Here is a 63,616-nt window from a genome sequence, read left to right as displayed (position 1 = left end):
CAAATTATTCCCGAGTATTACAGCTGCTCACTAAGCCTCCTCCTCCTCTTTTTTATCCTCAAATTATTTTCGAGTATTACAGCTACTCACTAAGCCTTCTCCTCCTCCTTTCCCATTGATAAAAACTATTCAGAAGATGTCGTCTTCTTCTTCTTCTTCCCCATTGGTAAAAACTATTCAGAAGATGTTTGGCTTACCTTAAATTATAAGAACTTATAAGATGCAAGGGCTTATTCAAAAAATTTTAAATTTTAATTAAGGAACGCATTTTAATTTTTTCTTAATTTTTTGAAGTAATTTATATTAAAGGAACAGCTTCTTCAAATGGTATTACAAAAGGAGATCAAGGGAAGTGCAACTCATAAGATCTAAATACGAAAATTCATCCGGCAATTAACAGCCAACAGAACTCAATAGAAGATGCCAAACTTTTGTACCCGAATCAGAAAAAAGAAACATTAATAACAATTAAGAAGATATTTTGTTTGAGGGAATCGATTGCTGGTACAAAGATTATCTAATATTTTAACATGAACTTTGAAGATAAGCATATTGTAATGGATTGTTGTACCATTTTGTTTGAGAGAATGATTATATATAGACAAAATAGTAGGAAAAAACTGAAAAATTATAGAGAACAATTTTACTTATTTTGGTCAAAGATTCAGCGTGCTCCACCTCAATTAGGGCGATCTTATCACTAATTACTTGGTTTGAGGTAAGCAATAAAGGATTCCCCAAATTATTTTGGTTAGGGTCCTTAGGGAGGAGTTGGGGTTAATATACAAACACTTTACCAAGTGTAAACCAAACCCTATCAGCCCCTAGTCAGCACGTATATACCTTATATTTGTGATTTTGGATTTTGAGCCTATTTTTATAAGTATTTATTTTTAATTTTTATTTATAATACCTTATTAAATTATAGTATATATATACGGAAAAATATTTGAGGCAATAAAATGGATTTGACAGGAAAATAAAGATTCAGATGAGATTTAAATTATTTACAAGAACATAATACAGAATATGGGTTGTAATATAGGGTATAAGTAACATAAATAAAATATTGTTCCCACTTTACCTCATTGGGCCTCTCTTTTTCTTCTTCTTCTTCTTCTTCTTCTTTTTTATTTTTTTTTTCCTGAAAATGAGATGAGAGTCAAAAAACAACAGCAAACACTAGAGCAGGGAGGTACAAACCATAAATACAACCGAATGCTAAAAGAGAAATGTTAGAAATCCAAGCTGCGGCCATAGTCAAAACTAGACAAAGCATTGACTAAGGTAGAAAGCCGTAGAACTCCAGGGAGACAACCAAGAGAGGGAGACAATTAAGAGAGGAAAGCTTGCAATAGACTAAGGAGTTACTAAGATGTAGCTTAGATGTCGATATACATAGCAGGGGGGATGACTCTGAAGGGTTATGTCTCAGTGAAAGGCAATGAGATAACTTAAAAGCACTATAGTCCACGAAGCATATATAAGAAAGCTCTTGATAGCCATTCCCCAAAACCAGAAGGCTAAAAGCCAAAGCAAACACCAAATCCAATAACCATAATTAAAAAGATCCCTAATCCAAAACAAAAGAAAGGTAACGATCACAAACTAGACATAAAAAGATCCCTAGATCGATCCAAAACAAAAGAAAGGTAAAGGTCACAAACTAGACAATACATAGGCTTGATCATCAAATCCGTAAATCCCATGGTCGCTTCATCATAATGAATCTATCCAGCTAAATGAACTTGTTCTTGAGAGGGATCTGTTGATAGTGTTGCTTGGGCTTTAACTCAATTGAACATAGAGACGAACATCGATAACAATGATCAAACAACATCGAGATATTACTATATGTTCCTTATCACAAGCAACAAGAACAATTTTGAGAACAATGATAAGGGGCAGAGGCTGGTTTTGAAGGAGCAGCAGTAAGCATGTGGTTGCAGTCAAATGTGTAGGGGATGGAGGGTGAGATAGGTTTTAGGGAAGGGTTTCAGGGGGTTGTAGATCTATGGTGGTTTTGGGATTTTGAGGGGGGTTGTAGAGCTACAAGGGATTGCTAATCTATGATAGTACGTAGATGTTTCTTGACATGGGAGGATTGATTGTTCATTAGAAAAATAGGAGTGAGTTAGATGATTTTCATTAGAAAAGCAAGGATCGATGGGTTAGTTGATGCTTGTGAAACGACAATGGACCACAAAGAGGCGCCAGGGGGGACGTGGGGGTTGTTGTTAGCATGCAAAGGCAACTTAAGCGAGATGAGACCAGTCGCCAGTGATAAGGGGCCATGGCAGTGGTGGATGGGGAGGCAATGGATTAGTGTTGGTGCTGAAAGATCGATGGAGACCCTAAGAACTCCAAGAAAGGAAGGAAGGTTGTTGACTGACCGGCATAAAGACCAACAATCGATAGAGCTGGTCAGTGAACAATTAAGAAACATCTATCAAGAAATCTTAGGACAACATGGTGAAGAGAATTTTTATTTTTTCTGGGCAAAGAGAAGGACGTGGCTTCCTTATTGGACCTCTTAGAGATGCCTAAGGTCAACAATTAAAATTAAACATGCAAATGAAAAAAAAATATTGGGACATATTTTTAAGTCTTAACTAACAAATTAAAATTTGTATAATTTAGTTCTCGTGAATATCTCATTAAGCTTAATGTTGATGGTGCATTAATAGCTAGGAAATGTGTAATTTGGGCATACATACAATGCATGATAAATCAGATTCCTTTAACTCTAGTAGTCTGATTATAGATTCCTCCAAGACTCCCCCAATGGTCTATAAGTACTGTCATTAAGCATGTAGAGATCTTTACTCAAGGCGTGTGTTGTGTTTTTAAAAAAATATTTATCTTAAAAAAGAAATAAGAAATGTTGCATTTTTGCTTGGCACTTACCCTTTTGTATTTCATTAATTATAACTTAAAGGTGTGTGTTGTATGTAACTCTTAAGTATACATATATTTCAGAAGAGGAGGAACAAAATGCACTCAGCCATTTTTTCCCCTTAAAAATGCAGCAAAATTACAGGAAAATAATCCAAAATCTACAATTATTTATCATACTGGCTATCGCCTCAAAGCTCATAAGTCATCCCCACCTTGAGCAATCGCTTGTGAGGAATATCAAATACCTTATCAGTCTGCCTTAGATTCCGCCTCAAGAACCTGTATCCGTAATCTATCAAAACCCTGTTCCCCAATCCAACCCCTTTTCCGGCAACCACCTCGCTCTCCCCTACCAAGTGAACCACCCCATCTAGCCATGCCTTCTCCACGACCTCAACCTCAATCTCCGCCTCGTAACTGTGGTTTCCGTTGCTCTCGCCGTTGGGTTGCCTGGTTTCCATCTGTTCATAATCATTGTGGTTATTCTGAACTATCGTGGTGGAGAACTTGCAATCCTCACGAATGAACTCCTTGAGCCTCTCCACCAGCGTTCTCTCGAAGGGTTGGTCCTGCTCGCTCCGCATGTCGGTGTACCCATACCTCACCACGCAACGAAACACGTTCAGCTCCCTCGGCGCCACGCGACGAAAGAGGAACCGTTCCTCCGGTGGAACCTTGCTCGTCGGCAATGATTTAAAAGACACGAAGACAAGCACAGAATGCAGCGCCGGCACGTTGCTGAGATAATGCTTGAAGATGGGGGGAATCCCGTGGACGAGCTCCGAGTAGAACACGGCGAGGCCAGGAATTCGGCTCAAGTTGATGTCATTGGCGATCTGCTTCACCTCCTCTGGAGAGATCTTGTGCTCGAGCTCATAGTAGTATTTCTTTCGATACACATAATTCCATATGTACATTACCGCCATTAGAACCAGGGCGAAGGCCAATGGAAGATACCCTCCTTGATCAAATTTATAGAGGACTGAGCTCAAGTAGATCAACTCAACCGAGCCGATAACAAGAACGTACAAGATTACAAGAGCAATGTGAGTTTTCCATATCATGATCATGATCAGAACCAAGAAAGACGATGTCAGCGTCATCACAAACACGACAGCAATACCTGCATACAAACCATACATACCAAATAAGAACATAAAAATAATATGACAACGAATTATTTAAATGTATATATATATATATATGTAGCAGTATTATTAATTAAAATTAATTACCATATGCATTTCCAATCTTGGCAGTGGTTCTGAAGCCGGCAGTGACGGCAACACAAGCGAGCATGAGAAGGTAATTGATCTCGGGGATGTAGACTTGGCCTTCATACTTGGCTGAAGTATGGACGATCTTGACGCGAGGGAAGCAGCCGAGCGAGAGAGACTGCTGGATGATGGAGAATGTCCCAGAAATCATGGCTTGGCTCGCTATGATTGCCGCCGAAACAGCCACCACGAACATTGGCCAATACATACGATCTGCCATTAATTACAGCAACATTTCACTTCTCACTGGCTTTCAGGTCTCAAGTTTTGAGTTCATCAATATCATATATCATATAAAAAAACGAAGGTTTAATACCTGGAGTGGACTTGAAGAATGTGTCGGCAACGTCGCCGTGGTGCTTGCGAAGGAAAGAGGCTTGTCCGGTGTAGGCCAATATCAGCGCCGGATAAGTCACGCTGCACATGCTTATTTGAATTGACCGGACGTTGAAGTGGCCGACGTCGGCGAATAATGCTTCAGTTCCTGTTTTATAATCATCCAAACGAACAGCATTTTGACAATTAATATATTAGTTATTACTGCCTTAATTAATCAAATGAATTAATTTAATGTCCAGAAAGAAAGGAAGAGAATTAATTGGTTAATTGACCTGTTATGGCGAGGACAACGCCTCCGAGTGAGATCCAAGCTCGTTTCTTGTTTCGTTGGAAATAATCGAAGATGTACATTGGATTTAAGGCTTTAACTACTGAGGGGTCATGATGGAAGAAATTGTAGACGCCAATGCCAGCGATGAACAGGAACCAAACACAGATTATAGGAGCAAAGCTGTAGCCCACTTTGTCAGTTCCGAATCTTTGGACCATGAACAGCCCGATTAAGATGGCCACTGACGTCCAAACAATCCGATCTGCAATACCCAAAATCATTATATTCCAAAATCATTACTTTCAACCGGAACATAGCCTCAGTGAGAGAGAGAGAGAGAGAGAGAGATTTGGGCCTCCAATCAATCAAGGCCCAATAATTTACACAGTTTAACCGATGGGAACCAACCCAAAGCCCAAAAGGAGAAACATCAACAATATATTATATTATTTAGTGACAATTAAGGCTAACCGATGGAACCAACCCAAAGCCCAAAAGGAGAAACATCAACTATATATTATATTATTTAGTGACAATTAAGGCTAACCGATGGAACCAACCCAAAAAAGCCCAAAAGGAAAAACATCAACTATATACTAAATTACTTAGTGACAATTAAGGCCAACCGATGGAACCAACCCAAGGCCCAAAACGAGAAACATCAACTATTAAGGCTGTCCCTTTTACTAGTATTTGTATATTTTATTTTTAAAGAAATATTAAGAATTGGGTCAGGCTCCTACCTTGTTCTGATCGAGTAATTGACTAAGGGAAGGGAAGAAAAAAACCAACAGATTCTGCTGCCATATTTATTAAAATAAACAAATAATTGGCTGTATGCAATCTCGTAACGTATATCAATGTACAGGAATATCCCCCCGCAAGGGATGGCATCCCAAGTACAGGAATACCCTTGCTTGAGGTCAAATGTCAAGGACAATACAGAAATTCCAAGAACCTTTATATATAAATTAATTTATTTATGTATAGAGTACAGTGGGTGGAGGTGGGAAGCTCAATAATAATTTCCTGGAAGAAACAAGAATAGGTTCAATGTGCTAAAAAAAAAAAAAAAGTAAATAATTATTTTAGAAAAGAAGAGCGAGTAGGAGGTGTAATTAAGTGTACCTTCGGTCATGGCGGAAGTGGCTTCCTTGATTCCACCCACAGCTGATAAAACTGCAGACAAGTTGGAATATAGAAATGTCACCATTTGTCTGTCCTAATTAAGTCAAGCCCCTGTGCGTATATTTTTTTTTTTATTTTTAAAACAAATTAAAGGGTAAGAGACAAAACTAATATTTTATTTTTGTTCAGCAATAAGTCATGTGGAATGAATTAGAAAAAACCCACTGTAATAATTAAGGGAAATCGTATGTTGTGCTAGAATTAGAATATATTTGAGTTTAAAAGGTTAATAATACTGCAACCTAACAAGAGATATATAATATCAATTTCGCAAGCAATACTGGGTTGCGTGTCCTGGCTTATTGACTACCTGATATTCCAAAGGAAAGAAGCAAGAAAGTGAACCTGAGATGCAAGGAGTGAGGACACCGTCGCCTATGACCATGGAAGTGCCAAGCATGGTGGCGAAGAGCAGGAAGAACTTGGCGAACCGGCTGTTCTCCAGCTTCGACTTCAGCTTTGACGCCAGCCGGAGGCCGCGACTGCTCGGCAGCTCCAGCTGATAAGTTGAAACATCCCGGTCTTCCGCCTCTTGGCTCGGAATCAGACCCACCTTCGCGTATCTGCATATCAGTGAGTACAGTGCAAACGTTCCGCCTGAAACAATTGATTCATATTCGTGTAAAATTGTCAATACATATAAATAGTAATTAATTAGTATTGTTATTGGTATTTGTTGGATTATGAAATATTTCGTTCCTCCAAATCAGGGATTTAACAGTTTTAGTCAACTTTTCTTCCCATCTGTATATATATACAGCCTTGTACAATTAATGACATCAATATAATAGATACATTTTTTATCCATACACTTTTGCCGTATTATTATTATTATTATATTAATTCTTGCTTGATTCTTAGATTTATATATCTTAACAAAATAATTAATTATGCCAATTTCCAGATACAAGAAATGAGAATATAATTTATATTATATATATAAATTAAGAAGATCAAATGAATTAATCTTACATACGTACCATCCCCGTTGTCGTTGGCTCGAAGGACGATGAAGACGTACTTGATGAGAGTAATCAAGGTGATGGTGTAGAAGATGAGGGAGAGGACGCCGAGAATGTCGTCGTTATGGTGGATGCCGTCGGTGAAGGTGGAGGCGTAGACGTAGAGCGGCGACGTGCCGATGTCGCCGTAGACGATGCCGATGCTCTGGAACGCCAGCTGCAATAACACCGACCATTTCGCCGTCCCTTTCGAGGAGCCATGGCCGCCGTGCCAGTCGGCGGGAACCTTGCGGGATTCGATGTCCAAGGAGTCGTATCTCCTCAGCTTCTGCCATGAAACCTTTCGGCCCTTCAGCTGCTTCTCTTGTTGTTCATGCTGATCTTGATCGGCAACCTCATCCTCCTTTTCCTCCTCCCAAACTTCGGTCGTATGATCTGCTATTCCATCATTGTTACTTGACATTCTTGACGCTGAGCAAAGATTAATGGAGTGTTAAATTTACATACAACCAGAAGATGATGAAACCCAAGAATTCGCCCCTCAGAGAGAGAGAGAGAGAGAGAGGGAGGGAGGCAGTACTAGGGAGGGGAGGAACGAAGCATAAATAGCCGGGGAGTATATATATAGAGTTGTGAGGGTTAAAAGCCAGCCAGAGGGCGGCCCATTGTGTCGGTTAAATTGCCGCCTTAATTAATTATAAATTATGAAAATCCACAAGATATTATATAATTATTTTGTAAATTGAGATAATTATAAAAAGAGAAAATAGTTATAAAAGTAATAACATTTTAGGGTTTATTTGATATTGTTGTATTCTGATGTTTTAGAAAAGTAGCTTTTGGTAACTAAGTGTAGTGCTGTATTTATTAATATTAAGAATAAATAATAAATAGTGATAATATTTTATTGTCAGGACGTAAATATGTAAAAATGATTAAAAATTAAGTAGGATATTAAATAGATACTATGAAAATTAATATATATAATTATGAAGAGAGTTTATTTATCATTATATATAAAAATAAATATGAGTCCATTAAATACATGTTATTATATATTTTATATGTATAAAATAACAATATCAATGTAGGGTGTTAGTAAAAATTATCAAACTTAAATGTCCAAATAGTACATTTCTATTGTTAAAAAATATCTTTAACTTGCATATTTAAAAGTCGTAGTTGTGCTTCTAAGAGTACATTAACTTTTTATTATCAAAAGATATTTTTAAAAAAAAAAATAGAAAACTGGCTGGCGTGCCCAAAAAATGTATCAATAATAATATCAAACAAACAGTAGTATTAATAAGTGTGATCCTTCTGCGAACAAGCTAGGGTCTTTTATTCTTACTTTTCGGTGGAATTTCTATCGAATCGAATTCAAATATGAGTTCGTACAAACTTCATGAGTTGAGAGGGTGGGTTCAATTTGATTTGATTTATTTGAATTCACAGAACCTAGATAAACTTAGATGATCACATCATCATAGAAAGAGACAGGGAGATAACTTTACTTACTGACATGGGTGGCTGGTGGTTTACGATGAACAAGGGGGAGAGAGATCGAGGCGAAGAAGATAGAAGAAAGTGTGTGATCACGTGCTATTTAGTCAGCAGTCACGTGTGACTTGGGTGCACAGCTTTGGGTGGGGATGGAATGGAATGGAATGGAAGTCCCCCTCTCGTGACATGTGTACGTTGGTTTGACCTCGGAAAACTTGAAGTCACATTGGAATTGTCAAAAATACCCTTTCCTAGACAACTGGAAGCCTAGTATTAATTAATTTTTGTTAAGTTCTCAACTCAACTCGAGGGCCCATACGATGAATCTTGTTGACAAAAAGCATAGGCCGTTGCAGGAGCATGACATGTGTCACATTTCATTTTTATTAAATTTATTTATTTTTTTTAATTTGTAATAACTTAAAGACATCATCAAATAGTTTAAAAAAATTTCAAATCTACGATGGGGGGTTTATTTTTTACCTTAAAAAATTATCCATATTGACCTATAATAATAATAATAATAATAATAATAATAATAATAATAATGAAATTAAGATTCAACTTGGATTTCTCGAATTGTATTAGATAAAAATTAAAAATGTATATAATAAAATTACGTGGATGGTTGATTATTAAACAATTTTTATATAAAAAAAACAATATTTTTAAACACAATTAGGAGTGAATGATTTTTGCGGGTATTTTGGTGATGAAACGTCAAGTACTTTAGGAGTGACGCATTGGGCATTGGGGATGAAAAAGCAATATTGAAACATGCATGATGTGGGTTGGACTTAAAATTAAAATGTGGGAATAGACATGGGAACGGGAGAGAGCATCTCCATCTCCATCACCAGCGGCAGCGTTCCAATTTGGTGTTTGCTTCCATCAAATTGTAATTTGATCTGAATTTATAATGATTTAATTTGCTAGAAAAGTAAAAATTAAACTAAAAAAAAAAAATTGCTGCTTGACTTAGAACAATAATACAAAGGTAATTAAGTGGGAAATTATGATCAATAATTTGAGGTGAACCCATCTCAGTTTAAGTGCGCTGTCATAGAGTTTTCGCAGTGTATTTATTTATTTTATTTTATTTTAATCAATAATAAATTAATAATTCACAATTATTATTTTTCAAATTTACAAAAAAAAAACATAGTTTTACGAGGTACACATAATTAATAAACATTAACATTTTTTTAAATTCACCCAAGAAGTAAGTCTTAATTTCAACATATTTATTATATTAAAATCCACGAGTCAAGTTTGCTTTAATCTTTTTTGTCAGTATATTAATCATGCGTCATTCATAAGACTAAATATATTTTACTAGACTTTGAATTATTATGACATTATTCATTCATTCATTTGCCCAAAATAACACCGTGACAAATAATGAAAAGACCGTTCACAAAAAAATTCCACCTTAATTTGAGGCTCTTTCCAAATAACTTAATAATTCTTGAGCCCCTTAAAATATCGCACACTAAATAAACAAACTAAAAATTAATAGACTCGTACGTACTCTCTAATAATCAATGGAAGATACGTGTCAAAATTTATAGTATATATATATCAACTATATGTCGCATATAATTAAAAAAAAAGTTGTAAGGCAGGGCTGGGAGGGACACAGGAGAGGTGTGGCGTTGGCGTGCCCACTCTTTGGGAGGAAAGTCAAAAGAGTTGGCTGGGGGACACTAATCTTTCTTCTTCCCCGTGCTCAAGCCAAGCCGAACGTGCCAGAATACAAAGAATACTAAAACAAAAGGTCAAAGAAGACGAAGTTAAAAGTAACGATCTGGTGGTGTATATTTAATTAATTACTAAAAATACATAATTGGGCTATATATTCCCATCAATAATAGGGTATTTAATCCATAAAAACAATGTGCCTTTATACATATCTTTTTCTACGTGATAACAACATTTTTTTATTATAAAAATTAATTTGTAATTATTTTAACTGTCTTTATGGGTCTTCCAAATTAACCTGAGGAGGAGTTGGTGGGTTTAAGGACGGATTAATCCGATGGCAGTCGCAGTAATCAATTAATAGTTAATGTTATTGTGTTTTAAATTAAATTAAAATTTGTAGGATTAATGTCTAGTGTAGTCCGCCTTCTTAGGGAATATTCGGAAGTTATATCACATATGCTTGCCCAAAGATAATTATAAGTATAATTTTACATAAACCAACCATCAACTGGGCAGCATCATATATTTATTTATTAGGAAATTCAACATATATAGCGCTGCACGAGTACATCTTGTCACAAGAATGCTTGTTCTCTATAATGGAAATAATTAAATTGGAGATAAAAACAATTGGTATATGTCTGCAAATTCAAAGGTCTATTAATTAATTGGTAATTGCCTTGCTGCTGCATTAATATCATTTTTACGCATATATAAATAATAAGTTTAACTAATTATTAATTATGGGCCGGGGGCCATGTATATATGTATGGATATTATATTCATCAACTCCAGTAGTCCAGGCTCCTCCAGCTGCCGAAGCATTCTCCACTAAATGCATGATTTTCGTTTCATGACAAATTCATTCAGCTGAAGAAGGCTTTGGTAATCAAATCGCTATCAGTGATTTTCTTTTTTAAAAACTTGATAGTAATTGATATTTTTGTGTAAATTGGGTGGGTTGATTATTGAACTTTTAATTAGTCTATATGTAAATAAATAAATACAACAGCAGTCATGTTTTCTAACTTATACAACTTTAACTACAAAGAAAATGAAAATCCTAAAAAAATTAGAAGTGTTTATCGTGTAGTTGAGACCCGATGATGCGGAGCTAATTACATTTTTTTGTCGTAGACTAGGTACCTGCAAATAGAGTCGGGGACTCGCTCTCTCGTGAACACTCCAACGTTTAAGTCAGTTCACAAGGTTATTAAAACTAGAGTACTTAGTAGATGCTTGAGAAAAAAGATATCTTTTACTTGTCTTGGTCATTTGAATTTATAAGATGATTCCCCCCACTCCTCTCAAGATAAGACTTGTCTTTTACTTGTCTTGGTCATTTGAATTTATAAGATGATTCCCCCCACTCTTGTCAAGATAAGACTTGTCCTTCCGAACTTTCAGGATAAGGATTTCATCTCTCTTGTGGAGCCATGATTTTGGTGGAATAGATATAGTGATTGATTTTCGAGGGGTTTGGAATAATCCCTACCCTCATGACCTTCGAAGTGATGGCTGAGGCCAAGGAATCTGAAAAATCCTTGTTAAGCAAAGACTAAAATTACTAGCTGATTTGTTGAGACGGATTTGTCACACATCTATTTTGAATATGGGCTAAAGTGATGACTTTAGCTTGGTTCTTTGTTAGATACATGTTCTTAGTGTCATTGGTTGATTTGTGGGGGTATTGGAATAATTATGTGCTCGAGGATATTTTCCTTATTAATATCACTTTTTCTAAGTAAAATTTTTAAATTAAATAATGCCAATCACTCATAAAAAAAACGAGGTGGGCAAAAGAAATAAAAGAGAGGAGAAAGTTATCTCGTGTTTGTCTTCTAACTTTTTGCATTATTTGTGAATTATTATAATTTTTTATTGAATTTATCCCATGCTACAATGCAATTTTTACTGAGAAAAAAAATAGTATTTTATTCAATACATCTAATAGATTATAATTATAAATTAGAAATAAAAGTTGCATTATGGATTGATTTGTCAAAATCTATATGCAATGAAATGAATCCAATGGAAAGCGAAGATAATGATTTTGACAATTGACATGGATGGATGGATGGATGTTTAATATTATATTTTAATTTAGTATTTTTTTTCTAAAAAGCTATTGCCATGACTGATCATCTCTCTCACTCTCACTGGGGGAGTTGGCATCTGCCAAGACTAAATTAAACATCATTCGTCTATGTGCTTTCCTACTTAACTTAATTAAGCCTCACTCTGATTCTATCATCATATTTTAACTCCTTTTTTTAAATAATATATATATATATATAATATTATGGGTGTTTAACTAAATTACATAAAAATAAAACAATTTTGATTTATGATAGAAATTCCACATTCATTTTATTTATTTATTTATTAATATATATAATTTATGAATTATGATTCAAATTTGAAAAATTTAATTAAATAATAGTGTATGATTGCATGCATAGACTATATATCAATAATGATTAGTGAGAAAGATAAATATATCTACTAACAATATTTTGTATTGCATGAAAAGCAGAAACATAATTATAAACATCTAATGTCTACTTTGGATTATGAGTTGTTGGTTTGGGGAAAGAGTGCCCATATGTTTGTTTCCTTTTGGTTCAATTAAAATAATAAATCAATCCATACTTGTTCTAAGCGGAGTCACTCTATCCTTTTTGCCTATTTCATCTTCGAGCAATTTTACATTGTCCGAATATTTATCTTATTGAAGTAAATTTGCGCGATATTTTAACTGTTAATATCGTCATTTTAATTAATTCCGACAATAATCAAGTTTTATCACAAGAAGTGCCAAAATTCCCTTTTTCGAGCAAACCACAAGATGACCCGTTCTTTTTCCTCCTTCAAGCACAACCTCAGAACCTTCTTTCTCCTTTCTCCTTACTGACAACTTTTTGCCACTAGAGCACATCAAACCCCCTCCTTCCTCCTCGCCGCCAGCACAGCAAGCCCCCTCCTTCTTCCTTCTTCCTTCCTCCTTATATCACTACAAGATACGTGTAAAAATTTATAATATGTATCAACTATATGTGGCATATAAAAAAAGTTGTAAGGCAGGGGGGCTGGGAGGGACACAGGAGAGGTGTGGGCGAGGCCACTCTTTGGGAGGAAAGTCAAAAGAGTTGGGGGGGAGGGGCCGGGGGGACACTAATCTTTCTTCTTCCCCGTGCTCAAGTCAAGCCAAGCGTGAAGTGCCAGCCAATTCTAAATAAATAAATAAAGGCCCACTAACAGAATACAAAGAAGACTTAAGCAAAAAGTCAAAGAAGGCGAAGTTAAAAGTAACGATCTGGTACTGTATTTAATTACTAAAAATACATAATTGGGCTATATATTCCCATCAATAATGGAGTATTTAATCCATAAAAAACAACATGCCTTTATACATCTTTTTCTATGTGAAAACAACATCTTTTATTATAAAAATTAATTTGTAATTTTAACTTTCTTATGGGTCTTCCAAATCTAAGGATTATTAATTAATTTGTAATTGTGATGTGCGGATATACCGCCAGCTTAGTGAAATTAAAAAAAAAAATTAATTAATTTGTAATCAATTAATAACGTTGTTGTGTTTTAAATTAAATTAAATTAAATTTTGTAGAATTCCCTAGTGTAGTCCGTCTTCTTAGAGAATATTCGGAAGTTATATCACATATGCTTGCCCAATGATAATTATAATTATAATTTTACATAAACCAACCATCAACTGGGCAGCCTCATATATTTATTTATTAGGAAATTCAACATATATATATAGCTGCACGAGTACGTCTTGTCACAAGCATGCATGTTCTCTAATGGAAATAAATTGGAGATAAAAACAATTGGTATATGTCTGCAAATTCAAAGGTCTATTAATTAATTGGTAATTGCCTTGCTGCTGCATTAATATCATTTTTACGCATATATAAATAATAAGTTTAACTAATTATTAATTATTGGGGGGCCATGTATATATGTATGGATATTATATTCATCAACTCCAGTAGTCCAGGCTCCTCCAGCTGCCGAAGCATCCTTTAATCTCCACTAAATGACTTTCATTTCATGACAAATTCATTCAGCTGAAGAAGGCTTTGGTAACCAAATCGCCATCAGTGATTTTCTTTCTTTTCTTAAAACTTGATAGTTTTTAATATTTTGTGTAAATTGGGTGGGTTGATTATTGAACTTTTAATTAGTCTATATGTAAATAAATAAATACAACAGTTATCATGTAGTTGAGGTAATATTTATTATGTAGTTGAGACTCAGAAGAAGTATTATCATACCATTTCTTTTGAATAAAATTTTTAAATTAAATAATTAAAAAAAAAAGGGCAAAGAAAAGAAAAGAAAGGACAAAGTCTTCTAACTCTCAGTGCGGAGTTGGCATTCGCCAAAACTAAATTAAACATCACTCATTCATGTGCTTCCCTCCTTAATTTAATTAAGCCTCATTTTGACTCTATCATCACATTTTAACTCACTTTTTTTAATATATATAATTACAAGTGTTTAATTAAATTAAAAAATAAACATTTTTTTTATGTAATCAAGGACTGCCAATTTTAAAGACCATACTACACATCTATTTTATGTATTTATTAATATGCATATAATTTATGAATTATGATTGAAAGTCAATAAATTTAATTAATTAAATAATAGTGTATGATTGCATAGAGACTATCAATAATAATAATTAGTAAAAAAGACAAATATATCTACGTGCAATATTTTGTATTGCATGAAAAACTTGTTGGGTTGGGACCCTATGAGGACAAGAACAACTAGAAAATTAATTATAAACAACATGCAATGTCTACTTTGTATTATGAATTGTCGATTCGGGAAAAGAGTGTCCATATCTTTGTTTGTTTACTTTTAGTTCAATTAAAATAATAAATCAATCCATTCCTGTTCTAAGCGGAGGCACCTTCACTAGTACGTTCTCCCCGTCACCCATCACATCACATCACATCACATCCCAGGGATGGAATGATAATAATAGAGTAAATAAATGATCTACTTTTAAAATAAAATATTTCAACATGGAAATTAAGTACTTTCTAATGCAAAATATTTCCCATTGAAACAGATAACGCCCTAACTATAAAACCACCCACTTTTCCCGATGTAATTTATAGTTTTAGTAAATTTTACGTTGAATATTTGTTTCTATATTAATTAAACACAATATTCTATAGAAATGTAAAAGCAGGGTTACCTACTCTAGAAAATACAAGCAATCTCATCTGGGCCTCCTTCAAGAATGTAAGAGGTGGCCAAGTTCTCAGTTTATCAATCCTCAATTAAGAATGCTGGTGAGGCCCAACTATATAGATCTAGATTCTCGACTAGGCCTCAAACAATCAAAGCCCAACCGGCCGACGACACGGTGCTTGAACGGAACAACTGTTTCCAATGACGGGCAACTTCAAATTTTTCTTTTTTAAACAAAATTATGCCACTGTAGATATATAGGGAACAACTAAGATTTACTTTATTCCAACTTGCACTATATTAAGTCAATTTAAGTTAGAAAAAAATCCCTAACAAACCGCCCCAAATAAATCTCTTCTCCACTCCACTGGACTCATTCTTCTAAAGTAATTTTATATTTGTTCTAAATTTCATCAAGAGTGCACAATGTATTTATTGTTAAAAACAAGAAAAAATACACCATCTCAAAATTTATTTTTTACCCATCAATCTTTTTTAATCGCATTAAATAGAGATAGTAAAATCATCCTGATTGTTAAGAAGCTGTGGAAACTGTTCCGAACAAGGTAACTTCAGCTTCCATTACGCAAGTGTCTTCCACCAAGTAGGGTTGCTTTGGGTCATTGAGCTTAGCCAATGACATGAACTTTTCAACACCCCACGCCAAGAACGACGCTCCAAAATGGCGTACATCTGCAGTTGGATCCCACAAAATTAATTAGTCCTAAAGATTTTGTTGTCAAGTATGACATTAAATTCAGCTTTAATTGTTATCATCTCACATGTATCTTCAAATGGGTCCCCTTTGGGTTCATTTTGATCAAGCACGCGGATGGTAGATCTCACAACCAGTCGAGTGTCCGGTGGAAGTGTGGACTCGTCCAGAGACAGGTACGCCGAAACACTGTTGCCCTTCCCTTCGCCGAGCCCGTGAGGATAGATCCGAATCCTCCTGCGAAACAAAGAAAAGTTGTATTTTAAATTTTAAACTTTTAGTTAACATCACTGACTGTCATACCACAAAAGAAATGATGTACCATCTGTGGCCTCCCACGACGAACCACTGCGACTCGTAACGATCCAAGGTGAGGGCAGAAAAGGGCTTGATCGTCCAGGTGTAGATGCCGGTGTTGGGTTTTTCCAATGTCGACAAGCACTCGGCTTTGCGAGTCATCTTCAGAACATAGACTTCGGCACCGAACACGCAGGCGTCGTCGATCAAGTACCCATTGGAAGAGTCATTAAAGACTTGAAGCTCCACGAATTTGGCCTCGCCCCATTCCGTCTTCATCACGTGGAAACGCCTTACTTGGTTGTCTGCAACAATTTGGTGATGTATATAATTAGATTGAATAGATGAAGTCGGTGTATATATATATGCGAAGTTGACTTTTTGTAACAAACCATTCCACATTTAAATACCCGGGAGTGAGAAGTACTTGTCGCGGTGTTGATCATACACAAAGAAGTTGAACATGGCATGGAGCTCCCATCCGACAGGGAGTGAACTTGTGTTCGCCAACGTCAAGAATATCGAAATATGACCCTGCCCGCCTCTGTCCTTGTTCCCACGTGGGTATATCTTTAATCTCCTAATCATTAGTTAAGATTAAGATCAAGCTATTTAAATATGAATGAGTAATTAATTGGCACAAAATTCATAGATGGATGAAATTCAATACCATTTGTAGTCTCCTACGTCGAACGTGTCTGAACTATATTTCTCCAAACAAGATCTCGAAAGAGAGTTGAATGATTGAATTTTGAGAAGATAGTGTATTGGTGGAGCCTCTCTACCTAAGATTAAGCGTCACAATTAAATGTTAATTATAATGGTCACCCGATCTAAAGTTCAAAATGTATGTTACATATGTATATGATATTGAATTTTTATGAGTTTCAAAAGGTTATGTCCTTAACTTTTTGATCTATCATTTTGTAAAAAATAAAAAATTATTATCAAAATAATATAAAAACAATATAATTTTGAAAGAGAGAAAGAGAGAGTGAGACCTGTAAACACATCTGATTGGGAATTAGTGAATCTTAAGCCCATGGCTTTGATCTTGGAGACAAAACGAACCGAGCTGAGAAATTTTATCAATGTTTGTTTAAAGGTAGGCTCAAAATATATATGGGATGGTGAAGGTTTAATATAATGTGTTTAAAAGGCATAACTTGTCACTTGATTAGGAAGGCAGGCATCGCCTTACCTTCACTCTAAAGTTTGTGATCTCTTTTTATGTATATTAGGAGAAAACTTGTTCTAGTCATTTTGTATTAGACAACTCTTTAGGTCAAGTTATTCTTTCAGTATAATACAATAACTAAACAAATTATTATCCATTTAGGATAAAAATGTAAAAAAATCAAATCTTGAAGACACACTATGTATTTTTTGTCTAAAGTAAATGATGGTAAGTCTAGATGATTAAGGGACACCGTGTTATGATATATCTAGTCTTTATCCAAGTCTTTATCTTGTTATAGTTAGTCATAATGCAGTTGAAAACTTTTCAAGATTATATTAATTAACACAAACATATATTTTATGACTTGAAAATTTTAAAATGGAGCCTCTTCCTATCTATTTTACTTAAAAAAAAAAAAAAATTAAGTTCTTCAAGTGGCGATGGGTCAAACAAGTAGGTCTTTGGGAAAAAAAAAACATAGTCCTGATAATATTATGTGGTGCAGGATAAAGAAGAAAGCTCAAAGTTCATGATTACTTTATTTTTGCCTAATAAATCATATTAAGAAATGTTAAGAAATAATTTTAGAATATTCATTACTAACAAAGTGTATATACTTTTATATATATATATACATACATACTTTTTATTATCATAACTGATAAAAACAATGCTAAAATCTTACTTTCATTATCATTATATACACATGAATATATATATATTTATATATTACAATAGAATAGAGAACAAAACAAGAAAAAAGAAAACAAAACAAGAAAAAGAACTTTATTCTAAAATATCATCCTTTCTTTACATTATTGTAGTCAACTATATGATTTTTTATATATATTTTTTCGTCTTTTAACTTAGATCTCCATGGTGTGATGATCGGAACATTACATACCCAAAAAAAGTATAGATAAACAAATGTGTGATTTTTAATAGTCCAATAAATTGATATTTGTATTTATATTTATACTTATGGCAGAAGCTGAGGAGATCCAACTCCTTGACATCGAACCTTGCAACGTTCTCGCTGACTGATACGGCGGCGGCAACCATGGCTCCTCCGAAGGGGCGCCGAAATGGTCGGTGTTAGTGCAGCTGGCATTCCAGAGCATTGTCATCGTTTATGGCGACATCAGCACGTTGCCGCTCTCCGTCTACGCCTCCGCCTCCATCTCCACCTTCACCGACGGCGTCCATTCTCGGTGTCCTTTCCCTCATCTTCTACACAGGCTGACTCAAATTATGTTGTACGGAAATGAAAACGAGAAACGTTTCTGATAGGAAACGGAAATATGAAAACGAACGTTTTTTTAAAAAAATAGGCATAAATAGGGTTCGAAACGGGAATAGAAAACGTTTCCGAAACGTTTCGAAAACATGAAAACGACACTTATGAGGTGTTTCCGTGCAACATAGGACTCAAGGGGTTGTGGCTCTAAGCAATAGCTGGTTTAAGGGTTTTCTAAAAAATAATAAAAAAATATTTCATTTATTTTTTAAGATATAAAATTATTAATTAAATTTTTATATTTTAATTTAAAAAATAAATCTTTTTTAATTGATAATATAGTTGAATTACTTAATCTTTCTTATTACATAGTTGAATGTAAATAAAATTTTATTAATTTTAATTTTGAAAAACTTCTTTATGCTAAAACTACAATAATATGAATGATTAATAATATTTTATAAGTTATCCATACATTTAGAAAATAATTTATTCTTTTTATAAAATTTATTATAGCAAGTGATGTTTTTATTTTAATGGTTATAATTTCTTTTTGCTCTAAAAATTTCTTAAATCCCTAAATCATGTTAGGCCAACTTACTCATATTAATTGAGTTTTGATGATTAAAAAAAATGGTATTTTAATATACAAATTATAGTGTTTTTGTTGATTAACAAAAAAGAGTATTTTTTTAGAATATATTAATTGTAGTATTGAATTATTTTTTATTAATTTATAAAATATTTTCTAGAATATATTAATTGTAGTATTTTCTATTAAAATTATTTTTCAAATTTTTTTAATACTTTTCTCAAAAACTAGACCAGAAAGTCAACCCTTAATGCTTTAAAAATCGACTCTTAATGTACACGAAAGTCGACCCTTGAATTCCTAAAGGTTGCCTCTTTGGGTGCCAAAAAGTTGACCCTTAAGTCTTGAAGGTCGACCTTTGGTGTGCTAAAAGATTGACTCTTGGTATATGAAATGTCGACTTTCGGTCTAACAATCGGATTTTCAACCGTTGCGAATTCAAGTAAAGGTCAATCGTTCCTGTAATGACCCAAATTTTTAGAAAAATAATATAATAAATAATATATGTATTTAAGGTGATCCGTGGCCTTGAGGAGTTAATTGAAAAAAATGTTAAATTTATTATCTTTGTGAATGAAGAGAATAATTGAGAGTTTGTGAAATTTATTGTTTTTAAATGTAAGTTGAAAAATGAACATTTATTTATTATTATAAAATTAAATGTGATGCTAAACTAGGTGGTTAAGTATGCTTAGTATTTTGTGTTTTTAAATTAAATAGGAGTGAAATGGTTAAATGATCCAAATGGATTTAATGATAATATTAAGAATGAGAAAAGATAAAAAGGACAAAGGTGAGATTTAAAATTATAGATGTAAATCTTCATTCCAATTTAGTTTTGCACTCACAAATTTGGCCTCGCCCCATTCCGTCTTCATCGTGTGGAAACGCCTTGGTTGGTTGTCTGCAAGTTGGTGCATGTATATAATTAATTAGATTGAATAGACGAAGTCGGTGTATAACGTGAAGTTTAACTTTTTGTAACGAACAATGCCACGTTTAAATACCCGTGAGCGAGAAGTACTTGTCGCGAAGCTGATCATACACGAAGAAGTTAAAGATGGCATGGAGCTCCCATCCGACAGGGAGCAAACTCGTGTCTGTCAACGTCAAGAATATCGAAATATGGCCGCGCCCGCCTCTATCTTTGTTCCCACCTAGGTAAATCGTTAATCTCCTACATATGATGATCAATAATTAAGATTAAGATCAAGTTATTTACATATAAATGACTAATTAATTGGCACAAAATTCATGGACAGATGAAATTAAATACCATTTGTAGTCTCCTACTTCGAACTTGTCTGAACTATATTTCTCCAATGATCTCATGAATGAGTTGAATGATTGAATTTTGGCGGAGCCTCTCTTGCTGAAATTTAGCGTTAAAATTAAATGCTAATTACAACAGTCATCTGCTCTAGGGCTCAAAATGTATGTTACATGTGTATATAATACTGAACTTTTATGGGTTTCAAAAGATTATGACCTTAATTTTTAGATTTGTCATTTTGTAAAAAATAAAAATTATTATCAGAATAACATAAAAATTGTATGATTTTAAGTGAGGGTGATCAGAGAGAGAGAGAGACCTTTAAACATGTCTGATGGAGAATTAATGAATCTTAAGCCCATGACTTTGATCTTTGAGGCAAATGAACTAAGCCAAGAGATCTTATTTGAATGTTCGTTAAAAGATAGGCACAAAATTTATATGGGTTGGTGAATTTTAATATATTGTCTTTAAGAAGCATTGCTTTTTGTCACTTGAATAGGAGGGCAGGCATTGCCTTACTCTCACTCTAAAGTTTGTGATCTCTTTTTATATATATTAGGAGAAAACTTATTCTAGTCATTTTGCATCGAATAACTCTTTACATCAAATTATTCTTTCAGTGTAACACAATATATAACTAAAAAAATTATTATCCATTTAGGATAAAAAAAAAGTAAGAAAATCAAATCTTTGAAGAAACATTACGTATTTTTCATCTAAAGTAAGCAAGGGAAATTATAGATGGTTAAGGGACATTGTGGTATGATATCTCTAGCCTTTATTAAAGTCTTTATCTCGTTATAGTTAATTTTAATGCAACTAATTTTTTTTTTAAATTAGATTAATTAACACGAATATATATGTTATGACTTGAGAATTTTGAAAATAGAGCCTCTTCGTATCTATTTTATTATTTTTAAAAAAGTTTATGTTCTTTAAGTCGGTATTGTAAGAAAAATATATAATCTCACTAATATCTTGTGGTGTATGATACAGAAGAAAGTTCAAAGTCCATGATTACTTTATTTTGGCCTAATAAATCATATTAAAAAAAGTTAAGAAATAATTTTAAAAAATAGAATACTAACAAGGTGTATATGCTTTTATATATATATACTTTTTTTTTATTATCATGACTGATAAAAAAATGTTAAAATCTTGCTTTTATTATCTGTGAATATATTTATATATTACAAAATAAAAAGAAACAAGACAATAAAAAAGAACTTTATTCAAAAATATCATCATTTCTTTTACATTATCGCAATGAACCATACGAATTTATATATATATATATTTCCATCTTTTAACTTAGATCTTTAAGTTGTGATGGGCTTCGGTGGCCACCGCTTCGCGGCCTTTGTCGCGACCACCAATTCACCACCTTCGTCTTTTGCGACTGCTGCTTTTGCAACCGCCACTTCGCTTGTAACAGCCCACCTCTCGGAGCCTCTTCGTGCACAAAGAGGATCTGTGAGAGGGTCATTACTAAATTGATATCGAACAATAACATAATTACAACTCACACACAACCTTTATTTAAATCATAATTTTTTTTTATAACTTTTCATAATCGTCATTACATAGCTGATCACCGTGAGCCTATTTGGCTCATATAATACACATATATCTCAAACATCAAACATTAACCTTAACACAAGTACAATGACACTGAGGATCTAGTTTCGGGAGAGTTCTACACTTGTTATTCTGACTCGACGATCTGGACCCAACTCTATCGTATGCACTTGCGATCTCGGGATACTCTTACCTGCAATGATGGAAAACAAAGATGAGTTGCGAGACTCAGCAAGCTCATGAAAAAAAGACAACTGGTTATGGATAAGACTCTTCCCAACATACTATGCAATTTATGTTAATGCAACCACACCATGTCATGATCCATACGTGCTTTACTTCTAAATACATAACATAAAATCAACTGCATATAAAGGGTTCTTGTGGCCCACATAAGCCACACATTGGCACCTAAGTCTCGCATACAAACCTGTTGCAGTCTAACATAGGCTACCATTTCATCATTTAATAGGATCTGCCTTTTCCTAACCATGGTCGGTTTTTCCTAACACTCGTCACATGCTCTTTGTAACGCCCCGTTCTCCCAGAACGCGTATTACCTTGAGATTTTGAGAATATATATATATATATATATTTTTCAACATCATACACACAACATAAGTTCCTCGATATACATACCCTCATCATAATCATTTCCCGATAATCCCGATTATACCTTCTCAGCATATCAAAATTTAAAAATTAACAGACTAAGACAAGTGTTAACAATCACATCAGTGGAAGCAATGATCGAAACCTCAATGATATATAACCGATAAATTCATTTCACAGTCACTACAAAAAAATTGGGTTTTAGCGGCGATTTTTTTGTCATTTAGAGGCGGTTTTTGACCGTCGCTAAGTGTTTTAGCGGCGGTTTTGAAAACCGTCGCTATATGAGGGGTCGCGGCAGTTTTAGCGGCGATTTTTAGCAACCGCTGGAATAATCGCCGCAAAATGAAATTTTTTGCGGCGGTTTTAAAACCGCCGCTAAATACATAATTTCGCGGCGGTTTTGTTAAACTTAGCAGCGGTTTTAAATTTTCATATTTTTTATTTTTTTTATAAAATATTTTGATTTTAGCAGCGGTTTTAAAACCGCCGCTAAATCATATTTTAATTAAATAAAAAATAAAAATATTTTAGTGGCGATTTTAAAACCGCCGCTATTTTAAAACTAGAAAAAAAATTTAATTTTGGTTGACCGCACCAACGCGCGAGCGCGGCTGCGCGCGTTGCTACAACCGCGCGAGCGCGCGCGCGCTGGCACACCCACTGGGTGCGCGAATTAATTCTGAACTCTGTTGCTCCCGAGTTTCGAACCCGAGTGGCCGGGATGCTCCTGCGCGCACGTAACCACTCGATCCAACAAGCTCTTTCAACGTATACTCGCGCAAATAATATTTATAGTAAACAAGCCATATATATTTATATTATATTATACAATATAATTATAATATACATTATATATATATGTTTATATGTAATAAATAAATATATGATATATGATAAATAATAAATATTATATTTATATATTACATAAAAATAATATAAATATATCATAATATATAATTATTTTAATTAAAAAAAACATATACGTTTTTTGTACTATTTTAATTAAAAAATTATTGTAATAAAATAAGAAATAGAATTAATAAAGTTAAAAAAATAATACAAATAAATAAATTCTTTTTGAATATAATATATTCAGATTTATTTTTTATTTTTTAATTAATGTATAATATATATTCAGATTATTTTAACTTTTTAATTATTAATTTTTTAATTATTATTAATTTAATTTTATGAATTCAGTTGGAGTCATTTTAATTTTTTATTTTTATTTTAATTATTTAATTTTTAATTTTTTTATATTTTAACGTGTTGGAGTCGTTTTTCGTTTTTTTTGTATTTTTAATTATTTAATTTAATTTTTATTTAATTTATGCATAATATATGTTCAGATTTAATTTTTTAATTTATAATTTTTTTACTTTTTATTAATTTAATTTTTTATTAATAATATAATTTTTTTGTATTTTTTATTTAATGAATTTAGCGACAGTTTCAAACCGCCGCAAAAATTAATTTATTTTTTATTTTTTAATTATTAATTTTTTTTGTATTTTAGCGGCGGTTTTTCAAAAACTGTCGCTAAATTTAATTTTAATTTTTTTACTTAATGAATTTAGTGGCAATTTTGAACATTCGCAAAAATTAAATTTTTTTATTTTTTAATTATTATTATTTTTTTGTATTTTAGCGGCGATTTTTTGAAAATCGCCGCTAAATTTAATTTTAATTTTTTATTTACTGAATTTAGCGGCGGTTTCAAACCGCCGCAAAAATTATATTTTTTTTATTTTGTATTTATTAATTTTTTTTTTTGTATTTTAGCGGCGGGAAAACTGCCGCTAAATTCTAAGAAAACCGTTGCTAAATAGGCATTTAGCGGCGGTTGAAAAACAGTCGTTAAATTTGGCGTTTAGCGGCGGTTTTCAAAATCGCCGCTAAAAAACTACCGCAAAAAAACCTGTTTTTTGTAGTGAGTTTAATAACCAAATCGATGTTTCACATGAAAATATCAAAATATTACATAACCTCTGAATATCGTAATCATAGCAGTTATATCTCGACGACATCCTTTCCCTTGGGGCCACTGCTTTCACTTGAAACGTTTGAATATTCCAGAGACATAGTCCAAATTAGATGCTGAATCATCTAAGTGAGAGTTCAAAAATATTTTCATAAATATATGCAAAATCATATATAAAACTGACAAATCCTGACATGCCTCAGCCTAAGAGAATCCCACATAGCATTTAGCCCTAACCGGGGAAAATGCAATCTCTCTAAAGGCGACATGACCACATCGACCCATTGGCAAACACAATCCTGCTTAAGAGGGACAACCTCGATATATGAACCCGAGAATCACCCAATTATCATTGTTAGGGATTATGCTCCTATTCAAAAGCATTCCAAAACCCAACGCAACCTTAGACCCAAGAGTATCACATCAGCACTCTCTCAGGAATCAATGACACATCGGTATTAATGCTATTGTTCAAAGGAACTTGGGGTGGTGTCCACTCTCAGGCCCACCATTTGAGCCAACAACCGGGGTGGTATCCATTCTCAGCCCCGCCACTTGAGTATCGTAGGGTGAAGTCCGTCTCAGCCCCGTCCCAAGTGGGTCACATAGCATCAATCCTCGACACGCATCCCGAGTGCTGTCACTCAAGGGCCACGTCACAAGTTAACAACCCATGTCCCACGTGGACAACAAATAACATGCTAATGCCGAAAATCATATCATGCATAACATAAAATCAACATTTTAATGTATGCAATTTACCATACGAAAATTCAATGCATGTGTAAATAATCGTTTGGACGAACCATCGCACGAAACCAACCACTCACGATAAATCAAAAGTAACAAGAATATGCACATAAATTGGATTGAACAAATCACAGGAAACCATTCACATGCCACAAACAAGTTTTTCTGGTAGACTCACTTACCTTGGGGCTAAGTTTAAGATTTCTCGAAATGTGTGCCCGACCTCGATTCTCGTGTCGGGCGCTCTATAGTTCAACTTCGAGCCTCAAAGATACCCTAGATATCATATTTATTCAAAAGAGAATCAATATCTATTTTCCCAATTTTCTCATAAATTTTCTTTAATTTCTTCATAATTTTCTTTCGATAATTCCAAATAAATACCTCTTCAAGTATTTTTTCCAAATTTTTCTCCACAAGAATTAATAAAAAAATATTTATAAGCCTCTGGAATTTTCTGAAAATTTTCCAGATTTTTCTCCTATTTTCTCGAATTTCCACAATTACTTTTCCTTGAGAAAAATTATTTCTCCTTGATTTCCTTCGAATCTCCTCCATGAAAAATCACCAAAGCTCATAAAATAAATTTATTATCCTTCTGGAATTTTTTCATAATTTTATAAAAATCCCTCATATTTATTTTCCATTTACCTTTGCTTTCAAAAATCCAAAATAATTATCTCCTCAAGAAATTTCCAAGATAAAAATTCATCAAAATAAACTATTCATTTTTCTTGAATTTATGGATATTTTTAAAAAATTTTATTTCCTTTAATTCTATTTTTTCTCAAATTTTTTATATTTTCAGCATTTAAAGAATACAAAAATTACCTCCGATCATCTTCTCCGTCAACGGCGACCGGCGACCTTCTCCGTTGACTGATCCGACGACACCATCTTGAAACTCTCCTGAAGACGATCACAATGGCACCCTCATATGGCCGAAAAACTCGCCGAAAATAGCCTGAATGGTCGATTTACAGTCCGGCTTTGGCGAAACTTTGCGTTTTGTGGCAAGCTTCAAAACACCTTCAAACCTTAATGAAACTTCAGGAAATTCTTTAGAAATGATCCTCAATACATGGAGAATAAAAAGCCCTTTATCCCAGACCTCTGATTCGCTCCCAAACGTGAGAAATCCAAAGTAAAATTTTTGATGCATTCAGCCACATTCGAACCTCTATTTATACCCGTTTTCGAAGTCCAATTGAGCCATACCTGGTCAAATTGACGTCTCTATCATCCTTACAACCATTTAATGGCCTCAAATCATGATGATTTCATGCAAATCGTCCTTCCCAAAAATCTGACGACCGCGGCCATGCCTCACCATTTTCTATCAAATCACGACTATGCTTGGCCGATCTTAACCCATATTCGATCCTAATCAAACCCCCACGCGGTGGGGCCCATTTTCGTACCCCCAGACGGCCTCAACGACATCGCTCGAAGGCTGGCCTGTGATGGCAGTTGGCAGCGGTGACCATAACTGAGCTTCCTTCTTCATTTTCTGCTATTTACACTTTGACCCTCATTCTCAAACCCTTGAATTATCCAATAATTCCATCAAGTCCCTTAAGTTGCAAAATCTTCATTTCACCCTTGAAAATCCAGAAAAACCATCGTTTCGACCTCTCTCAACCAAAATTAATAAATTACACTTAGGCTCGAATATAAGTAAGATCATATTTTTTTTATCGAAAATCTTTTTGTTTTTTTTCTAAAACCACTTAAGGGTTGCTCCTTATGCTAAATATAAGCCTACTTAGGGTCCCGTCGAATTCCCGAAGTCCCTTAGGATCATTCGGCTTCTCAGGCCGAATCATAGCTGTATTAAAAATTATCTCGATTTCGATTTCTTTTAATACCATAAATCCTATCTCGGAACGCTTGTCAATGTTGTATTATTTTCCTTAGACACCCACGTTCCATGGTACTCCCTGCAGCTGATTCGGCGATTTTTTTTACTGCCAAACCCACTTTTCAGTATTTTAATCTCATCCAAATTACGTGGTAACCTCACACAGATATGGGGTATTACACTTTCCCCCCCCTGAAGAAATTTCGTTCTTGAAAATTTGCCATTGCCTAGTTAAATCACTAAAGTAGCACTCAACTTAGTACCCCATCTTAAATGCTCTACCCAAACCTGGTATCTCTAGTAAATTTTTCCTCAAGTTAGTAGATACTACTTCTAACCTGAACATCTCAATCACACTTCATCACATGTTTAGAATTTTCGATTGTAGCTCCTCACTTGTGGTCACACATATCCCCAAAATAACATTGTTATGCCTTCAAGAATTATCAAAAAAATAAATAAATAAATTTCATGTGGCAGGCTACCACATGGGAAACCTGCCTGCTTGAAGCAGCCATGAGAGAGGGCCTAGGCTGCATGAAGCGGCCACACTGTGACCACATGGAAGTGGCAGTGTGGCCGTTTCCCCCCCTCCTGCTGCCATGCAGCAGCGTGGAGGGGGGCCCAGGCCGCATGAAGCAGCCAGACATGGCCACATGGAAACGGCCACATGGCCGCTTCCCCTTCCTGCTACCACGCAGCAACGTGGGGGGGGGGGGGGAGGGCGCCTCCACCCCTGAGAGATGTCTCTCGGGGATACTTTCACACCCCCGAGAGACCTCTCTCCGGGGTATTGCACACCCCCGAGGGAGGTCCCTCGGGGGTGCCCAATGCACGCCCTCTGTGCGCGCGCTGACGTACTTGCACCCATGTACCCTCGTGCCAATAACCTTGCAAGACTTGGTCAAAACCACCTCCAATATACCCGCTGAGAAAAATGGGTCACATGACACATGGATACCCCTTTCATCGCTATAAATAGGGGTATTTTCCCTTATTCGGTATACAACCTCTCACTCTCGTACTTACTTTTTATCTTCAAGCATTTCACTTCTACGAGGGACTAACTTAAGCATCGGAGGGTCCATGCGGGGATTCACACTCGCGCCCTTAATCGATTTTCTTTCCAGCAGGTCATCCATTGCTCTCAACCTAGTCAAGGGACTCACCCATCGCTGTCGTGACCTCCGAGAGACTCATCCATCGCTCTCAATCTAACCAAGGGACTCACCCATCGTTGCTGTGACCCCCGAGAGACTCATCCATCGCTCTCAATCTAACCAAGGGACTCACCCATCGCTGCCGTGACCCCCGAGAGACTCATCCATCGCTATCGTGACCCCCGGGAGACTCATCCATCACTGTCACTGTTAGATATAAGCCCTTAAGACTAGTTCTAGTGACACAATAGGGCTTAATCTTGTAATTCTTTAAACTTATTTAATGGCAAGTTTTATGTTTAATTTAATTTGCAATATGATTTGAATTGAACATATAAATATCCTTTAGTATAATAAGGAGTGGATACCATTCTTAATTGTTAAGAATAATCGAGACGGATAATCCACAATACGTTATACTATAAATATGTTCCTGGCCATAGAGTTCCTAACTTGGATAATTAGTAACTCGCAAAGGCCAGCACATCGTCTTCCTCCTTGTTCGGTATAAGATACAGAAAGACAAGATTGGTGGGTCTCGTACCACTCTGTATAAGATACAGAAAGAAGACGAGTGGGTGCTCGTTATAGGAACGAGTTCACTGAACGGGACTGTTAATATTGAATCACATGGGTTTTATCTCACGGGTCAATGATTCAATATTAACTACGGATTTGCATTAGTCCTTAGACTTGAGATGACATGGATATTTGTGTGTTGGTGAATTAGGATATCAACGATATTATATGATTATCCTAATCAAGGATAGCAATATGTATCTATGTGCCTAGTTCAGTGACACACGAGGTATATGTGCATCAGATATGGAATCTATCACCTCGAGATATACGAGGAGGATGTACTATGCGATCCAGTAGTCACTTGACGATAAATCCTTGGCCAAGGTAATATGACGACGGAATTTGGATTCCGTAGAGGGTGTGTCATATATTAGTCAAGTGTGATTATTGGATTTGGTCATACGACGAGATCGAGAGATTTGACCTACTGACCGTGATCTCATATCTCGTCAGGATATAGTATGATAAAGGGACTGTATTGCAGGGCACCGTAGTGTAAGGTTCACATTCCCGCTTCACATTAAATTAGGTAATCATGACATATTGCTAGATGTCACTCATATTTTACGAGAATTAATAATTAATTAATTCTCGTTGCCAATTTAATTGTGAACCCAGAAAGTCCTACCCAATAGAAATCGTTTTAAAAGAAAAATGGGCAAATTTAGTAATTATGGAATTACTAAATTATAAATGCAATTATTTAAGAAATAAGAATAATTAAATAAGTAATATGATTATTTATTTAATTATTAATTTGAATTGGGCTTTTTGCTAGCACCTAAAACCCGGCCCAATAGCATTTAAGGTTTTAGGGTTTCTTGTCTATAAATATAACATTAAACCCAAAATCCGTTTAATCAATCTGTTGGATCAAAAACGAAAATTTTAGAGAAAATTTTCGAGTGGACAATTTCGGGTGGACCAACTCGGCATCTCACACGTGGGAGATATCAGGCGGGTTATTAGCTACAAAATCAGATTTCGTATCGAGGTAACTTTTCGCTTTTGTGTTTTTGATTTAACCGTAAGATTTGAAAAACGTGATACCAATAAAATCAGATTTTATTTTTCGCTGCGTATGATCAGATCATGTTTTCTAACAGTCACTCCACTCCGGGAGACTCACCCATCTCTCTCGATAATTACTCATCGTTTGGACAATCTACACGTCACCCATTGTCCAAAGGAGTCATCCCCCGAGTGAGTCATCCATTGCTCAGATACACCCCACGAGAGTCATCCATCGTTCGGATCAGCCATACGAGGGTCATCCATCGACAGTTTTCCATTTTACAAATTTATTGTTGTAACTGTGTAACAATAATTGGCGCCGTCTGTGGGAAACGCAAACGAAAAGCTACAAAACTATTCCGTCATTATGGCTCAAACCCGAAGTAATCATCAGACCCTCTCCCGTGGTGCCCAATCACCTCGACGAGAGACCCTCGCTCGAGTGGAAGATCAACATCAATCTATCCATGAAGGCCAGCTACCCCTCATCCATGGGGGCCATCCGCCCCTCACCAATGAGGGACACCCCCCTTACCCATGGGGGTCAGCCGTCCCTCACCCATCAATCCCTTTGTGAGGGTCACTCATCCCTCACTCACCAACATCCGTCATTTCTAGAGCCCTCTCACCTATTGGGGGTCCAACTTCAGGTGCCGCCTCTTACAACCTCACATGTTCTCTCGGGACCCTACCTATGCAGATCCCATCCGTCGTTCCTTGGGCTGAGTACGAGGCCCTACGACAATAACATGCCGAAGGAATACAAGCTCTTCGGGAAATGGCGGGTGTTTTGCAAAGTTTGGTCTCTCACGGGTCAATCCCAGCCGCATTGAGAAAGTTCATACCAGAAACAGTTCTGTCCCACAGGGCTCATCAGGAGGTACCAAGGAATGGCTCCTATCGAGAAGCGAGCCTTGAAACTCATGCTCAACCTAACCCTATTAGAAACAATCAACCAAGATCTCTTTTAAGAGGAGCTCATAGCCAAACTTCTCCCCATCGAGGAAATCATGGAGGAACTGATCGTTGAAAGACAGAAAGGCGAAGCCCATAAAGAGGAAGATATTCTGAAATAGTAGCCAGCACTCCTATGGAATGAGGTCGGGATTCCAAACCCGCTACCAAGCAGAATGATTGGCCTGATGACAACCCTACTACATTTAGTGCACGGGAGGCAGCCGATATGAAAAAAATGATTGAGCGGGTGCTACAACAGAATAAGTTATTACCCACTTCCGAGGAACAATCTAGAGGAAAACTACCATTCGTGACAGAAGTAATGGAGAAACCCTTGCCGAGAAAGTTCAAGATGCCTCAAATAAATCCTTATTCAGGCAAGGACGACCCTTATGATCACGTGCAAAATTATGGATCTTTAATGATGCTTCATGCTTCATGGATGGGATGACGAGATAATGTGTAGGGCATTTCCATTAACCCTGATTGGGCACGCTCGGGCCTGGTTTAACGGCTTACTCGAAGCATCCATCTCTTCATTCGGCCAGCTAAAAACGGAGTTTATCAAAGCATTCATTATTAACAGTCAAAGAAAGAAAGATGCGACATATCTGCTTAGCGTTTGACAAGGGAATAAAGAAACCCTACGCCACTACGTGGTCAGATTTCAGAACGCCACACTTGAGATCTGTAATTTACCGATTGAAATAGTAGTGTCTGCTATGTTCCAAGAGACACGACTAACCCGTTTGCAAGAATGATTGTCTCTAGACCCTCTGAAATCTTTGACAGACCTGTTTGTCAGGGCTAATAAGTACATACTCCATACGGAGATGATGAGAACGGTAGGGGGAAATGAAGATGGGGAGCGAAAAAGAAAGGAGCGAGATATTGAAGAAGACCTTATCGTCGAAAAGAGATGACCCAAAGACTGGATGATGTCAGGCCTCAGTTCAATCATTATACCCGGCTCACCCAACCTCGGTCTACCATATTGGTAGCCATAGAAGGATCAAGCCTAATCAGACTTCCAAAAAAGTTGGATTGACCTATAAGAAAGAATCAGGATGAGTACTGTCGATACCATAGGACTCGTGGCCATTCCACTGATCAATGTAGGGAATTGAAAAATTAAATTGAGATGCTTATCCGAGAAGGGCACTTACAAAGATATGTACGAGAAGAAGAGAAATACAACATGGAGACACAAAGAAGGGAATAGAGGCCTGAAACACAGGAAATACATAATCCAAGACAACAAGAGAGAGGAAGCGACTACAGACAAAATCTCCCTCTAGATAATGAACCAACACATCAGGTTATACATGTCATTTCGAGTAGCGAAACCTTGGCTGGTGATAACTCCTCTTCCCGAAAAGCCTATGCTCGTTTGGCCTACCAGGTTAATTCGGTAATGGAGGTTAGAGAAAATAAAGAGCCCATTACGTTCACACTTGCTGATAGAGAAGATATAATCATTCCACATGATAACCCAATGGTAATCTTAGCTATCATTGCAAAGCACCCAATTGAGAGAATTTTGGTAGACAGTGGTAGCTCAGTTAACCTCATTTATTGGAATTGCTTTGAGCAAATGCACATTTCATAAGATCGATTGAAAAATATCTCTTTCTCTTTATATAGTTTTACTGGGGAGCCTGTCTCGATGGCTGGTTCAATTCAGTTGCCAGTCACATTGGGCTCTGATCCTCAGAGAATAACACGCCAGGCCTGCTTTATGGTGGTTAAAGCCTCATCAACTGTATACAATCTAATTTTTGGTCGTCCTTACTCAACAACATAAGAGCCATAGTCTCTTCTTGTTATTTGTTGATAAAATTTCCTACACCCCAAGGAGTGGGACAAGTCCGAGGGGATCAACGGAAGGCACGCACGTGTTATGTTGCATCTACAAAAGGGAAACAGAGTGAAGAGACTTTATCGATTGCCAAGCAAACTATGCAAGACTAGGTTGTATTATTTCTTTCATTAGAATTATTATAATAATGTGAGTTCAAAACGGGATTGTGGACGTAGGCACATTTGGATGAACCACATCAAAATGTTTGTACTCACTCCTGCAAATAAATTATCGTTATTGCGTCCACTATTATCTACCAGATTTCATCAAGGGTTCTTTTTAGAACGAAAGGCCCGTGGCCCCGCGCACAGCCTGGCAACGAGGTGAAAGTTAAAAGCACGTTGCCTTGCTCATAACCCGGCAACGAGGGAGATAACAAGCCCATTGTCCCGCACGTAGTCCGACAATAGGGGAAAAATAAGACATTGTCTTGCACATGGCTTGACAATGGGGTGAAAATAAAATTACTGTCCTGCAAAAAGACTGATAGAAACGATGTAACGACCCGTCAAGGGGTCTAGATGTTTTTGGGTATTTTATTTGGGTTCAAAAAATTTTTGCTTTAATTAATTGAGGGTTGAAAATATTCCCCCTTGTTTATTGGAATAAAGAGTAAGTGGAAATAAGAATTTTGTAGCCTATTTAATTGGGATCCATCAATGTGGGAAAAGTCCAAATAAATTGGGCCATTGTGATGTGTTCAAAATTTTTAATTATATTATGAATTGGCTTGGATTATGATAATTCATTTGGATTAATGAGTTGGGCCATGGAATGGCCCAAGGTATGGGCTGAGCCCAATTGGGGAATGAGATTTGAAATTTTTGAAAGAAAGTCATAATAAAATAAATTAGCCATCAAATGTCAATAGTGCCCTTGGTCTTCCATTTGACCATTGTAAAGGTGAAGGGCAATCAGGTCATTTGGACAAAGTTGCAGGTGCAGACTGCGCATTGCCCTCTTCATGTTTCATCTGCAGTGGAGACCTTTTCTCTTGTGCGTACTCTCCTTTCCTATCTAAGACTTCTTCTCCTTATCTTCCATTTTCCCTCCTGGTTGCTGGTATTTTCGTCTGGGTTGATAGCAGCTTCAAGAATGGAGGATTTTTCTGCATAGCAAAGTTATCAGGCAAGTTCTTCTTGCACTCCCCTTTGATTTTCAGTGCAAGTTCCTTCACATATCTCCTTCTGCCAATATGATTAATGCGTACATGTTGGCTTGCTGTGTCCATTTTAGCTCATTTAGCTCACTGTGTTCATTTTATCTCATTGTGTTCAACCTTTTGCTTTTGTATCTCTCTGTGGGTCTTCTTGCGATCTCAAAATGGGGTTTGTTTTCACCCCAAGCTTTCTTCGTGAATGGCATTTTATATAGCTAGGTGAGGATGAGAACCTCTGTTCGTTCTGCATCCAAAGAAGCAGTGTTCAATGTGTATATATATATATATATATATTTGTGTGTATCACCCCCTGAATGAGCTTGCTGATCCAAATGCTTCTTATATGTATATGTGCTGTGTTTGAATGTAAAATGCTTAGTCCATTCAAATGATTTCATTAAGGTATTTGGAGCAAACAGCAAAAGCCTCAACTGAAAATATATATAAACTGTTTGCCTATATATATGAGACCCACTTGTAACTACTTATATTCAATATGCGTAACGAGCTGATACCCCCCCCCCCCCAGAGATTTGAAAAGCTTATTAAAGCATGCCCTGCCTAGCTAATCCACAATATATTATGCTTAAACAGTCATTCGAATGCCCCTGTTCTGTTCTGTTCAGCAAACCCAGTTATATATATATACACGTTCAGCTTCATTAATGTTCTAGCGAGCTCGTTCCAGTTCTTTCCGCGAGCTCGTTCCAGCTCTTTGCCGCGAGCTCACACCCATAAGCTCCCTGGCCGCTTAATCGCGAGCTCATTTGTCAAGCTCTTGGCCGCGAGCTCTTGCCGCGCGCCTGACCTCAAGCTCTTCCAGCGAGCTCTTGCTCAACCCCTTGACCGCGAGCTCGTTCACCTCATGACCCCGAGCTCGTTCGCTTGTCCTTCCCGCGAGGTCTCTTGAGCTCTCTCCGTAAGCTGCGACCTCAAGACCGAGCTGTTCCCGAGCTCGTCCCATATGCCTCTGAATGAGAGCTATCAGCTCTCACCCTGTTTATTTACCTTTCCTTAACTTAAGTAAATGTTTGCATTTTCCTTAATTTATATTTTACTTTCCTTTACTTTAATACATAAATGTAAATAAGAAAGTACCCCCCATTTGGATTCAATAAAAATATCAAAAAAATCAAAATCCATAAAAATAAAAAGTTAGAATTTTGGTTTTAGTACAAATCCATGAATTTGCAATTTTACCACCATCGAAATACATAGTTTCCGTTTCTTGAAAAATTCATTAAAAATCATTTTTACAACAATAAATGCTAGTAATCAAATTACCGGGAGTTAGTTTTTTCAAGATGAAGACATTTTCAAAAAATGTTCTATTTGGTCCATTACCTTAGAAAAATTTCAGGATTATGTTTGGTCAGCAATTTCACGTGGTGTGGTCATTTGATTGCATGGAGTAGAATAATGAATTTGAGCTATGAGCATGAATGCAAGTAAATGCATACTATCACTGGTTAAATGAAATCACAACAATCATATGATGGGAATAATAGTTATTAAATTTATAATACTCCTCAACTGGTGAATCGAGATTTAATATTAAATAGCATCTCTCAAAGAAGTATTCTTGTGTTGTAAATTACATTAAGCATTTTTGTGTCATAAATTACATCTTGAATGTGGTAAACATTATGAAGTAAGATATGTTGAATTTATCTGATGATGGGGGAAATACCCGGTATGGGTAAGTGATGTTAACAGCATGAATATTGCAGAATCAGGAATTTAAATACATGTGGTTGGCAAATGCATACATGATGCATACATGTACAGGTTTCATATATATATGTTTTGCGCACCTATTATTTTGCGCGGAGGGAGAAAGGGTACCCTAGAGCACTTGGCACGGGACGAGGTGGCCATAACCCGGCAGGTTGGCTCCATATTTATTTGTGAGGTTCTATAAAACTTATGCACTTTTGCATGCATTGATTTATGGCTTGAGAGCCGGGAAAATTGATATTGATAAAGAACTTATGCACTTTTGCATGCATTGATTTATGGCTTGAGAGCTGGGGAAATTAATAATGATATTGAAATCTTATGTACATTTGCATAGGGATACATGGTGAGATGATATATTGGGTTGAATTGATAATTCATGAATTATGAATCTTGTATATATTGTGGAGTCCTTGATTACTCTTCTTGGTGTCATTGTGTTCTTGAATCATATATTGTTCCTTGTTTCTCGAACTTGCTGAGCCTTGTGGCTCACTTGATCTTCTTTGCCATTCCAGGTAAAGGAAAGACGGTTATTGGAGGCGAGTCCAATAGGACTGCAACCCAGGGATAGTGGTGTACGGAGACGCGTCCTAGCTTTAAAGATCCTAGTTAGTGATTTGGTGAGGTTTGTAATAGTGAAAATTTATTATGTTTTGGCATTTGAGCCTCACATTATTTTGTATGGCCATCGAGCCTAGAGTTATGAGATATTGGGAATGTAATTAAATCTTATTAAATTTCCGCTGCTAGAAATGAAATGAGTTGAGTTCAGTTTTGTTCTATATCATCCATGTAAGGACCTTCTTTCGAGTATTCAGAAGCGGGCCTTACAAACGAGCCATAATATTTGTTGCCTCGTGAGTGACCTACACCGCTTCGCCTGGTGACCTAAGGCCCATTACCTTACTATTAGCCTGATAGCAAGGTAAACACAGAAAGACCTATCGTCTTGCTAACAGTCCAACCAGAAGGTGAAAACAACAAGTCTGTTGCCCTGCTCATACCCTGGCAACAAGAAAATACCAAAACTAATTGCGGACGTAGGCACTATACGGAACCACGAAAATAAAAGATGTATATTCTTTCTAATTGCGAACGTAGGCATTATGCCGAACAGCAAAAACAAAATATTTATGCTATTTAATTGCAGAAGTAGGCATCATGTCGAACCGTAAAAATAAAATATTGCAAACTTAGACACTGCGCTCACAATACCAGCGAGCATGTACACCTGAAGCTAGAGAGCTGAACCATTGTAACAAAAGGCTCATTACCCCGTTCAGAACCTGGCGATGAGGAGGCAAGAACATCCCATTGCCTCGCAAGTAACCTGACAACGAGAAGACATGAAACCGTTATCCTGCGATACATCGAGGGAGCATAATTTCAACGGTTCTGCAAATGACTTACACTGTTTCGCCTAGCGTCCGAATGGTACAATAACTGTTGCCTTACAAGAAGAGATGTCATATTCATCATTTTACAAGTAATCTGACAAATCAAAAAATGGAGTGACAATCATCACGAACACCTTTGGATTCGGAGAAAATTCCCCAATACGCCAATTCATCTCTCGGCAACATGTAGATACATATACAAGTCAGTAATGATATGGTCACTCTTGACATGATTTTAAGATCTTTTCGAGCCCCCGTCACCTCGAGAGCTGGGAGCGTATAAAGAAATCGTGTTTATACTCCTAGAAGATGAAGAACTGAATGCATGGACTACAGCTACAAAGGCAGGAGCTTCAGCACATCATTCGAAGACTCTGCCATATCTAGTTGAAGCCATCGTGCTTATGAAGAGTTGAAATATGAAAATGCCAAAGCCACAAATAACACAGAAGAATTGTTGAAACAATGACTAAATGAGAAGCTCAAGCCTTCTTTTCTAAGGGCACACAGGGAGCAAAATGCCAAAGATAGATACGAAAGACATGAAGGAAGATATTGCTACAAAATAAAGGAGAAAAAATAACCTCTTAAAAATACGGTAGTGTTGCAGGCATAATACTCTTCCTCTCGGGAGACCCGACAGAAAAAGTAGGGAGCAATTGTTATGTCTCCAAGAATTATCCAGACTTATTAATTGTGATTGTTATTATTTTATGGAGAATGAAACATAATGGATCATTTTATCGTAAGTATCCAGACTTACTATCCCAAGTATTCCACCTGTGTGGAAAAGCATGATTATAGAAATTTTGGCAGAATATGTGATGGGAATTTGGATGAAGCATGATTATAGGATTTGTTTGGTAGAATATGTGATGGGAATTTTTATTTGCAGAGCCATAACTTAACTTTTTCAACAAATATGTGATGGAAAAATGAATAACATTTTTGCCTTATTGAAATTTTTGTTAACTATTTTTTTTATTAGGCTCATTACGCCCCTTATGAATGATACACTGGACGTTATAATTAAAAATAAAAATATTCAAAATCAAACTATTTACAAAGACATATATCAAAAATAAAATGTATTTAATTGATTATCTTCCTTAAGTGATCAATTTTATCATAAATAACAAACATCACTAAAATTTTAATGACAAGTCAATACCTAAATCAACTTAAACTAAAAAAGAGATTAAAATTTATACATAACAAATTCATTGTCCATTGCTATCTTCCAATATTGATCCTATCACCTCATCTTTCTCGGGACGTCGATGTGGGGCACATATATAAGTTGGCATAAGTGGTTGACCCATTTCATAAGTTAGCACCCAATTCACTCCATAAGTTACATTTTAAGGTTGATAGTGAGCACCTGTAAAGAGGATAAAATTTTTTAGTTTAACTATAAAAAATGACAAAGTATAATATGAAATCATATGAAAATTGACCAGAGAAACAAATTCAAGAACCTATTGAATTTTATAATACAATCGAAAGAAATAAAACCAACAAAATATTTCAAGGGCATGCTTCATAAAACAGAAACTTAGGTTACGTTCTCTTTATTTTTCAATTTTTAGTTTTAAGTTTTGAATTTATTTTTAATTTTTTGTTTTGGTAGTCTATTTTTAGAAAATTAAAAACGCGTTCTCTTTGTCATTTTGAAAATTATTTCTTAAAATAAAAAATTAAAAAACGCGTTCTCTTTGAAATTTTGAAAATAAATTTTTAATGATATTTTATTCAATAAATTTGATTATACAGTAAATTAGAAATATTTAATGTTAATATATTATTAAAAAATATATACATTTTAAAGTTAATAAATTTTGTAATATTTTTTTTTATTATAATAATAAAATATAAATAAATAAATAAATAAATAAATGTATTTTGAGTTTATAGTTTATTTTGGATAAAAACACTTAAAACAACAAGTTCAAAATAATTTTTATTGTTTTGAGTTTTCTTTATAATTTTTTTTATTTTTAAGAATATAATTTTAAAAATAATAAAGAATATATTTTTATTATTTTAAAAAATTAAAAATAAAAAATAACTTGAAAACAATCGAGATAAGGTAACCTTAATTACTCACAAATATCTTTTTATCTAATTATTCTTATATTCTAATCTGACCACAGAGGAGTACACAAATGTTATGAGTACCTAGGTCTGACATTATCGTCAGCGGCAATAGATCTCTTCCCTCTCTTTTTAGATTTGGATCTTGTCCCAACCCGTCAAATCCACTTCAGATCTGGTTTCTCAAGGGCGGGTGGTGGTTGACGATAAGCAGTGGTTGCTGGAGAAGGTGAGGCGGCGACAGCAGTTGCTGGTGAAGGCGAGAGGAAAACAGCGGTTTGAGAGGAAGGGGAGGTGGTAGTGGCGGTTGCTGGAGAAGGCGACGCGACGGCGTGGGGGGAGAGGAAGACGATGGTTGCTACAGAAGTTGATGTGGCGAGAGAAAGCCGGCAGTTGTTGAAGAAGACGACGCGACAGCGACAACGACGGCGAGAGGAAGCCAACGACTGCTGGAGAAGGCGAGGCGACGGCGGAGGCGAGAGGGATCCGACGATTGTTGGAGAAGGTGAAGCAGCGGCGAGAAAGATCCAACAATTGTTGGAGAGAGAGAGAGAAGGTGAAGGAGAAAATGGGGAGAGAGAAGTTTTCATCCTTCAAATGAAAATATCACAATATTTTAACTGTCAATTTATCACGATTTCTTTGCTGTGCGTCAACTTGTACATGATTTCTTTGCTGTGCGTCAAATTTATTATTGTATATATTATGTGTATAGATAATATGTATATACGTAATGCGTCCCTAGCTTCTTTTCCAATTTCCTTTCCTTCCATTCATTTGTGTATAAAGTAAAAATTGGAAAAGGAAAAAGTGGTAGGAGTAAATATAAATATTAAATAAAGGAGCATAGCATTAATCAGATTATCACATATATGTAATTTCTCAATTGATTTGACTAGGCTTTCTATAGCTTGAGATTGTGTGAGAGTAATTGTAGTATTCATAAGCTTTTTGAACATTTTCCATAGATGATGTCAATTATTGTTGTCAATATACAATAATAAATTTATTAGATTAAGAATGTCGTCGTCAAGCCACCTAGACTTGCAAAAAAGGAACAATTAGAGGACGAAGGGAGATTCTAACGCAAACACTCTTATACTTAAATCAGATACTAAAAATGAAAACTATATGAAATCAATATTAGAGGCGTACATTTTTTTAGAATGAGTGCTTGCTTATTTATAGAGAGATATAGAGTAATATTAAGTAATCCAACATTAAGATTATTATAAATTACATCTATCTTGACATTTTGAAACCCATTAATTAGGATTGTGATTCTTACATTTTGGAATCCATTAAGATTAGGATTCTTATGGATAATTTTTATTGGTATATTTTGAAATCTTTTTAAAATTAGAATTCTTTATAGATAATTAATTATCTTTTTCTTGGAATATTTAGTGGATTTTTGAATGTCAAAATTATTTAGTTTTGCATTTGTGCGGAACCTCTCGGTTATGGAAAAATTTACACCTTTCAGCTAAAAGAGTTAGTTTGGACTTTTGGATTTTTTTGGGTCTTTTGATTGATATGAAAAAATTTACACCTTTCAGCTAAAAGAGTTAGCTTGGACTTTTGGATTTTTTTTGGTCTTTTGATTGATAGTCGAATAATGCAGAAGGGTCGTTCCCATCTAAAAGAAAAAATTCTTGTAAAATGCATGGGTGCTCTCGCTGAGGATGCAACATGGGAAAATAAATGGAGATTTCTGCGTTCGTATCATATTTTCGTACTTGAGGACAAGGACGAATTCAAAGGGATGGAATGTTACAACCATTGCGGCAAGCAAGGCATGAATGGCATGCAAAGGACGCATAGGGTGGCTGAGATCAAGCCTTTTCAGTTGGTAGTTTGTTATCTGACATAGTCAGAATAAATTAATAGTTAGAATAAATTAGATATTTTGAGGTTACTGTGCATGTTACTGTTTCAGGCTGTTGTGTTTCCTGTTTCCAAGTGATGTTTTCCTATTTTCTAGTTTACTGGTATGTCGTACAGGTCTATTTAAGAGAAATGGAGGAAGAAGAGAAGATAATTTTCATCCCCGCACAAGTCTAATAAGGTCTCTGTATGGGCAATTCAGTTGGTCAACAACAGTGAAGTTAGAATAAATGACCTAGGATAGAGTCTTACCAGCGACAGTGTGGGAGCAATCTCTCAAATGAGGGGGCTCCTTGTGTGTAGTGTGCATTGGTCTAGTTGCTGTTGGTTGGCTGAGTCACCGTGATTAACCTCCTCTCACATTCTTGTCGGGCTGGGGGTGGGGGTGCCCGAAGTAAGCGATTTTACCTTTTAGAACAAATTCTGAACCAAAATTACCTACCGGATCTACAATTATTTATCAAACTATTGGCCTCCTAGCACACGCACGCGTGCGCACACACATATTTAATTAGCTTAATTAACTATTTTCTCCTTATATTCTAACAATTCCTCAGATCATACCCGCTTTGATCATTTCCCATTTAATCAAAGCTCGGAAGTCATCTCTACCTTGATTAGTTGCTTGCGAGAAATATCAAATATCTCATCAGTCTGCCTCAAGAACCTGTATCCGTAATCTATCAAAACCTTCTTCCCCAGTCCGACCCCTTTTCCAGCAACCACCTCGCTCTCCCCCACCAAGTGAATAATATATATATAATTTAAGAAGATCAAATGAATCTTACGTATGTACCATCCCCATTGTCATTGGCTCGAAGGACGACAAAGACGTACTTGATGAGAGGAATCAAGGTGATGGTGTAGAAGATGAGGGAGAGGACATTTAGAAGGTTAGTTGAAATGATAGCAAATATATCTCAAGGGGGAGTTGAATTGGAACATGTATAATTTTTTTTTTTTTAACACTGATTAATGAAAGAGAATTAAGTTTTGAAATAGAGGATTTGTGTTTCGAAATAAATGTTTCTGGTTGAGTAAGTTTCGAAATATACAATACATATTTCGAAATATGCGATTTTATCTTGTTTCGAAATCTTTAACTTGTGTTTCAAAATAACAGTTTTTGATCAAGATAATTTCCTTAAAAAAAAGTATACAAAAATACTTGAGATCAATGCTATATATATTTTTGCTTATGCTAAAAGAAAATTTGTTTTAATCTTGGATAATGATTTTTTTGAAAGTTTGAGCAATGAAAAATAACAAACAAAATAATAAATTAAGTGCACACAAGATTTATAGTGATTCGACACCTAGTTTAGTCCACTACCTTCAAGTCTCCCCACTTGAAGGATTTTTCAATTCTAATCATTTTCATTAATAAAAACGATAGAAATTTTGCCAAGGTTCACTCTAAAACCTTTTTATACAATGAGTTTTGAGGCTAAACTCAAACCTTACAACAAATGATAAAATAAATGAACTTTAAGTTTACACTCCAATAAATTGATAAAAATAAAAAAAACTTACCAAAGATTGTACAAACCTCTTGAGGTAAGGAGAACTAGGAGTAAATGATTTTCTTGATCAAGCTTGCTTCTCCTTTAAACATTCAATGCACATTCAATAAGGGTCTAGAGCTTTGAGAGCACAATAAATATTCTTCTTTTTCTTTTTGTTCTAATCTTCATCTTCAAACATCTGCCTTTTATATGAAGATACAAAATTTGGCCCTTTTTAGCCATTAGAGACAATATTTCACGAAATTTTAAGACATGTTTCAAAACACAACTAATCAGGTTTCGAAATATCCCAATTTACACTAAGGTTTCGAAACATATAACCCATGTTTCAAAACATTTGACAATTATAGCTGGTTTGCAGACAGGAAGAGCATTTAATGCTAGACAAGGGATTTCTCACCTACCAAAATTGTAATGATTATACTTTTTAAATTTGAATTAGCTTTCACAAAAATGGAATAAAGAGATTGAATTGCACACAATACAAAATTTCCACACAAAGTATATTTCAAATTTCCTTGTACTTTCTATTAGAAAAAACAAAAGTTTCGAAATGTACTATGCATGTTTTGAAATATAGGTACTCATAAACCTTTATTTTTAACCAAAACAACATTTGAAGTTTCAAAACATAGCATACATACTAAGGGACACAATTTGGGTGTCCCTTAAGGCCCAAACAAAATTTAGGTGTCCCTTAAGGGCCAAACGACCATTTTGTGTTGTGTGTGAGTGCATATGTGTTGAATGTGTGGGTGTGTAAGTTGTCCCACACTGCTTGATGAAGACGAATTATGTGAGTATAAATAGCCCAAATTATGAACTTGGGTTTGGGCTTTAAGGGACACCCAAATTTTGTGAGCGGGCAAACCCATACTCACGCGCGAGTCGCTACCACCTCTGCCCAGTTCGTTTGGATATGATAAAAAAGAATAAAATAATATATATTATTTTTATTTTTCTTTTTATCCAAACAACTTTCTAGACTTCCTGCCTCCGATTTTTTTGCAACGGTTGTCGTGGCTTTCCTGCTTTGTGGTTGGGTCAAGGTTCAGGTATATTAATAACTGAACCTCCATCTCTTTGAAGTAGAGAGTAGCGTTCCGAGAGCCTCTTTTTCAACAAAAAATTTGAGAGTCCAATCGCTTCTTCTCGTCCCTTTGAACAATGAATGAAATTCTGTCTGTCCCTCTATCAGTTGAAAAATCCAAATAGATCAGTTAGTTTCCAGTGTTCTTTTGTCCAAACTAGAGAGCAAAGTACCATTACGGTTCTGCCAGCTCCGACCGTTCTTAGTTGCTGGTCTACCGGAGAGATCATTTCATCTTGCTGAGACTATCATCATAGTCTGCTTGCTGCTGGTGTAGGGCGATTCCGTCTTCAGAACAACGCTCCAGCGTGACTTGATCTAAATCGTATCTCTGTCATTCTTTGCTCGTTGCAGCGGTGTCGCCTTTATAGGGCATTGCTTGCTATTTTTTGTTGTACCTGTTTATATACATATTGCTGTAGTATCCCCAACAATTTGAAGACAGAAATATAATCTGTCATGGCCATCGATGTTGCTGTTGTCAATGCTGCTCCCTAGGGGTGGGCAAAAAACTGCCTAATCTTGGAAATCGCTCACACCAAACCGCACCGCACCATACTGTGCGATTTTTTGGAGGGAGCGGTTGGGCACGGTTTGCAGTTTTCTTGGTTCGGTTAAAATCGAACAGGCCAAGTAGTGTAAAAATAAAAAAATAAAAAATAAATTTAAAATATATAAAAATTAAAAAATAAATTAAAAATATATGTTTGCTTGACTATGAATTATATTGTTAATTTTTGTGTTATTTTTATGTTATAGACATGTAGTTATGTTGTAGATTTTGAACTTTTAAGTTTACATTTTTGATTAGATTGTAACTTATTTTACTTTTGAACTCCAAAATACTATAAGAATTTAAAAATTAGGATTTTATGGCTTGATTTTATTGTTTTAACTAAAAATTCACAAGCCAGTAGAGGAAACACCGAATAAAGTAGTAGTGAAGCACCAAACTATGGAAACCGCACCAGACCTCACCGCAAATGCAGTATGGTTTCTATACACCAAACCAGACCATGCGGTTTGGTGAATTTAATGCTTTCTAAACCGCACCATGCCCACCCTTACCGCTCCCTCAACCTCCTTTACTACCTTTGTTGTTGCTCCAACCATTACTTCGGCAATTGTACTTGTTGCTGCCACTTCCACTGTTGTAATACTCGAGAAATTTGAGTTAATTAAAAATAAGCAATTTATTGGAAAAATGAGATTTCAGAGAAAATTGGTATCTGAATAGCCCAAAAAATTGACCAAATCGACTGTCGGGAGTGCCCTGGAGCCGAGATGCCAAAATAAAATGATGTGGCATTAACGAGCACCCCAAGATAGGATTTATGGTGTCAAAAGAAATTAGATCGGGAACAATTTTCGGTACAGCAAAATAACAGCTGCCAATTAGGCTGCAATACCGAATTGTTATAGATGACGTCTCAGAAGTCAACGGAAGCTTGAGGAGGCTTCATTTTTTCATAAGGAACAACCCTTCAGTAGTTTCAGGAAGAAAGGAGAGGGTTTGAGGCCAAAACGAAGATTCTAGACTAAGTGCAGTTTTTGGAAATTGCTAGAGGGAGGCTGAAACGATATTTTTTCGGAATCCTCAAGGGTTAAATGAATGTATTAGGACTTGAGGGACTCAATAGAAATATTGAAAAGTTCAGGGGTTAAGTGAAATGGGCTAAAGTGATAATAGCCAAAACTTTGAGGGCCTAAGTGCAAAATTCAAAAGTTGGGCATGGGCAATCTGACCAGCACATGGCTGGTTGGCCATGGTCTATTTCAGCCACAGGGATGGCACAAAGGAAGGCCAGGGACTAAATTTTGTAAAGGCAAGGGGTGACAATAGTCATCATAGTGGCCTGAAAAAGCAAAAAATCGACCAAAGAATTCGGCCGAATGGTCGATACCTGCAAATCGAAATTATGGTCGGATAAGGGAGCCTCAAGGTCGATCTAGTGGAGGTTTAACCTCCTAAGGTGATGGGAAAGGCGGCCAAAGCCATTTTGAAGCTCGATGATCGCCTATAAATAAAGCTTGAAGCGAATGAATTTTGGAGAATAGGGAGCTTCAAATCGAAGGCTCAATCGAACGAATTGGAGGCTAAAAACATAGGGCTCTTGAAGCCCATGAGGTTTAGGTTGTTTCTAGTAAATTTAGAGCGTTTTGGTGCTCATTTGATAGGCGTTCAATAGTGGTCGAAAGTTAGGGTTTTTGAGCTTCAAAATCGACCCACTTATTGAACGAATTGGCGTTCCAAAATAAGGGACTTTTGAAGCCCATGAGGTATAGAGCATATATGGAAACTTTGGAGCATTTTCATAGAGTTTTGATAAGGTTTCGAAGCTCGCCAAAGTTTGGAGGTGGGCGGTCTGGCCGAGCCTTTGGCTGGAAAATCGGAGGCCTTCCCAGCCTCCTTTCGAGCTCAAAGATATGCCAAGTGGATCAACTAAAGGAGAGGAAGAAGATGGCATCAAAAACCAGCATTGCCGGCGCTGAAGAAGATGACCGGCGTGTGGGCCACATGCACTAGTCAACACGCGCAGCCCACGCGCTAGCCCGTGAGGGTGCGTGGGGCATCCTAAAATTCTGGAAAAAATCTTGTAAAACCCAAAAAGTTATTTTACGGGGTTCTGTGCAAAATGTTTTGAAGTTTGGGTTTTCGATGTCTCGATTTCTGCACCAAAAAATCTCGTTTTGCATGAAAATGCACCATCCGGGTAAGTCCAGTATTTTTTCTTTGAATTTTATAACATATTATGAATTGTTGTGAAGATAGATTTGAGGAAATAGTCTCGATGTAATTATTGAAATGTTTAGAAGGAAAAATGAAGGAAAATAGGAAATAAAAGGAAATAAATGGAATATTGAGGATATTTAGTGATTAAATATTATTTTATGATTGAGGAGATCAAGATGATGTGATTGGTGCAACTTTTGAGAGTTGGCACGAAAATCGAGGTGGGGCACGCATATCGAGGCGATGCACGCTTTCTGAGAAAATTCAAGTTTATCTCAAAAGGTGAGTAATTTTATCCTAAACATGGTTTTGTGAGTTTTTCTATCCTACATGTTGTGATTGTTTATTATGCATGATATTTATGAAAGATATGATTTATTTTGTCATATTGCATGGAAAGTCGTGATTATTGCATGGCACGATATTATTGTCACGTTGATATTTGTGCATGGGAATGAGATGTCGCCCCCAGAGTGTAGCCATAATTCCCCAAGGGTGTTGAGGGAATATCGTTAGACTTATCCTGCAGAGGTACGAGATTTGCCTAGGATTCCTAGCTGGGCTTGCGGGTTAGGGAAGTTACACTAAAGGCAAATGTTGTTCATGTTATTGCATCATGCATTCGTATATATGTTTTGGACCCTCACTAGAAGTTTCATCTTCTCATGGGATATACCCTGGAACATTCAACGTTCCAGTTTTAGACTTGCAGTTAAGGCAAGGAGCAGGTTGAGATATGACGGCACGTGATGGCGTGACCGATGGATTCAGTGAGCTAACTCGGATATGTTTTAGCTGATACTTTATTGATGTTCAGCCTTGTTAGAATATTATGGAATCTCCATATATTTATGTATTTCAATATTTAGGATATGATGTTAATAATGGTACGAATTCTTATGTTATAAATAAAGTGATTTGATTATGTACCATATCAGGTTTCGATTATCGCTTCTGCATTTTTAATGATTTGCTGGGGGTTTTTTTTGGGGTTCGATACTTAAGGTTAAGTTATGTACAGAGAAAGAACGAAAAAAATAATTTATGTATAATTTGGGCCCCAACATAATGACACGCTCGGTAAGAGAAAAGTAGGGTGTTACAACTGTTGTCGGGCTGACTCTCTCTAAGGTGACACCTCATGTTGAAAAGCCACAACAATTTAATGATGAGGATTTCAAAAAATGCCAATAGAAAATGGTATTTTATCTCACCACGCTAAACTTAGCTCATATCTTTAAGAAGGAATGCCCGGTCATTCCCGACGAAAATATCACTATCGAAACTGAAGTAGCTAAGGAAGTCTGACTATATTCTGACTTTTTGTGTTGGAAATATATTTTGAGTGGGTTGACGGTTTCGCTCTACAACGTTTATTGCAATGCCTATCAGACGTCTAAGCAATTGTGGCTGGAAGATGTTGGCACCACGAAATTTCTTGTGGGGAAGTTTTTAGACTTCAAAATAGTTGATACCAAACTGGTAGTCAACCAAATGGAAAAGGTGTAAATCATTATTAGTGATTTGCATAGTGAGGGAATGGTCATCAATGAACCATTCCAAGTCGCTGTTGTGATTGAGAAATTGCTAAATTCGTGGAAAGATTTCAAGAATTATCTCAAGCATAAGTGAAGGGAGTTGTCCATAGAGGATCTAGCCCTTAGACTCTGTATTGAAGATGACAACAGAAAAGGAGATAAAATATCTCATAAGTTTGAAGCAAGGGCCAACATAGCTGAGGTTCCAAGGTCCCAACCAAAAAAAACAACAAGCTAATTAAGAAGAAGAGTGGGACACCTTGTAACATCCCGTTCGAGCGATTGAAAGGACCGGAACAACTTATCCTGATGGGCCTACGCGAATTTCCCAGGGGGGTCACCCATCCCTGGATTACCCTAGGTCAAGCACGCTTAACTTGGGAGTTCTTTGCCAACATTCAGCCCAAAAGGTATCTAACTGGTGTTGTTTTCTTTCTTACACTATCCTCGATATATACTAATCTCTCTGGGCTCTCGGGGTATTACATTCTCCCCCCCTTAAGCACATGACGTCCTCGTCATGCGACCTTACAACTTGTCCCAGCTCTCCCCCGTCCAGTACCCCCAGCCTTGGGCTAGTACACGATCCCCAGTCCAGTACCCTCAGCCTTTGGCTAGTACACGGTCCCAACACACGGCCTGGGTCGGCTCTGATACCACCTGTAACATCCCGTTCGAGCGATAGGAAGGACCGAAACAACTTATCCTGATGTGCCTACGCAAACTTCCCAGGGGGGTCACCCATCCCTGGATTACCCCAGGTCAAGCACGCTTAACTTGGGAGTTCTTTGCCAACATTCAGCCCAAAAGGTATCCAGCTGGTATTGTTTCATTTCTTACACTATCCTCGATATATACTAATCTCTCTAGGCTCTCGAGGTATTACACACCTGGCTCCTAAAAATAATGCTGTTAACAAACGCATCCAAGGTAGTTGTTGGGTGTGTGGAAAGATGGGTCATAGAGCTGTTGACTATAAACACGAGAAAGGACAAAGCTTTGGCAACAACCAATGCAAAACCAAGCCTAGTTAGACTAATGTGATGGAAGATGACAACCTTGTTCCAATCGCTTTTGAGGTTTGCAAGGTTACTTATAGAAAGGGTTGATGGATTGACACAGGGGCCATGAGGCATATTTGTGGAAACAAGTCTCTGTTCACCACTTATGGAAAGTTAGACTGCACTGAGAAGTTGTATATGAGAAATGCTTTCCCTTCTACTGTGGAAGGAAAAGGCAAGGTTTTGTTGAAATGAAGCTTTGGCAAAATACTTACCCTCACTACTGTCTGGCATGTGCCTGAAATTTGGAAGAATTTAATTTTTGGAACTATGTTGAACAAAAAATGGGTTCAGCCTTGTATTTGAGTTAGATAAATTTACTCTAATTAGGGGGGGTTTGTATGTGGGAAGGGGCTATCTGCATGATGGAATATTTAAACTCAATGTATTAGCCCAAGTTCCAAAAAATAATAAGAAGAATAAGTCTTCTATTTATATTGTTGAGTTGTGTGATGTTTGACATTTAAGGTTAGGGCATGTCAATTATCGTTATCTATAAAGGATGGTAAATTTAGGACTATTACCTAACTTTAATATTGATACAAGACATAAATACGAAGTTTGTATTGAATCAAAGTTTGTAAGAAAGTTATTTCCACCAGTGGAAATAAACAATGAATTATTTGATTTAATTTACAGTGATGTCTGTGACATGAAAAGTATTCCTACTAAAGGTGATAAAAAAGACTTTGTCACATTTATTGATAACTGTAGTAAATATTGTTATGTATATTTACTGCATAGTAAAGATGAGACCTTATTACAAGAAAACAATTTTTAGCGACGAAATTATTTCGTCACTAATTAGCGACAGATATTCCACCGCTACTATTTTTAAATATTTTTTTAATTTAGAGACGAAATTGGTGACAAAAACCCATCACTAAATAATTTTTAATATTTTTAATAAATTTAAAACCTTAGTGACGAACAAATCTGTAGCTAAAAAAGAAATAAAAATAAATTAAAAATTTAAACTTTAGTGATGGAACAAATCAGTCTCTAAAAAAAAATTAAATAAAAAATTTAAAACTTTAGCAACAGAACAAATCTGTAGCTAAAAAAGAAAAAAATGAAATTAAAAATTTAAAACTTTAGCGACGACACAAATCTAAAAAATAAAAAAAATTGAATTCAAAATTCAAAATTTAGTGACAGAACAAATCCGTAGCTAAAAAAGAAAAAAAATAAATTAAAAATTCAAACTTTAGCAATGGAACAAAATTGATCTCTAAAAAATAAAAAAAATTAAATTAAAATTTAAAATCTAAAACTTTAGCGATGGCACAAATTCATTGCTAAAAATGAAAAAATTAAATTCAAAATTCAAAATTTAGCGACGAAACAAATTCGTAGTTAAAAATAAAAAATAAAAAATTTAAAGTTAAAGTTAAAAATTAAATTAAAAAGAAAAAAATTTATATAAAAAATTTAAAAATTTAGCGACGAAATAGATCCATTGTTGAAAACAAAAATGGTTAAATTAAAAATCAAAAGTTTAAATTTAAGAAAAAAAAATTAATTTTTTAAAATTAAATGGAGTTTATATTTAATGTGAAATTTTTACTTTAATTTACATTTTAGGAACTAAATTTATATTTTTGACTCAATTTAACGAACCTAACCAAAGAGGCCCACGAGCTACAATTACCAACCCAAAGAAAATTCAAAACTTGACAATGACAGAAAAGTATTTAAATAATAATCCTAACGGGCTACAGGCTCTTGACTGATTAGACCCTTACATTAAAAGCTTGACTCAAAATAAAAGACTTTAAAATAACTAAAAATTATATTTAAAATAAAAAAAATTTAAATGGCGAAAAAGCATATTCTCTAGCAGCAAAGCTACTTGTTAGGATCGTCTGGTCAAGCTACCCCAAAACTATATATTATGGGCTAAAATCGAAGCCCATACACAAATTTTATGTTTATTTATTCAAACATAATTCAAGAGTTTACATAGAAACTTAGTAATGTTATTGTAAATAACTTTTAACAAAACATTTATAAACATTTAGTGTGAAATTTATAAAATATTTAAATTAAATTTAAAATATGATTTAACAATAAAATTTTGCATAGTTAAATGTGTAATTTATAAAAATTCCAATTAAATCCAAAGTTAGTGACGAAAAATATCGTCATTGAGTTGCAAAATTAATAAAATATGAAATTATAAATTAAAATCAAAATAAGAACAGATTTTTTTGATGTAGTATAATAATTTATAAACTTCTATTTGAATTAGTATCGAAATAAAATTAGTAAATATTAAAATTAAAATTAAAATTAATTTTCATTTCCCTCTGCTAACATTAATATTAAAATTACTATTTATTAAATAAGTTTGAGAAATTTTAGAGTATAAATATAATTCTAAAAAATTTGAAAGAAAATACTATAAATATATTTTATGCACATTAATAGTCAAGGAAGCTTCCAGATCGGTTGGCTTGTATGCACGTATATAGATGCTTGGTCTTTGGAGGTTGGGGGTTCGATTCTAAGGTGCAGCGCTTGGGATTATTGCTAGGATTATTATCCCAGCGTTGTTATGCATGTGGCGAGTAGAGGCGCGGCCAGGCGACGTACACGTGCAAGGAGGCTGGTGTTATTTTTTGATTTTGCGGGCATGTGCTAAATTCAACGATGAAATTGTTTTCAATTACTAATTAGCGACGTCAAGGAATTTCGTTGCTAAATTCAGAGATGAAATTTTTGTAGCTGAATTTAGAGACAGAATTTTTTTCGCTGAATCGCTGATTTCAGCCATGGAAAAAATTCCATCGCTGATTTTGTCGCTAAATTTAATCCGTCACTAAAATTTAGCGATGGAACTTATCCGTCACTAAATTTTTTAGCGACAGAATTTTTTGTCACTAAATGATGAATTTTTTGTAGTGTTAGATGTTTTTATAACTTCTAAGGCAGAAGTTGAAAATCAACTTGGAGAGAAATTAAAGGTGTTAAGATCAGATAAAAGTGGTGAATATGAATCATAGTCTCTTTCTGAGTTCATTGAGGTTCATGGTATAATCCAGTAAAAAACAACACCTTATACACCACAACAAAATGGTGTATCTGAAAGAAAGAATCGAATGTTGAAAGACATGATTAATTTCATGTTAAATAGTTTGAGGTTACCCCATAATTTGTGGGGGAAAACTTTGGTTACTGCAAATTTAATATTGAATAGAATTCCACATAAGAAGACTAATAAGTCTCCTTCTGAAGTGTGGAATGGAAAGCAACCTTCCTACAAAATCTTGAAAGTGTGAGGGTGTCTAGCAAATGTATAAGTTCATTTACCAAAAAGGACTAAACTTGGTCCTAAAACTATTGATTGTGTTTTTATTGGTTATGCTTTGCATAGTAAAACTTATAGATTTCTAGTTGTAAAATAAAAAATTCCTGATATTAATAACAATACTATTATGAAATCTATTGAAGTTGAATTCTTTGATAATATATATCCTTTTAAGAAAGAAAGATACAATGATAGTGGTACCAAAAAAAATTATGAAGCAAGTTCTTTAAAGGTCAAGATGATCAGGAAATTGAAATTGAACTTAGAAGAAGCAAAAGAGCCAAAAAAGCTAACTCTTTTGGACCATATTTTGTAAATTATATATTAGAAGATGAGCCTAAAGCCTTTAATGAAGCTATGTTTTCATCTTATACTCCATATTGGAAGAAAGCTATCAATAGTGAAGTAGAATCCATTATGCAAAATAAGACGTAGATATTGGTGGACTTACTTCCTAGAAGTAAACCAATTGGATGCAAATAGATCTTCAAAAGAAAATTAAAGGTAGATGGAACTATTGATAAATATAAGGCTTTTTTAGTAGCCAAAAGTTATTGTCAGAAAGAGGGACTAAATTTCTTTGATACCTACATTCCCGGTGACGAGAATCACGTCTATAAGGATATTGATTGCCAGTGCAGCTTTACATAATTTAGAAATTCACCAAATAGATGTAAAGACTGCATTCTTGAATGGAGACTTAGAATAAGAAGTCTATCTAGAACAACCTCAAGGGTTTGTTGCAAAGGGACATGAAAAAAAAGTTTGTAAACTGATAAAGTCTATTTATGGGCTAAAACAAACACCCAATCAATGACATGAAAAGTTTGATCAGACGATGTTATCAAATGTGTGTTTAAGATAAATGTGTGTCATTGTGTACTTGTATGTAGATGATATGTTGATAGTGGGCACTAACATAAATGTCAGAATCCACAAAGAAGATGTTGAATTATAATTTTGACATGAAAGAACTTGGTTTTGCTAATATTAATCTTGAAATTCTAATAATCATAAATTTCGAAAGATATGTGCTTTCTTAGTCAAACTATATAGAGAAAGTATTGAGGAAATATGGTTATTATGAGAGTAAGTTAGCAGTAACTCCATTTGATCCAAATTCTAAGTTGAAGAAGAATAATGGTGAACGTGTATCTCCTCTAGAATACTCTAGGGTCATTGGAAGTTTGATGTACATAATGAATTGTATAAGACCTGATATTGCTTATTCAGTAGGTAGATTGACAAGATACACGAGCAATTCTGGACATGATCATTAGATTGCACTAGTCAGGGTATTGAGATACTTAAAGTACACACTTGACTATGGATTAAATTATACAATATATCCACTAGTATTAGAAGAATTTAGTGATGCTAATTCACTACAAAAAAATACATTTTAGTGATGGATTTAGCGATGAGATTTTTCCGTCTCTAATTAGAGATGGCTCAGAGATGGATATTTGGTTGCTAATTTTTTTTTTTAAATTTAGTGACGGAATATATCATCACTAAATATTTTTTAATATTTTTTATTAAAATTTTCAATTTAGCACTGGAATGTTCCTTCTCTAGACAATTAAAAAATAAATTAAAATTAAAATTATATAGCGATGAAATTTTTCGTCTCTAATTAATTAAAAAAATTAATTAAATTAAAATTATTTAGTGACAAAATATTCTGTCGCTAAATAATTAAAAAAATAAAAATTATTTGGCGACGAAATGTTCTGTCGCTAATTAATTAAAAAAATTAAATTAAAATTAAAATTATTTGGCTACGAAATTTTTCGTAGCTATATAATTAAAAAAATTAAATCAAATTAAATTTATTTAGCGACGAAATATTTCATCGCTAAATTTAAAAGAAATTAAAATTTTGTAAGAAATTTAAAATTTTAAATTATTTAAAAAATATAAATATAAAAATATTAATATAAATAGTTTTTGGGTGCAAATGTAATTTTGAAAAGTTTAAACAAAAATACTATAAAAATATTTTATGCACATGATAAATGAAGAAGTCTTCTAGATCAGCTAGTCGCGCGCGCAAAGGTAAGGTTGGGAGGTCCAAGGTTTGATCCCTAGTAAAGGCATGAAAAAGCTCTTGTTGGAAAATAATTCTGTCACTAAATGCTTGATTTTTTGTAGTGATTGGATATCTGATAGCTTAGAGATTAAATCAACCAGTGGATATATATTCACTTTAGATGGTGCTGCTATGTCATGGAAGTTTTCAAAATAGACATGTATAGCACGATATACAACGAAATCAGAGTTTATATGCAACGCCCCGCTTTCTCGGGCGCGTTATAACTTGGAACAATTCTGGGACAATAATTTTTTTTTCCTTTCAAACTAATGTTAAACCACATTATTCCTCGAATTCGTCACAGAATTCCCATTCATTTATCTAGAAAGATAATAATTATACATATCAAATGCGGAAGCAATGATCGAAACTTGACATCTTAACATTAATCATAAATCAATTCTTATATTATCGTTCCTCAACATAACTTAATACAAAACATAAGTTCTTAACTAATATTAACCCTAAATAAGGTTATACATTCTCATGCTTTCAAAACATCCAGAATCCAAAGTAGCAGAACTTAAATACAAGGCTACATAACATACATTTCATTTATCATGCACATTGCTAAGTATCATTTCATGCCCCATTCATCATAATATCTGCTACAATCTCTATTTGTAACGTTTGAATATTCCAAGGGCAAAGTCCAAATTAGATGATGAACCATCTAAGTAAGGGTACATAATGCTATATCATGTGTGTTTGCAATGTCTTACTCATCGTAGGTGTCAACTGCACCCCTCATGCTATCTACCATTCTTACGGCCACCTCTTTCGAAGCCGAGTTGTCTAGGGGCACCCTTGGTAAGGTAGCGGTGCCAGTTCGTACTCCTTACGGCCTCAATGCGTGTGATCAATGATATCATTGTGTACATATGCATTTCACAGTATGTCATGTGTGTAATTTATGCGATGGGTGCATACTAGAACATGTCAATATGACGTATGCATTCCCGAAAATCGGGTTTAGACATAAACATTTATAATCGTACTAATTCGTAACAGTATACTTACAAACCATGCATTTTCCATAAAACTAAATCCAGTGAGAAAATACCACTTACCTTCTCAAGCTTGTCAAGCTACCTCGATATTTATGCATTGCCTCTTGCATCGCCTTGAATTGCGTGCCAACCACAGAATTCGCACAAGTCACTTCAACTTAAGCCTCAAAGCATCCTAATCACTATAATTATTTAAATAAGTATCAAAAACCTATTTTTCATAATTTCTTGCATTCTCTTTATTTTTCTCTCTATTTCTTTCTCAATAAATCCAAACTAAATATTTCTAAAATATTTTCTCAAATATTTCACTACGACAATTCATAAAATAATATTCCTAAAGTTTTGAAATTTTCTAGAGAATTTTTACTTACCTTAACTTAGCATCTCTGGCTTCCTCGGTATGCATGCCATTTTCTCGAAACGCGTGCCCAGACCATTTTCTCACCCAAAATCTCCAAAATATTAATAAATATCCAAATCCTAGTTTTTGGGATTTTTCCAAAAATTTTCTCCAATTTTTTTCTATTTTCTTTCTTTTTCTTTTCTTTTCTTCCTTTTTCTTTCTTTTCTTTTCTCTTTTCTTCTTCTCATTCTCTTCTTCTTCTTCTTCTTCTTCCTCCTTCCTTAGTTCCTTCTTCTTTCGCCATGTGCGCACGGCCAGCTTTGCCCAGCTGCCGCCTTCTCCGGCCGCTGCCGCCCTCGCTAGCCTTTCCGGAAGTCGCCATACTGCCCCCGACGCTGGCTGCGTTGCGGGCCAGCTGCTGCATCGCAGCTTCGCGGCTGCCATGGCCGCGGTTCCAGCTCCGCCAACCGTCTTTGTGGCTGCCGCCACCACCGGCCACCTCGCCGGTCGCTTTGGATGCCTTCTCGTGCGTCGCCCAGCCTCGCTTATACTTGCAGTGCTACCATGGTCGCAACCATGGCTGCCCAACTCGCTGCCGCCTTGCTGCTCGCGGCCATGGTTGCCGCCTTTGGTCTCCATTGCGCCCAACTCTCTCTCTCGCTTTACTCATTTTCCTTCTCTTGGTCAAACATCTGTGCAATAGGCAGCCATTGACGAATGTATATACATATATATATATATAAATATATATGAATTACACCTCAAATCTTGCTGACATAATCTCCCATTCTTGCACAAATCTCGGTTGATTTTGCAGAGGCATGGCTGGAATGGTTGGGATGCTTGCTCACGTTCGCAGAGCACAGAGATTGCAGGGAATGGTTTAGAGTTGCAGAGATGACACCCACACATAGCTTCGTATATCATATATATATATATATATATATATACACTTCACACATCACAATCAAAACTCCACCTTACTTGTATGCTTGCGTGAAGATTACTCAATTGCTAGCCATGATTTAGCATAAGGATGGATTAAAGATGCACGGAATGGCCATACATATGCCTACATTTATTTATATATATATATACACATGATATATCACATTAATATATATAAAATTGTACAATTAAATTCTAATTTTCTTATTATATCACTTGGGCACTTCTCTAATAGCAATTATGTCCTCAAACATTCAATTAATTTGCATTACAATACCGAAAATGCAAAATTAATAATTTCAAAACTTAGTCGAAAATGACGATTTGCCCCAGTGTCCTTACTGGGCTGTTGTTTCATCCTGAAACCACTGAAGGGTTGTTCATTACGAAAAATCGGAGCCCCATCAGGTTTCCGTTGATTTTTCGAGAGTCTCCTACAACGATTCAGTTTTGCAGCCTAAATGATAGTTGTATTTTAGCTGTACCGAAAACTATTCCCAATTCGATTTCTTTCGATACCATAAATCCTATATTGGAACGCTCATCAAAACCATATCATTCTCCTTAGGCAATTTCACTTCGAGGCATTCCCTATAGTCAATTCAATACTTATAACTGCTATTAAGTCAATTTTTTGTTATTCTAAAATCATTGAAATTACGTGAGAACCCTATACGAACATGCAGGGGCGGAGCCAGCATAGGCCCAGTGCAGGCCATGGCCCTCACTGGGCCTTTGCCCTCCATTAATTTGGCCCACACTGGGCCTTGACCCTCCATTAACCTTGGCCCTCCATTAATTTGGCCCTCATTGAGCCTTGTCCCTCCATTAAATTTTGCCCTCACTGAAAATATCTTTTGGCTCCGCCCCTGCGAACATGAGGTATTACATTATATCTCTTGATAAAGCAGATGAGGAAGTAGAATGGCTTTGATATTTTCTTGAAGACAATCCATTGTGGCCAAAGCTTATAAACGCCATATATATATATATATATTGTGACAAGTTGGCTACTTGAAGTTAATAACAGTGTTTAAATATATGTATATATTATGCTTTCTCTGCTCGTTGCAACGGTGCTGCCTTCACAGGCCATTGCTTGTTGTTTTGCGCTGTATCGGTTTGTATAAATATTGCTGTAATATCCCCAACATTTTTCCATCCCTTTTGAGGTGCCATGACCGCCACCGCATATTCAGTCGGCGGGAACCTTGCGGGATTTGATGTCCAAGGAGTCGTATCTCCTCAGCTCCTGCCACAAAATCTTTTGGCCCTTCACCTCCATGTCTTGTTGTTCATGCTAATCTTGGTCGACAACCTCATCCATTTTTTCCTCCTCCCAAACTTCGGTCGTATCTCCTATTCCATCATTGTTACTTGACATTTCTTTAAAAGGTTTGATGAGTTTGAACAAGGTTACTATAAATATATATATACATCGTGATAGAAATAATAAAATTTAAAAAAGGATGAAATTGACACTAACAAAATCTACAAGAGTTATCTACAAAGGTGAAAATATATAACAAAATGATTTAAATAAATTTGGACATAGTAAATTGTCGAGGAGGATGTTGAGACATTTGTGCTAGTTTAACAAAGATAAGTTGTATATTAAATTTTAAAATAATGGAGTATATATATGCCGTTCCGACGAGGATGGATCCGAATCCTCCAAGGAAACAATGATAAAGTTGTATTTGTTCTAAATCCCATTATTTGTTCTAAATCCCATCAACTTTTGTTAATCGCGTTAGATACAGATATTAAAATCATCCCGATTGTTAAGAAGTTGTGGAGACTGTTCCGAACAAGGTAACTTCAGCTTCCATTACGCATGTGTCTCCCACCAAGTATGGTTGCTTTGGGTCATTGAGCTTAGCCAATGGCATGAACTTTTGAGCTCCCAATACCGAGAACGACGCTCCAAAATGGATTTCTTCTGTAGTTGGATCCCACAAAATTAATTAATCCTAAAGATTTTATTGTCAAGTATGATATTAAATTCACCTTTAATTGTTATCATCTCACCTCTTAATTCAAATGGGTCCGCTTTGGGTTCATTTTGATCAAGCACACGGATGGCATATCTTACAACCAATCGAGTGTCCGGTGGAAGTGTGGACTCGTCCAGAGACAGGAACGCCGAAACACTGTTGCCCTTCCCGATGCCATTCCCGCGAGGATAGAATATAATCCTCCTGCGAAACAAAGAAAAGTTGTATTTTAAATTTTAAACTTTTAGTTAACATCACTGACTGTACCACAAAATAAATGATGTACCATTTGTGGCCTCCCGCAACGAACCACTGCGACTCGTAATGATCCAAGGTGAAAGCAGAAAAGGGCTTGATCGTCCAGGTGTAGATGCCGGTATTGGGTTCTTTCAAAGTCGACAAGTACTCGGCTTTGCGAGTCATCTTCAGAACGTAGACTTCGGCACCGAACACGCAAGCGTCGTCGATCAAGTACCCATTGGAAGAGTCATTAAAGACTTGAAGCTCCAGGAATTTGGCCTCGCCCCATTCCGTTTTCATCACGTGGAAACGCCTTAATTGGTTGTCTGCAACAATTTGGTTCATGTATATAATTCGATTGAATAGATGAAGTCGGTGTATATTCGAAGTTAATTTTTTGTAACAAACCATTCCGCAATTAAATACCTGGGAGTGAGAAGTACTTGTCGCGATTTTGATCATACACGAAGAAGTTGAACATGGCATGGAGCTCCCATCCGACAGGGAGGGAACTTGTGTTCGCCAACGTCAAGAATATCGAAATATGGCCCTGCCCGCCTTCATCCTTGTTCCCACATGGGTATATCGTTAATCTCCTATATATGATCATCATTAATTAAGATTAAGAACAAGCTATTTATATATGAATAAGTAATTAATTGGCACAAAATTCATAGATGGATGAAATTAAATACCATTTGTAGTCTCCTACGTCGAACATGTCTGAACTATATTTCTCCAAAAAAGATCTCGAAAATAAGTTGAATGATTGAATTTTGAGAATGTAGTGTGTTGGCGGAGCCTCTCTTCCTATGATTAAGCGTCAAAATTAAATGCTAATTACAATGGTCATCCACTCTAGAGCTCAAAATGTATGTTACATACATACATATATATATATATATATATGATATTGAATTTTTATGAGTTTCAAAAGGTTATGTCCTTAATTTTTTGATCTATCATTTTGTAAAAAATAAAAAACTATTATCAGAATAATATAAAAACAATATGATTTTAAGAGAGAGAGAGAGAGAGAGAGAGAGAGACCTTTAAATACATCTAATTTGGAATTAGTGAATCTTAAGCCCATGGCTTTGATCTTTGAGACAAAATGAACTGGGCCTGAGAGATTTTATTTGAATGTTTGTTAAAGTGTAGGCTTAAAATATATATGGGATGGTGAAGGTTTAATATAGTGTGTTTAAGAGGCATGACTTGTCACCTGATTAGGAAGGCAAGCATCGCCTTACCCTCACACTAAAGTTTGTGATATTTTTTTATGCATATTAGGAGAAAACTTGTTGTAGTCATTTTGTATTAGACAACTCTTTAGGTCAAGTTATTCTTTCAATATAACACAATAACTAAACAAATTATTATCCATCTAGGATAAAAATGTAAAAAAATCAAATCTTGAGAAAATACTAAGTATTTTTTTGTCTAAAGTAAACGAGGGTAAGTCTAGATGGTTAAGGGATACGTGTTGTGATGTCTCTAGTCTTTATCTCGTTATAGTTAGTGTTAAGCTCAAGGGTAGCAAAAATGATTTTGATGATAACAAAAATGATTTCTCATTTAGTTATACCTATTCAACGTCTCATATGCTTTTAAAATCTCCATCTTTCATACATAAGCATCTTCGGTCGATTGATGCTTCAGATAAGTCGATCGAAGTTTGGCAATTTGTCTGGGTTCATTTCTGTGTAACTTAGGTCAATCGAAATTGGCCAAAAAGTTTGGTCCACATCTTAAGTCGACCTATGAGTCGACCAATCTTGTGCCTGAGGATGTTGGATAACTTAGGTCGACAGAGGTAGTATTTTCAATCGATTGAAGTCGACCAAAAAATCAGCCTCTGATCTTAGGTCGACCTATCCTCTGATCGAAGATGGGTTTTCAGCCCTCTGGATAACTTAGGTCGACTGAAATGATGACTTCAGTCGATCGAAGTTCAACAGTCAACTCTGTTGTTTTTGACTTTTCGTATCTCCTACTCAGTGCATGCCATGTTGTTTCTTTTTGCACCACTATTTACCCTTGTACTTCATTTTTTGGTCTGATTTTGTTGTTTGAAAGGTAAATGCTTTTTGTGATAAAGTTGCTTTTTAGTTTGCTCTTTTTCAGTTTTGTTTTGTTCTAACATCTTCGCTACTTTTTGTCTCCTTAAAGATTATGGTTAATTATGCTACAAGTTGTCCTCTCTTGCTAAATCTTTGACTTGCTATACAAATTATTTTCTGATGATTTCATTCCAACAGTTATTGAAAAGATGGAATAAAGGGTTGAAAAGCTGATTTTATTTTTTGAATTTCAAAACTGCTCATTCTCTCATGTGTAACAGCTAGTGTTCTTGAAGCTCTTGATATAAATATAAAGTATGTCCTGAATGATGAGTGGGTCTATGATTGAGAGAACAAATTTCAAAGAGTTTTGAAAACAAGAGTGCAAGTCCAAGTGTTGAAGATTTGCTGTTGTGAAAGATAGCTGGTTGCTTGTTTTTAGTTTGGCTTAAATTGGTTGTAAGTTTGCTTGTTTTACTCACTTGTTGTATGAGGGGTTACTGCTAGTTATATGCTAGTGTGTTGTCTTGCTTAGGCAAGGGTTTTTCTATTGGTTCTAGCTCCATACCAAAAGCTAGTGTTATTTTATCCTCTCTAATGGAATCTCAAGCTCTGTGCTTGGGAGACAGGACTAAGCTTTTTAAAAAGTTGAATCTCTATAAAATTCTCTTGTATTTGTGTGGTTGATTGTTTTATTTATGTTGTAGTTATTGCAAAAACTCAACAAAAAGATCACTACAAAAAGAATTTTTAATTAGAGCAAAAAATTAAATATTTTTCAAAAATCTAATTCACCTTTCTCTTAGGTGTTTTTTTGGGTAACAGTTAGTTATAATGCATCTTAAAACCTTTCACGATTAGATTAATTATCAAGGACATATATTTCATGACCTAAATTTTTTTAAAATGGACCCTCCTCATATCTATTTTACTTTTTAAAAAAAAAATTAAGTTCTTCAAGTTCTGATGGGTCAAACAAGTAGGTCTATGAAAAAAGAAAAAGAAAAATAGTCTCGATAATGTGGTGCACGGTAAAAAAGAAAGCTCAAAGTTCATGATTACCTTAATTTTCCCTAATAAATCATATTAAGAAATGTTAAGAAATAATTTTGGAATATTCATTACTAACAAGGTGTATATACTTATATATATATATATACATACATACTTTTTATTATCATGACTGATAAAAAAAATGCTAAAATCTTGCTTTCATTATCATTATATACACATGGATATATTTATATTTATATTTATATTTATATATTACAATATAAAAGGGAACAAAAAAAAGAAGAAAAAAAGAAAACAAAACAAGAAAAAGAACTTTATTCTAAAATATCATCATTTCTATTACATTATTGTAGTCAACCATATGCATTTATATATATATTTTTTCATCTTTTAACCTAGATCTTTATGGTATGATGATCGGAACATTACATACCTAAAATGTCTAGATAAACAAATGTGTGATTTTTAATAGCCCAATAAATTGGCATTTGTATTTATACTTATACTTATGGTAGAAGCTTAGGAGATTCAACTCTTTGACATCAAACCTTGCAACGTTCTCGTCGACTAATATGGCGGTGACAACCATGGCTCCTCAAAAGGGGTGCCAAAATGGTCAATGTTATTGCAATTGGCAATATTCCAGAGCATCGTCATCGTCTATGGCGACATCGGCACATCGCTGCTCTACGTCTACACCTCCACCTTCACCGACAGCATTAGGGGTGTTTGCAGTTCGGTTTGGCCAGTTTTAAGCCGGTTTAAAGCGCCGAACTGCAGGCTCGATTTTCTACCAAATCAAATCGAGCGGTTTGATTTGGTGCAGAAAACCGAACCAAACCAAACCAAACCAAACCAAACCACAAAATGCGGTTCAGTTTGGTTTGATTTCCGCGGTTTAGCAATTTCTACATTTGGTCCGGTCCGAGCCGGTTTGGTTCAATTCGGTTCGGTTTGAACCGATTCTAAATTTGTATTTTTGCTGCAAACTCACTGTAATACACTAATTGATAGACCTAAAATCCATACACTGTGGTTAGTTGAAGCACGCCATGATAGTAACAAAAACAACATATTCAACTGGTTTAAAAGTCACAATACAACAGATTTAAGTCTACTAAATTTTTGGATCAAGCCAGTTCCTGAACATCAACTTGAAGATCATACCAGTTTAAACACTTAAGCAGTCACAATTGTGTAGTATCATAAATGCTCAAGAAGCAAGGAAAGCAATAAGGCGGGTAGGAGAGAGAAAATACAACACTCACTGAAAGTTTTTCCTCACAAGTCACAAGCATTTTGTGACTAAAAATCTTTATAATAAAACAACAGAA

General features: G+C 35.4%; 4 protein-coding genes and 1 long non-coding RNA gene across 5 annotated transcripts; all 5 read right to left on the bottom strand.

Annotated features, from left to right (window-relative positions):
* Positions 1 to 2,876: 2,876 nt before the first annotated feature.
* Positions 2,877 to 7,533, bottom strand: LOC127791039 (potassium transporter 5-like). Its single transcript, XM_052320770.1, has 7 exons — positions 6,954 to 7,533; positions 6,319 to 6,570; positions 5,914 to 5,964; positions 4,787 to 5,047; positions 4,492 to 4,659; positions 4,134 to 4,388; positions 2,877 to 4,021 (listed from the first exon to the last, which is right to left on the bottom strand). The coding sequence occupies exons 1-7, from the start codon at positions 7,396 to 7,398 to the stop codon at positions 3,087 to 3,089; spliced, it is 2,367 nt and encodes a 788-aa protein (XP_052176730.1). The 5' UTR covers positions 7,399 to 7,533; the 3' UTR covers positions 2,877 to 3,086.
* A 7,953-nt stretch (positions 7,534 to 15,486) lies between these two features.
* LOC127786576 (MATH domain and coiled-coil domain-containing protein At3g58370-like) lies at positions 15,487 to 17,484 on the bottom strand. The gene is made up of 6 exons (XM_052314070.1): positions 17,391 to 17,484; positions 17,060 to 17,174; positions 16,800 to 16,969; positions 16,415 to 16,694; positions 16,160 to 16,329; positions 15,487 to 16,070 (listed from the first exon to the last, which is right to left on the bottom strand). Exons 1-6 carry the CDS (start codon positions 17,431 to 17,433, stop codon positions 15,913 to 15,915), a joined length of 936 nt encoding a protein of 311 aa, XP_052170030.1. The 5' UTR covers positions 17,434 to 17,484; the 3' UTR covers positions 15,487 to 15,912.
* A 2,967-nt stretch (positions 17,485 to 20,451) lies between these two features.
* Positions 20,452 to 21,068, bottom strand: LOC127800231 (uncharacterized). The gene is made up of 3 exons (XR_008022751.1): positions 20,991 to 21,068; positions 20,675 to 20,770; positions 20,452 to 20,575 (listed from the first exon to the last, which is right to left on the bottom strand). It is a non-coding gene; the product is annotated as an uncharacterized LOC127800231 (long non-coding RNA).
* An 18,513-nt stretch (positions 21,069 to 39,581) lies between these two features.
* On the bottom strand, positions 39,582 to 56,659 carry LOC127791963 (uncharacterized). The gene is made up of 2 exons (XM_052322242.1): positions 56,385 to 56,659; positions 39,582 to 40,014 (listed from the first exon to the last, which is right to left on the bottom strand). The coding sequence occupies exons 1-2, from the start codon at positions 56,657 to 56,659 to the stop codon at positions 39,582 to 39,584; spliced, it is 708 nt and encodes a 235-aa protein (XP_052178202.1).
* A 1,869-nt stretch (positions 56,660 to 58,528) lies between these two features.
* Positions 58,529 to 60,361, bottom strand: LOC127787676 (uncharacterized). The gene is made up of 6 exons (XM_052315736.1): positions 60,256 to 60,361; positions 59,901 to 60,015; positions 59,632 to 59,801; positions 59,252 to 59,531; positions 59,000 to 59,169; positions 58,529 to 58,910 (listed from the first exon to the last, which is right to left on the bottom strand). Exons 1-6 carry the CDS (start codon positions 60,296 to 60,298, stop codon positions 58,753 to 58,755), a joined length of 936 nt encoding a protein of 311 aa, XP_052171696.1. The 5' UTR covers positions 60,299 to 60,361; the 3' UTR covers positions 58,529 to 58,752.
* Between the last annotated feature and the right edge of the window lie 3,255 nt (positions 60,362 to 63,616).

Source organism: Diospyros lotus, chromosome 1 (genome assembly GCF_014633365.1).
Source record: "Diospyros lotus cultivar Yz01 chromosome 1, ASM1463336v1, whole genome shotgun sequence".
Lineage (NCBI taxonomy): Eukaryota > Viridiplantae > Streptophyta > Magnoliopsida > Ericales > Ebenaceae > Diospyros > Diospyros lotus.
Note: the sequence above shows the minus strand (reverse complement) of the source record. Positions and strands in the feature narration are given on the sequence as shown.

Excerpts from the sequence above, each read along its gene's own strand:
- LOC127791039 (XM_052320770.1), bottom strand. The coding sequence starts at position 7,398 with ATGTCAAGTAACAATGATGGAATAGCAGATCATACGACCGAAGTTTGG. Across the intron at positions 6,571-6,953 it reads AGCCAACGACAACGGGGATG|GCGGAACGTTTGCACTGTAC; the intron begins GTACGTATGTAA and ends CAATTGTTTCAG. Across the intron at positions 4,660-4,786 it reads CGTTGTCCTCGCCATAACAG|GAACTGAAGCATTATTCGCC; the intron begins GTCAATTAACCA and ends ATTATAAAACAG.
- LOC127786576 (XM_052314070.1), bottom strand. The coding sequence starts at position 17,433 with ATGGGCTTAAGATTCACTAATTCCCAATCAGATGTGTTTACAG. Across the intron at positions 16,695-16,799 it reads CAAGTACTTCTCACTCCCGG|ACAACCAAGTAAGGCGTTTC; the intron begins GTATTTAAATGT and ends AAATTGTTGCAG. Across the intron at positions 16,071-16,159 it reads GGACCCATTTGAAGATACAT|ATGTACGCCATTTTGGAGCG; the intron begins GTGAGATGATAA and ends ATCCAACTGCAG.
- LOC127791963 (XM_052322242.1), bottom strand. The coding sequence starts at position 56,659 with ATGGAGACCAAAGGCGGCAACCATGGCCGCGAGCAGCAAGGCGGCAGC. Across the intron at positions 40,015-56,384 it reads GTATGGCGACTTCCGGAAAG|GATGAAAACTTCTCTCTCCC; the intron begins GCTAGCGAGGGC and ends TTTCATTTGAAG.
- LOC127787676 (XM_052315736.1), bottom strand. The coding sequence starts at position 60,298 with ATGGGCTTAAGATTCACTAATTCCAAATTAGATGTATTTAAAG. Across the intron at positions 59,802-59,900 it reads GACGTAGGAGACTACAAATG|GAGATTAACGATATACCCAT; the intron begins GTATTTAATTTC and ends GATCATATATAG. Across the intron at positions 59,170-59,251 it reads GTTGCGGGAGGCCACAAATG|GAGGATTATATTCTATCCTC; the intron begins GTACATCATTTA and ends TTTGTTTCGCAG.